The 72,089-nt window shown below is 38.3% G+C and overlaps 2 protein-coding genes across 3 annotated transcripts; one reads left to right on the top strand and one right to left on the bottom strand.

Moving 5' to 3' along the window:
• Nucleotides 1-19,438: 19,438 nt before the first annotated feature.
• Nucleotides 19,439-47,197, bottom strand: CEBPZ (CCAAT enhancer binding protein zeta). 2 transcript variants are annotated; one of them, XM_069107171.1, is made up of 16 exons: nt 46,998-47,197; nt 41,262-42,769; nt 38,922-39,153; nt 38,039-38,228; nt 35,273-35,361; nt 33,784-33,837; nt 32,319-32,421; nt 32,150-32,218; nt 30,928-30,994; nt 26,597-26,697; nt 23,865-23,925; nt 23,562-23,764; nt 22,105-22,194; nt 20,724-20,785; nt 20,552-20,633; nt 19,439-19,682 (listed from the first exon to the last, which is right to left on the bottom strand). In XM_069107171.1, the coding sequence occupies exons 1-16, from the start codon at nt 47,163-47,165 to the stop codon at nt 19,543-19,545; spliced, it is 3,219 nt and encodes a 1,072-aa protein (XP_068963272.1). In that variant the 5' UTR covers nt 47,166-47,197; the 3' UTR covers nt 19,439-19,542. The 2 variants fall into 2 exon arrangements, with proteins under 2 accessions (XP_068963272.1, XP_068963273.1); XM_069107172.1 differs by having other exon boundaries at nt 41,262-42,788; nt 46,998-47,127.
• A 111-nt stretch (nt 47,198-47,308) lies between these two features.
• On the top strand, nt 47,309-70,101 carry NDUFAF7 (NADH:ubiquinone oxidoreductase complex assembly factor 7). Its single transcript, XM_069107173.1, has 10 exons — nt 47,309-47,440; nt 52,027-52,190; nt 54,532-54,612; nt 55,835-55,945; nt 58,446-58,659; nt 59,785-59,843; nt 60,673-60,783; nt 65,953-66,096; nt 68,887-69,060; nt 69,798-70,101. The coding sequence occupies exons 1-10, from the start codon at nt 47,386-47,388 to the stop codon at nt 69,999-70,001; spliced, it is 1,317 nt and encodes a 438-aa protein (XP_068963274.1). The 5' UTR covers nt 47,309-47,385; the 3' UTR covers nt 70,002-70,101.
• Nucleotides 70,102-72,089: the final 1,988 nt, after the last annotated feature.

Genomic DNA, 72,089 nt, shown 5'->3' with positions numbered 1-72,089 from the left:
CACTATTGCTGGGGCGGCCAGGTAGCACAGCCAGTAAGAGCACCGGCTCCAGTGTTGAGAAGACCTGGAGATCGAATCCCGGGGTTCGGACACTTAGCACCCACCTAGAAACACCTGGCCGTGTAACCTTGAGCAAGTTACTTAACCCCAATTGCTTAGGGGCAGCCAGGTGGCTCAGCGAGTAGGAGCACTGGCTCCAGTGTTGGGACGACCTGGAGATCGAATCCCAGGCTCAGACACTCAGCACCACACCCAGAAATAACTGGCTGTGTAACCTTGAGCAAGTTACTTAACCCTGATTGCTTAAAAAAAAAAAAAAAACATATCTTCATTCTGTTCGCTTTGCTCTTCATTATTTCATGCAAGTCTTTCCATATTTTCTAAAATCATTGAGCTAATAATTTCTTATAGCACAGTAGTATTCTATCACAATCATATACCACAACTTGTTCAGCCATTCCCCAATTGATGGGCATCCTTGAAATGACCAGTTCCTTGCCACCACAAAGTGAACTACTATAAACATTTTAGAACATATAGGTTCTTTTCTTTTTCCCCTAATTATCTTCAGAAATAGACCAAATAGTAGTACTGCTGGGTCAAAGGGTATATGTAGTTTAATAACTCTTTGGGCATAATTCCAGATTGCTCTCCAGAATGGTTGGATCAGTTCACAATTCCACCAACAATAAATTAGTGTCCCAACATTTCCACATCCCCTCCAACATTTGTCACTTTCCCCATCATTTTAGCCAATCTGATGATTTTATAAGAATGGAAAAGGAAAACAAAAGGAATACACTAAAGAGGAAAAAGAGAGAAAAGACATAGAAAGTAGAAGTATATACAAATAAGAAGGAAGGAGTGTAGAGAACAAAGACAACTGAACCTCACTCTAATCTGGCTTTGTTAAAGGAGGAAAAATACATAGACACATATAGAGTTGGGTAAAGATATACACTTAACAGGAAAACAGGAGAGAAAGGGTAATATTAAAAGGAAGGGGAGGGAAAAAGAAAGGGAAAAGGGAAAGGAAAGGGAAAAGAAAGAGGAGTAGAGGGGAGGGGAGGAAAGGGGAGGGAAGGAGAGGGGAAGGAAGAGGAGGGAAGCATAAAAGATAGTATGGGTTAAGAGCAGAACTAGTCCTAAGCAAAACAAATTCTACCCAAGGAGGATGGCTCTCTAGGAAGGGTTTAAAAGAAAAGAAAGGACTCATGATGAAACATGCTACTTACTTCCAGATAGAGAGGTAGAGTGCAGACTAAGACTTTTCTTTTTGACATGGCCAATGTGAAAATTTGTTTGGTGTGACTACACATGTTATTAACATGTATATACATTTTCTTGCTTTCTCAACTGATGGGTCGATTCTATAAGGGTTTCATTTATCTATAAGTCATAGAAGTCAACTTTTTTTCATTAAAAAAAATAATTTAAAAAAAACTGGCTTTGACCCAGCTTATACCACTGCCAGACCTATCCCACAAAGATAGCAAAGACAGGAAAAGATCCTATGTGTACAAAAATATTTATAGCAGCTCTTTTGAATTGGAAACTAAGGGGATGACCATCAATTGAGGAACAGTTGAACAACCTGGAATATGAATGTAATGGAATATTATTGTTGTATAAGAAATGAGGGGAAAGATTATTTTAAAGAGACGTGGAAAGATCTGTATGAATTTAGGTACAATGAAGTGAACAGAAACAGAACAATTTATAGTTAATAGTCAGTAAACATTTATTAAGGAATTACTATGTGCCAGGTACTGTGCTAATCACTGGGGACACAAAGACAAAAGAAAGATAGGCCCTGTCCTCCAGGAGCTTACAATTGAATGGAATAAGACTACACACAAAAGGAAGGGTGGGAGGAAGAGAACGTAATACACATGGGGTATGGAGAAGTCATAGAATCCCTAAAGTAATTCAGTCAATTGAGAAATGAGATGTTCTGAACTAAGTTCTCTCCTTAAAGGGAGGTTGGGAATTAATTTTTATGCTATACATCAAGAAAAGAAAAACAAACAATTCCGAAGACCTGTATAAACTGATGAAAAATGAATTGAACAAAACCACACAAAACTAACAAATACAATAAACAACACTGTAATAACAAAGAATTTTGAAAGCTGTAAGAACTATGATCATTGTAATCAAAGGATTCTTGTGTCCTGACAGAGAAGTGATAGACTCAGGGTATAGAAAAAGATACATATTTTTGGATATGATCAATAAGGGGATGTGTTTTGCCTAACTATGAATATTTTTCATAAATATTTTACAAGGATTCTTGTGTTGGTTTTGGATTTCCTTTTTCCAATGGGGTTGGGAAGAGATAAGTAGGTTTCTTCTCATTTAAAACAATTTTAAAAGATGGGTTTTTGTTTCGGGAAGAAGTGCAGGCAGAGAGGGAGTCATTAAAAAAACACTACAATTTTCTAAATGTAATGCAGCTTACTTTCCTCCTCCTATTCAGTTCTGGATCCACTTTATTCTTTGTCTACAGAGTCTTTTCGAGACAGATTTACTGATGGGCCAGTTCTATCAGGGGTCCATTCATCCACCAAGCATAGTCTAACCATAAGCATTCTTTATCTACTTGTTTTCTCTTGTATGGATACATCTCATTTAAAAGGATTTGCAATATTCTGAGGCTTAATGCCGACTGAACAATAGCACCCACAAACATGAGCATTTGGAGTACCTCGCCATCTTTTGAAATTACTTTTCCATTTGGACCCTGAATCAGACATCCACCATGATAATGGCAACCATCTTTGGTGAGTCAATATTTTCCTCTTTTGTGCTTGATATTAGTAATCAGAGCTTCATAGAACAAACATTTATGACCTTGAATCTTTCCTGGGTTCTTGTATGAAAAATCATTCATATGCATAGCACATACCCTTTTGGAGAATCTTTTGTTTTATTGAGTCAAATGCTTTTTATTGTAGTCTTTGAAAGTTAAAAAAAAATTATATCCTTTCACCAAATAATTCCATTTTTTGGAGATAGAGCCATTAAAAAGGAAAAAAAAGCTATTTGTTCAAAGATGCTTATGCCAGAATTATTCGTGTTTAAAAAAACTGAAATTAACCCTAAATATTCGACAACAGAAGAATTACTCAACAAATTGTGGTACATTTAATGGAAGTAGGAGGAATATAAAGAAATCTGGAGAAATTCCCATAAAAGAATACAAAACTTGTTTTGTTTTTAAAGCAGAGCCAGAAAAACAGAGTATATACAAATTATGTCTGCATAAAAGGAAAACTGAACAGGAAGGAACACACAAAAAAAGGAAGTTGGTGAAGGCTTGAAGGCACTGACTGAGAAGTTGTCATGAATGTTTTATTTCAAAGGATTTAAAAATCTCATTTATTTGAATATTTCTTCCATTGGTTCACCTACCCACCATCTCATCCTATTTGATTCTTAAGCATACTCTCCCATAAATCATTCAAAGGAAAATAAGTTTGAGGTTGTACTTTAAGTATGATATTTATAATTTTGATATGATATTTGTAATTTTGTGGACAGTACTGAAACACCTGGACTACCTATTATCTCTCATATATAGTAGTTATATGACTAACTAGATAAGATATTATTGAAAGAATACAAGTTATGGACCTAAAAGTCTGAGAAGGGTGGGGGTGTCAGATTGAGTGGAAAAAAGATACAGTGAAAGAATTAGCAGAATTTTGATGTGGGAATAAAGGACAGGGAGTAGTAAAAATGATTCCAGGGTTTTAAGCCTGGGTGACTAGGAATCATAGAATGGAACTCAATTAAAAAAAACTAAAACACTCCAAAAAGGATTATTTCTATAAAAACAAAAATTTGAAAAGATTGCATATGAAACATGAATCTCCAGTTCATGCTGCTTGTTTTTTAAGCATATAATAAACCCCACACATTACTTTCAAAACCTTTGTCTTTTGAACATGATTCCTTCTGAACATCTTTCTGTTTTCTTAAGTAGAACATTTAAAAAAATGTTTCAATTATCCTCTCCTTTTTTTCTAGCACTAGTGTTTCTAACTATTAGTACTTCTAATTATTAGAATGTAAACTTCTTGAGGACAGGAAATATTTTTGCCTTTCTGTGTATCCCCAACACTTAGCACAGAGCCTGGTATATAATAAGCACTTAATAAATGCATGTTGACTGATTCCTTAACTCTTCCTTATGCCTCAATTAAAAAACAAGAAAACAAAAAACCCTTGTAACATAAGAATATTCAAGTAAAATAAATCAACAGAGTAGACAGTTCCAAAAAATGCATGTCTGTTTCTGTCCATCACCTCTCTATCCAGAGGTGGGCATGACTTTTTTCATCATAAGTCCTTTGAAGACATAGTTGATCAGAGTCCTTAAGTGTTTCAAAGTTGTTTTTCTTTAAAATGTTGTGGTTGTATAAATTGTTCTCCTGGTTTAGCTCATTTCACTCTTCATCAGTTGATACTACCCAGGATTCTCTGTAGTCATCTATTTTCACATGGTACAATAATATTCCATTATATTCATATATTATAATTTGATTAGTGATTCTTCAAATGATCAGCCCCCAATAGAACTCATTTTATAGATGAGGAAACAAATATTGAGAGATTAAATGATTCAGTCAAAACACAGTCTGGCCATTGTCCTATGGATGCTCTCCGACTTGTCTACATCTACTCTTTCATCTAACCTTCCATCTGCCCTGCAAATTCTGCAAGGGTAATCTTCAAAAAACCTCCATAATCATTTTACTTGTGAACCAGGGGACCAGAATTCTAGCTCCAGCTTGACCCTAACTGTGTGAAGTTGGGACTAGAACCCAGGTCTCCTAACTTCCACCCAATCACTCTTTCCAAGTGTAGCAGCAAGCACCGTAGCATACCCAGGATGGCTGCTAACACAGGTTCTTTGATCTGCTTTTCTAAAGGAAAGCAACTCAAAAAGCGTTAACAATCTTGCTTTAATCAAACATATATCATTTACCTAGTTCAGGGGGAAAAGTCAGCACCCTGAACTTCAGAAAATACAAACACAAGTTACAAGCAGACAAAAAAATACAGAGAAAACACCATTCAGCAGACCAACAGACAGGGCTTCTAGCTGTCTGACCGTCACATTCATACATTTAGTTACCAGAGAGAGAAGCACCAACATCTGGGTTTTCAAAGCCAGGGGGCTCAACGGCTGCCCAGAGTCTCATCTGGCCAAATCACACAACTCTTCCCCTAAGTGAGCCCCAAAGCAAAACCTCACTTCAGAGTATATATAGCCTTCTCCAGGGTCAGAGAACATCACAATCCTCATGACCCCCTGCCTAGTTACAAAGTAACAAGGTGTGGGCCTTCCTGAAAAATGAGCCTCCCCTAAGCAAGCTTCTCCTGTGGGCTCTGCTCCACCCTTCAGCCAACCCCTCCCACCACAGGCTCCATGTGACCACATTCAGCCTAATAGGGGACAGAATATATTTTCAAATCAGGGAAGGTCCTCAAACTCACTTGGGCTTATTAAGGGACAGGGAAGATCTTCAAATTACCATTACCATTACACCGGGATGATGTTACCATGCATCCTCTGTACCATGGTCATTCGATTGGTATGGCACCAAATAAGGAAATTAATTTAGATAGAATTGTCATTTTTATTACATTGTAAGTCCCTTGGACTTACAATCAAGGTGTCATTTCTGACTTTTCAGTATCTCTTGCCCCCTGCCCCATATTCAATCTCTCACCAGGGCCTGTCAATTTACTTTCATAACATCTCTTGTATGAACCCCTTTCTCTTCTCTGGCACAGACTACTGCAATAACCTTCTGAATGAACTCCTTCCCACAAGTCTTTCTCCCCCACAGTCCATCTTCCACCTAATGGCCAAAATTATCTTTCTAAAGCGTAGGTCTGACCACACCACAACCTTACTCAATAAACTGCAGTTGTTACCTATCATATTCAGGATCAAAAATAAACTCTCTGGTGTTAAAAGCTTTTTATAGCCTGCCCTTTCAGGTTTCTTAAACCTTATAGACTAATCCTACTACAACTTTTTCTTTGAGAAACTAACCTCCTTTTTTGTTTTTTGTTTTTTGTTTTCTCAGATACAATCCATTTCCCAACTCCAGGCATCTTTAAAAAAATTATATATTTTTCCAATTATAACTATAAATAATTTTTAACATTCTTTTTTAAAATTTTGAGTTCCAAATTCTTACCCTCTCCTTGCCTCTTCTTGAGAAGGTAAGTGATTTTATATCACTTATATATGTACAGTCATGTAAAACATTTTTCCATATTAACCATGTAGTAAAAGAAAACACAGACCAAAATAAAAATAAAGCAAGTAAAAAAAGTATGCTTTGATCTGCATTCGGACTCCATCAGTTCTTTCTTGGGAGGTGGATATCATTTTTCATCATAACTCCTTTGGCATTGTACTGAATTATTGTATTGCTGAGAATATCTAAATTATCCATGGTTTGTCATCATACAATATCCTCTTCGTTCTGCTCATTTCTCTTTGCATCAGTTCATATAAGTTTTCCCAGGTTTTTCTGAGAGCATCCTCATTATTTTTTATAGAATAATAGTATTCCATCACAATCATACATCACAACTTGTTCAGTCATTCCCCAACTGATGGATACACCTTCAGTTTCCAATTCTTTGCCATAACAAAAAGAGCTGCTACAAATACCTTTAAACAAATAGGTCCTTTTCCTTTTAAAAAAAAAATCTCTTTAGTATTGCTGAGTCAAAGGGCATGAACAGTTTTATAGCCCTTTGGACCTAGTCCCAAATTGCTCTCCAGAATGGTTGTATCAGTTCAGAACTCTACCAACAGTGCATTAGGGTGCCAATTTTTCCACATCTCCTCCAACATTCAACATTTTCTTTTTCTGTCATGTTAACCAATCTGCTAGGTGCGAGGTGGTACCTCAGAGTTGTTTTCATTTGCATTTCTCTAATCAATAGTGATTTAGAATATTTCTTCATATGATTTCTTTCATATGGCTATAAGTAGTTTTGATTTCTTCATCTGAAAACTGCCTATTTATATCCTTTGACCAATTATCACTTGAGGAATGACTCTTATTTTTATAAATGTGATCCAGCTCTATATATATTTGAGAAATGAGTTCTCTATGAGGCAACTTTGTGGTAAAACCTTTTCCCCAGGTTCCTGCTTTTCTTCTAATATTGGCTGCATTGATTTTGTTCATGTAAAACCTTTTAATCCATAGATATGACATATAAACTATTCCATGCTTCCCTAATTTGCTAGTGATATCCCCCTTTGTTTCTAAATGACTTACCTATTTTAACTTTATCTTGGTATACAGTGTAAGATGTTGGTCTATACCTACTTTCTGTCAAATTACTTTCCAGTTTTCCCAGTAATTTTTGTCAAATAGTAGTTCTTGTGCCCAAAGCTTGAATCTCTGCACTTATCAAACACTAGATTGCCATGGTCATTTACTATTGTGTATTATGTATATACTCTATTCCACTGATCCTCCACTTTTATTTTTTAGCCAGTACCAGATTGTTTTGATGATTAACACTTTCTAATACAGTTTGAGATCTGCTACTGCTAGGCCCCCTTCCTTCATATTCTTTTCATTGATTACCTTGATATTCTTCACCTTTCATTCTTCCAGAAGAATCTTCTATTTTTTTCTAGCCCTATAAAATAATTTTTGGTCATTTGATTGGCACGGTACTGAATAAGGAAATTAATTTAGGTAGAATTGTCATTTTTGTTATGTTGGCTCTGCCCATCCATGAGCAATTAATATTTCTTCAATTCAACCCCAGGCATTTTTTCCAGCTGACCCCCATGCTTAAATTATTCTCCTTTCTCATCTCAACCTCCTAGCTTCCCTTCAAGTCCTAGCTAAAATCTCACCTTCTACAGGAAGCCTGTCCCAATACCCTTTAATTCTACTGCTTCCCCTCTACTGATTTTCTCCAATTTATCCTGGATAAAGCTTGTTTTTACATAGTTTTTTACATTTGCCTCCCCCATTAGACTGTGAGCTCCTTGAGAGCTAGACCTGTCTTTTGCCTTTTTTTATATTCTTAGCACTTAGTATAGTGCCTAGCGCATAGTAGGTGCTAAATAAATGCCTATTGACTATCATAATGGATCACAGGTCCAGTTCCTATATATACGTGCATATACACACATACCTATGGAGCCAATGGGCTCCTTTCTTCCATCAAGGGAACTTTCTGATGTCTAATATCGCAAAAAAAAAAAAAAAAACTGCTTGTACTTGCTTTTGCATGAAGGTACAAGGCTACTTTTACATGACATAGTAGATATTTGGAGTCACAAAAGAACCATGTTGGAATTCTGCTTCTAATGTCTATTTGCCTACATGACCCTAGACAAGTAACTTAAGCTTTCAGTCTTCCAGACAGTTCTCTAAGACTATTTCAGAGAAGGTGCCCATATGCAATGGAAAAATAAATTCCTTACTGGGAGCTTCCTCTATAACTTTGGTTAAAAAAAATCACATTGGCATAAGGGGGCCAAATCTTACTGCCTCTTAAAGATGGGTGAAAATATATTTTTAATATGATTAAAAGTATTTATTTGTGGCCATGAGTTAAAATTACTTGCAATCAACACTTAAATCTTTCCCAATAAGGTCAGACGTGAAACAAATATGTCCTCATGCCCACAATTATATGGCACAGAATTGCCAATACTATAGTTAATACATATATAAGACAGCATAGAGTGAAAGAGTTGGAAATAAGAATTTGAAGGGGGCTGAGAGAATGGGCATGATAAATTCAGTGAAAGGAAGAAAATTATGGTCATTTCTAGAGGAGGTTTTTCTAGGACATAAGAGTTGCTTATGTATATAACCAGAGGAGCATGATGCAGGGGAGGGGAATGAATCAAAGAAATTGAGCAGAGAGAGTAACAGCTGAGTGATTATCATTGATGTCTGCACAAGAAAGGCAATAATTTAATAAACAGTCCAAAAAGAAGTATGAATGCAGCAAATACCTTGATCTCCTAGCATTCTCTATCTCTGTCAAGATTCTGGCTAGAATACTCTTGGCCAGGGTCCTGTAGAGTACTATTAACTGAACACTACCAAGATATGGTGGACATCAGTGGGCAGCAGGTTGACAGGATTGTCATGATGGAACTGATTCAGCCTGCAGATATCTGTGTAGTGTTTGCCCATCTCAAATGGTGGCTTTGACTCCATCCACAGGCTGTGTGTCTAATCAATTTTGCATTGGCTTGGCCGCTCATGCTATGGAATGAGGAAGGATGAGGCCAATGGGCTAGAAAGAACCACTGGCCTAAGTCTTTCCTCACTACAAAAGAAGCAAAATGGGGAGGCAATTTTTTCTCTGTCTTTGTTTTTGTTGTTTCTTATGTCTCTTTCAAGGAACTATGTTTAGGGAAGCAGATGTTAGAATATGAGCCCAATTCCATAGAGGAAATTCTGGGTTGGATATTTCATCAAAAATTCTCAAGACAATTAATTGTATACTTACCTATTCAAAACAAGTTATTGATAATGAGAAATGGATAATGAAGAAATAGACACTGATTATTATAATTTCATACAGAAATTTAACTGATATTTTCATAATGAGACCAAGAGGGCCTTAAAAATAGCTTAGTCAGTAAACATTTGCCAATTTTTTTTTAATTTTTGCCAGTCAGAGAGAGATGGCAGCAAAAGGCAACACTGGTTCAAGATATAACCTTATTTCTGAAATCTTATCAAAAAGCGCAATTGATAAATACAACTATATTCCTACAGAGATATTCATCAATATAACCTCCATCTTCTCTTATCCTCTACATCTCAAAATACATTCTCAGCTCCTTTACTCCGGTTTCTGATGATAAGGTGGCTGTTCTCGCTAAGCTCAATCTCTCTTCAAATATCCTTCAAAAGATTCCTTCCATTTTCTCCAGAAAATTGTCCTCACAACAACCCCTTTTCTCTAAGTTTGTATCACTCGCTGTCTCCTGGTTTATATGCTGTTGATTACAAACATGTCAAAATCTCCCCAGTCCTCAAAAATCTGTCTCTAGACCTTATTATTCCCTCAGTGTCATCCTTTATCTTTTATCCTTTTCATAACCAAATTTTTTTTTTAAATCCATCAAAACTAGTTACCTCCATTTGCTTTCTTCTCAATCACATTATAATCCTTTGCAACATGGCTTTCACCCTCATCTCCCAATACATCCCAAACCTGAGTAGTCTTTCTATGTTAAAACTATCGCTCTACCCACTGTAGAAGACAAAACTGAAAAATCAGTTGTTCCATACACTCCCAGGAAAGAACAGGCAAACTGGGTGAGGTAGGTGACGCAAAGTAAGCTGCCACCCTCCTTCACCTCTATCCTGGAGCCAATGGACCAACTACTCAGGGATACACACACACACACACACACAGAAATGAATACAAAAAATGTGTGTACATGTATTGTGTATTTGCATACACATATACATCTAACATAAATACATCTAAAATAGTATATTTTCTATATAACATATATGCAATATATAATATCAATCATATGCTACATTATTTATTATATATTACATGTATAATGCTATATAAATAACACACACTCTGTCTCTCTCTGTCTCTTTCTGTCTCTATCTCTGTCTGTCTGTCTTTGTCTCTCTGTCTTTCTCTGTCTCGCTCTGTCTCTCTCTCTCTCTCTCTGTCTGTCTCTCTCTCTCAGGACTTTATGACTCCAGGTCCCGCACTCTTTCTACTGTACCAGCTATCTGCCTCAATATGCCATTGGTGTGATTTTGTAGTTGTGAGATATAGGACAAAACAGTTTCCACAGATCTGAGAATGAATATCATTTAGAGGGCAATGGAGAGGTAAATGGTGGGTGTGACCAAGTTGCAATGTATCTCACTATGGGGAACTTAGAAGGTTGGGAGTGAAGGATGCCATCAGGCAGACACATGATTGAAAAATAAGATGGGTGGGACATGTGTTGAGGACAACAGATAAGAGACAGTTAGCCTTAATAATTCCCATTAGTTTCCTTGTGAAATCTGGAGGAAGTGGGAAAGAGAAGGTCCCTCAGTACATGGATTGATGTGAATTTAGGAGGAAGAGGCACCCAGGATGGATCAGTATGGATGCATTGTGATCTGTACATTAGAGAGAGCATCCAAATTGATGACCTCAGAGATTTATTTGACTGTTCAACTATAGCAGTGTAACCAAAAAAAGTTATTCAACATGATTAAGTTGGATTCTTATCAGGAATGATTCAACTTTAGATAAAAAAAAATAGCATCATTTATCATATAAACAGGGGCATCTAATGGCATAATGAATAAAGTACCAGGCCTGAAATCGAAAAGACCTGAATTCAAATACAGCCTGAGACATTTCCTAGCTGTGTGACCCTGGGCAAGTCATTTAACCTTTGTTTACCTCATATATCACTGACAAAAAGGTGATCCACTGGAGAAGGAAATAGCAAACCAATCCAGTATCTTTAATAAGAAAACCCCATAGACAAACAACCATGGGGTCAGGAAGAATCAGACACAAATAAATGAATGAATGAATGAATGAATGAATGAACAACTACAACAATCACTGAAATAACAAACATAACAGTCTTCATGATTACAACAAAGGACAGAAAATATATTCCACATAGTGTCCTCATTTCTGTTAAAAATCCTAAAAGACACAGGCATGGAAGGGTATTTCTTTAATATGATCAAAAATATTTATCTCTGGCTATGAGTTAGCATTATTTGCAATAGAGGAAGACTGAAATGTTGTCCAGGAAGTTCAGAGGTGAAGCAAACATACCCTCAGGCTCAATTATTTGGCATAGTACTAGGTTAAAGCAATAGGGGATAAGACAAAGAAATTAAAGGAATAAAAACAGGGAAAGAGGAGACAAAACCATCCTTATTTGTAGATGATACGATTTATTTAGAAAACTCCAAAGAATTAGTGAAGAAACAAAGTAAGGTTATCAGAAGCAGCAGGTGGCATAATGGATGGAGTGCCAGGCCTGGAGTTAGGAAGATGTGAGTTCAAATCTAGATTCAGACACTCACTAGTTCTATGACCCTGGGCAAAGTCACTTAACCTGTTTCCATAGTTGTAAAATGGGAATGATAATATCATTTATCTCCCAGGGTTGTTGCAAGGATTAAATGAGATATCTCTAAAATGCTTAGCACATTGCAGGTGCTACAGAAATGCTAGCTTTTACTATTATTATCTGGATAATTAATGCTTTTGGTAAAGAAATGAATCCATAAAAATCATCAACATCTCTACAATACTAACAAAATCTAGGAGGGTATGAACAATAGAAAAATCCATTCAAAATAACTATATAAAATATAAACTGACTACATATATTTTATTATATATATATCTTTACATGTCTATATATACACATAAATATATATATAACTCTTATCTCTATCTATGTAAAAATGAAATTCAAAAACACTTTATAGAAATGAAGATAATCAGAAATTAGCCATTGTTCATGATTGGACTTTGCCAATATCATAAAAAATGACAATAATACCAAAACTGATCTACAGATGTACTATGACATTCATCCAGTTCCAGTGAGGTTAATTTCTAGAAACAGGCAAACTAGTAAACTTTATTTGAAGTATGACATCAAGAATTGCATGGGAAGTAATGAAAAAAAGAGTAGGAGTAAATGGAGACTAGTATTGCCAGATTTCAAAGTATATAAAGCAGTAATCATAGATATTGTTTAATATTGGTCAAAAAATATATAATTAGATCAGTGGAAGAAATTATACAGACAAGACTAGGAAACAAAGGAACACAGTAGTCCAGTGATCAATAATGACTAAAATAGATTAATTTGTGAAGAACTCCCTTTGAGAAAAGACATGCTAAGGGGCGGCCAGGTGGCTCAGCAAGTAAGAGCACCGGCTCCAGTGTCGGGATGACCTGGGGATCAAATCCGGGCTCAGATACTTAGCACCACACCCAGAAATAACTGGCCGTGTAACCTAGAGCAAGTTACTTAACCCCGATTGCTTAAAAAAGAGAAAAGACATGCTGGAAAAATTGGATAACAGTTTAAGGGAAAATGGATTTATATCACCACCTCACACCATGTACCACAATAGATTCAAATAAATAGATGACCTAATTATAAAATATCTCTTTATTAAAGAAAAATAGAAGAGAAAGGTTAGATGGTTAGCTTTCACCACTGGGGTTAGGGAAGAATACTTAATGAAATGAGGGATAAAAGTGGTTACAAAAGACAAAACAATTTCTAAGGACAACTTACTCAAAAAGCACTTAGTAAGCTCCTACCAGGTATTATGATAGGTATTAAGGATTCTAAGACAAAATGAAATAGTACTGCCCTCTTTTTTTTTTTTTTTTTGCATGAACAAAATCAATGCAGCTAGGCTAAAGAGAAAAGCTACTATTTTGGGAGAGGGAGAAATCTTTGCATCAAGCAGCTGATAAATATGAATATATTAAAAATACATAAGGAATTGACTCAATTTTATAAGACCAAGAGTTATTTCCCAATATAAAAGGGGCCAATGGATAGAAAGTTTTCAAAGAAAACCAAGTGAGAACAATGGGGAAAATGCTTTAAAAATAGTTAATAACGAGATAAATATAATTAACAAGTATAAAGTCTCAACACCCATTAAATCTGAAAAAAATGATAAAAGGAAAAAATGGTCAATGTGGAGAGCCTTTCAGAAGATAGAAAAAGAATAAGCATTTATATATAGTGCCTCCTAAGTGCCAGACACTGCGCTAAGTGCTTTGCAAATATTATCTCACTTGATCCTCACAATAACCCTGGAAGGTAGGTGCTGTTATTAGCCTCATTTTACAGGTGAGAAAATTGAGGCAGACAGAGGTTAAGTAACTTAGCCAGGGTCACACAGCTTTTAAGTGTCTGAGGCTAGATCTGAACTTAGGACTTCCTTACTCTGCCCAGTCCATGGGTGGTCCACTGTGCCATTTGCCTGCATCCTAATCTTGCTGGAAAGGGTTATGAAATGTTTAACATGTTGGATGACAGCAATGATTCCCAGAAAATAGGGATGATCCAAATCTATGATCCCAAATGGGAAATAGTAATCTAATAATACAGAATTCAATAGGAATATATGTAAAATCCTACACTTAATTGACAAAAAGTCAACTTTATGAGCTCAATAAGAGGGAGGAGCAGCTAGCCATGTGAACAAAAATCAGAGATTTTTAGTGACTCCAAGTTTATGGACCAAAAGTGTAATATGTGGCAAACAAAAGTTAATGTCTTCTAGGCTACATTCAAAGAGAATACAATGGGGGCCGTCATAGTAAGTGGCAAATGACATGAGAGATACCCTTCTGTGTTCAATACTGACTTTTCTACTTAGGGGCTGGGAGCTAGAGAGGTTAACACACTTCTTGGTGGTTGCCCAAACAAGATGGGCTCTCTCTCCCTCTCTGCTCCAGGCATTGCCCCTGACTGTCCTCCCAGTCCTGGAATGCTCATCTCCATCTCCTGGCTTCCCTGACTTGAAGTCTTAGCTAAAATGCCACCTGCCACTAGAAGCCTTTTCCAATCCTTCTTAATTCTAGTGCCTTCCCCCTGCTGATTATTTCCAACGTATCCTGCCTATACCTTGCTTGGCTTTCTTTGTATGCTCAGAGTATAGCACAGGTGCCGGGCACATAATCACAACAAATGTTTATTGAACATCTCCTAGGACTTATCATTCCTGGGAGATGTTCATTTTTAGTTTTTAAACTACAGGATGGAGGTGAACATGAGGACAGGGACTGAATTCATGTTATTTCCTAGGTCAGGAGTTCTTAACCTCAGGCAGCTTAGCTGGCACAACAAATGGAGTAAAGCACATGGGTCAGCAGGTTGAGACTTACGTTCAAGTGCAGCCTCAGACACTTACTAGTGGTATGACCCTAGTCTAGTAACTTATCTGCCTTAGTTTCCTCAGATGTAAAATGGGGTTTGTAGTAGCATCTGCCTTTTTTCTTAGTTTGTTGTAAGAATAAAATGTTTTAAAAGCACCAAATAATTAACTGAGGTTTATGAATTAAAAAAAATATTTTGATAATTATTTCCATCTAATTGGCTTCCTTTGTAATCCTATACACGTTAAGCATTTAAATACATTCTGAGGTGTTCATAGCCTTCACCATATGACCAAAAGTTAAGGACCTCCTTGTTTAGGTAATATGGAACCACTGGATGTTTTTAGCAGAAATGGATGGAATGTGTCCTGTGCCCACCTCAGACCACATCTCGACTCTAGCATTCGTTATATTTTAGGAAGAATGCTGACAAGATGAAGTCTAGAGAGGAAGTCTAGAAATGGAAGGGTGAGGGAAGTACTATTATTCATAATTGGGGTGCACTGTGAATAATCTATATCAAATGTCTTGCCTTCTCAAGGAGAGGGGAGGGAAAGGAGGAAGGGAATTTGGAACTCAAAATTTTAAAAAGTGAATGCTAAAAATTGTTTTTTACATGAAATTGAGAAAAAATAAAATAAAATAAAATTGAGGTTCACGAGAAGATTATACAAACATTGGAGTGTTTGTGTGAATGGGGGAGAACAGATGAATCTCGCTTGTTTGAAATAACAATGGATGAAACACCCACCATTGTTACATTAAATACATCAAACTCAAGGGTGAGACAAGAGGAGATAGGGGAAGGTAATTAAGAGGGAGGAGAAAGGACTAGCAGTTATAAGAGTACTTGTAAGCAAACTTTCCAAACCTGAAAAAAAGAATTTAAAAGGGGATGGGGGTGGGGAGCAAAGAACTAGATGCTAAGGGGGTACCCACCAAATGGGGAATGGCTAAAAAGATTGTGGTTTACAGATATAATGAGATAGTATGGTACTGTAAGAAATGAGATGATTTCAGTTACCAAAAATTATTTTGCTGAATTAGGAAAAATAACAAAATTCATTTGGAAGAACAAAAAGCCAAGAATATTAATAAAAAAATGTAAAGGAAGGTTTAGCAGCATCATATCTTAAACAGTATTATAAGGCAATAAATATAAAAACTATCCAGTATTGGTCTAAGAAATAAAAAGGTAGAGGAGCGGAAGAGTAGACATTCATTTTACAGCAGCAAATACAGTAATCTTGTATATGACAAGTATAAAAACTTAAGTTTTGGGGATAAGAATTCATTATTTGATAAAAATTTGGAGGAAAGCTGGAAACCAGTTTGGAAAAAATTAGACATAGAGCAGTATCTTACGCCATTTACCAAGATTAAGGTCAAAATGGATACATGACCTAGATATAAAGGGAGATATATAAGTAAATTAGAACATAGTATAACCTATCAGACTCATAGATAAGAAATAGAGAGCAATGTGAGGTATAAAATCGAAAATTTTGATTATATTAAATTTTTTTGTACAAATAAAAAAATGTAGTAAAGATCAGAAGAAAAGCAAAAAATTGGGGAAAAAAATTTTAGTTTTTCAGATAAATGTCTCATATCTCAAATATATAAAAAACTTTGTCAAATCTATAAGAACACGAATCATTCTCCAATAGATAAATGGTCAAAGGATATGAATAGGAAGTTCTCCCATGAAGAAATGAAAATAATTTAGTCATACAAAAAAATGCCCCAAATTGTTATTGATTAGAGAAATGCAAATTAAAACAACCTTGAGATGTCATTTTAAACCTATTACATTGGTTAAAATAATTGAAGAGGGAAGCAACAAATGTTGGGAGGGAATGTGGGAAAATTGGGACACCAATTGACTGTTGGTAGAACTGTGAACTGATCCATTTTGGAGAGCAATCAGGAATTATGCTCAGTTATTAAATTGCCTATAACCCTTTTGACCCAACAATATCACCACTAGGTCTTATTACCAAAAATGATTAAGGCAAATGTTCTAAAATATTTATTGCAGCTCTTTTGTGACCACAAAGAACTAGAAACTGAGGATGCCCATCAATTGGGGAGTGGCTGAACAAGTTGTGGTATATGACAGTGATGGAGTACTATTACGCTTTAAGAAATGATGGGTTTATCGATTTTAGAAAAACACAGATAGTCTTGCACAAAATAATGAAGAGCAAAAGAGGCAGAACCAAGAGAATGTTGTATACTATAACAATATTGTTTTAAGAACAATTTTGGGGAGGCCAGGTGGCACAGTGAGTAAGAGCACTGGCCCCAGAATCAGGATGACCTGGGATCGAATCCAGGCTCAGATACTTAGCACCACACCCAGAAATAATTGGCCATGTAACCTTGAGCAAGTTACTTAATCCCAATTGCTTAAAAAAAAAAAAAAAGAATATCATTATTGGGGCAGCCAGGTAGCACAGCGAGTAAGAGCACCGGCTCCAGTGTTGAGAAGACCTGGAGATCGAATCCCGGGCTCAGATACTCAGCACCACACCCAGAAATAACTGGCCGTGTAACCTTGAGCAAGTTACTTAACCCCAATTGCTTTAAAAAAAAAAAAACAATTTTGAGTGACTAAGTCATTTTGACTATTAAAAATCCCCAAATTAACTACAAAGAATCAACGAAGGAAGACACTATCTGCATCCAGAGAAAGAACTGATAAAAATATGTATAGAATGATTTAACCCACACATTTACATATTTGTATCTAATGGCAACCTGGGGGGAAGGGTTTAAGAAAAAAAGTTTAAAAAGTTATATTTTAAAAGAATAGCAAGTTGTACATAATAGATTTGAACTTTCATGTGCAATCATCCTTTTAAAAATTTTACTATATTATAGAAATGCTTACTTCATAAATTTAAAATTTTTTTTAAAATTCAGAGAATCGTGGGTAACATGAAGAGTTGAATCAGGGGGATTTATACAGTTAACACAGTAAAAAAGCAAAATCAAATCCAACTCTGAATGACTTCATTGTTCTGAAACCAACAATCAACCCCACTCTGCAAAGGATATATAATGAAGCATGCTAGCTATCTCCTGACAAAGGTGACATACTCAAGGTGTAGAAAAACATACCTTTTTGGATTTGCACATTGTGGGGATTTGTATTGCCTGACTATACTTGTTAAAAAAAAAGGATTTCGTTTGTTTTTAATTGGCGGCAGGAGGAAGTGCAAGGTAGCTATCAGAATGCCTCAAAAAGTAGGTTCTTGAAATATCTTTAAAAATGCACATTAGAGTAAAAGTAAGTTTTATTTTCTAGAAGGAAGTAGCACAGACAAGGGCAGTTTTGAAAGTAATGTGAAAGGCATTATAAATGTTTTTAAAGTAGAGTATGAAATAATTCATGGTTTCATATACAATCCTCTATATCCTGTTGTATACAGAAAAAAGCTCATAGACAGTGTGCTCAGAATTGTAAAAAACTTCAAATATTATTGAGCCTTCAAGACAGGAGAATGCTAACTTTTAGGAAGGTTTTGTGGCATCCTACAATCAAAAATTACCTTTTCTTTCTCAGACTTGAAATAGCAGTTTCACAGATTCTCTAAGTACCTCACATTATTTTTATGGCATTATAAATTGTGATGCAGACTCCTTATTTGATTGAAGGATTATCTGTTATCTCTTTAGATCTCTTTCTGAAAATATCTGGACTTAACAATGTTGCATTGAAAAAAACTGACTTGTTCCTTGCCTTTCCCTAAAAGGAAAGAAAAATGTAGGTTGTTCAAGAAATTTTTCCCTGGCTTTGTCAAAAAGGTGACTGGATGTATAGTGTTTCACAAACTTTAAAGTGCTTCATAACTAGCCATTATTACTCTAGCCCAAAAGTTTTCTTCATCAAATGAATTTAAGAGGTAATATATTTCAGCCAAAGAGAAGCTTGGGCATTTAAAATGTTCTCTTTACAAAAAGCATGTTATAGATGAGCTGAGAAGGGAGAGATTATCCTCTGGTTTACATTTATTAGGCTAACATTATATAATAATGCTTCTCAACTCATTATGTATCCTGCCACGTGTAACTTCACAAACCAGCTCCCTTTCCAAGTCCTTCTGGTCCTCCCCACGTACCAGCTTTGAAAGCACTTCCCCGAGATGCCAGAAAATGTTACCCTCTATTTTCAACTCTTCAGGTTGTGCTATATTAAATAGGACTCCCAAAGGTTGTTTTTTTTTTGTGCAATTGTAGACTTTCCTGAATCCAAGACACTAATCAGACAACTCTGATCAAGTGATTTTACCCCTCCCAAAGCTTGTACCCTCACCTATAAAAAGAGTATACAATACTCCTCACCTCCTCCCAGGGCTCTCAGATCTGTGTACAAATGGGACCTAGCACCATCCTCTTCACGATATGCTGCTCCATAAAGCTTGGTCTCCCTGTAATAAAACCTAAATCTTCAATTAAAACCTCACTTTTACATGAATTTACAAATGATCCAGACAGTCTTATGTATAGTTTATTACAAATTTAATTAGTAGCCTGAAAGCTTGAACAAGCTGAATTTGAATGTTATAAATAATTGGCTCTTTTAAAAAACAACATTCATTTCCTTGGCATTTTCTTTTTGTGTTTGTTTTTTGGACCACTGTGTTTGAAATTTTTCTTCCTCCTGATAAGACTTTTTACATCTCTGTCATGAAGCCAGTCATCTCGTTCAGCCTCCCACTGAAGTTGTTTGATACCTTTGAAGAAAAAGCCAACTTGTTGAAGTAATTGCATTAAATAAAGCATTTTTACTACCAAAAGGATTTTCAAATACATAAAGCCAGACTTTAGTAGGGTGAGAGGTCCCTCCCACCCATTATTCTGAAGACAGATGGATATAGCAGAAGGAAAGGGAAACCTTCTACAGGGAAATATCTTTTAATAAAGCACCTCATTAGTATGAAGAAAGTATTGAATAATTTTTAAATGTCAGAAATTATGACTTTTGGTTCATTTTGATGGGGCTTATGGTAAAAGTAACATGATTAATAAATTAGAATCAATTCTGGGAGCCCCATTTTAGAAAAGACAATGACAAATTAAAGACCATAAAGAAGTTCAAATTATCTTGAAATCCTATTATATCCACATCCATGGAAGGCATGGGAATACAGAACCTAGAGAAGACTCAGGGGTGGCATGTAACGATCTTTTAAGTAATTGAAGGGCTATCACAAAAGAGGGGAAAGACTTGCTTTGTTTGCGTAGAGCTCAAAGCAATGGGTGGAAGCTGCTATAAGTTAGAAAGACTTCCTGAGAACTAGAGGTATCCAGAAGTATAATAAGCTAAGCAGTGATCAGCTCCTCTCACTAGGGGTGTTGAGGCAAAAACCAGATGACTACTTTTTTGGTGGGTAGTGGAAGTGATTGCTGTGCATGGGCTGGGCCTAATGGTGGCTACAGTCCCTTTCGGCATGATGAAGACATAGTTCATGGTCTGTTCTTCTAGAGGACACATCTATGAAATTTTAAACAAGGTTTTCCACTTATATTAAATCAAGGTCATCTATTCATTCCTCAAATAACACTTCAGGAGCCCTGATATTAAATGTTACAAACCACTTACTTGCATTATCTCTGTTGGCCATGGCATTCATGCCAATATTATCAAACTTGGAGCCAACATTTTCATCCAACAGCTGGCCAAACTTAAAACAAAAAAAAGAGAAATTTATGAAAATTTTACCTTAAAATAACAGTAATTAATTTGTTTTTCTTTATCTATGTTTTAGACTTACCTCTTCAGCAGATACAAATAAACTGGAGTCACTGAAGGACCGCTTCTTTTTCTGCCTTGAGCCTATAAAAAGTGTTAAGTATTAGATCCTGATTAAGTGCAGAAAATGGAAAACATCTTGAGACAGGTTATACTTGTAAATCCCACATGTGAAAAGAGGAGGTAGATGAGGCTGGATAGAGAAGTTTAGATCAAGAGGAAGCCCTGGCCCCTCCATCTCTTGCTCTGTCTCCACCTGCCATTCTCATTTGCCCTCTGAAACCATAACCAGTGGTTTGCAGCTAATAAATTCTCTATTTCCCCTACTTAACAGGTAAAAAATAGATGTGCACATGGGGAGAGGAGAGGAAAGCAAGTGGCAGGTTGATAAATGAAAGAAACTAAAGAAGCAACTTTTATGTACATGTATCAGTATATGCTATTTATTGTTACTATCTTATTCAAGTAGGAAGGGAAACATTTAAGTGCCTACTGTGTGCCAGGCACTCTATTAAACACTTCATAAATACAATCACATTTGATCCTCACAACAACCGTGGGAGGTAAGTGCTGCTATTATCCCATTTTACAGCTGAGGAAACTGAGGCAGACATCTTACTGACTTCCCCAGGGTCATATAGCTAGTAAGTGTCTGAAGCCAGAACTGAAGAAAGGAGAGTGAAGCTGAACCAAGGTCTCCCATAGGCCAGCTATCCCTCCACTGTGTTACATTGCCAAGTAGGAGAATCAAAACTGACTTGATACAGCTATGCAAGCCAGGGTTTAAAGTTTCAGTAAAAATTAAAAAAAAAAAAAAAAAACAACACTTACATAATGATATACTGTTTAAGGAAGATGACAGAGCCCTTAAGACACATCATCACTGTGCCACTGTTAAATACAGTCAAGATCCTAAAAATTATTTGTAATTGAGTCCCAAAGTGCTGCAACTGTGTAAGCCTGTTATTCATTAGCAGCAGTAATTCAGTAAAAATTTTTTTAAATGCTCAAGGGTAATGAGCAAGGAAGAGATGAGAGAAGCTCTAAGCCTCCGGCCTCTCTGGCTGGAAAGGAATGAATGCATCTTCAGTGCCACAAAATCAGAAGACCTGGGGAAAGATGCTGTAGAAGAGGAGCTTAGGTGCCAAGTTACACAGTGGGGCCGCCACAAGTGTGAAGGAGAGATCTCGAAGGTTCTTGAATATGAAGTAGGAATCAAAGGAAGGAAAGAAAGGGAAAAAACAAACGCCTTGTATTTTTGATTTGCATATTATAAGAGGCTTTATTAGAAGGGCTGGTTAGGGGAATATATGAAGATATTCAATATGGAAAGATTTTCGGAGGAAAAATACAGAGTTTTAGGTCTGAGAGAACAAAGGTATGAAAGAAATGAATCTTCTTACCTTGAAGTGATGCAGCAAAGTCAACATCATCTGCTTTTTTCCGTTTGCCTTTTTTAACTTTGACCTTGGTGGTGACTTCATCTTCTAGTTCTGTTATTAAAACACACACACAAAGAACAATTTAAGTTAGTCAGTTAACCAGCATTTATCAAGTCCCCACTATATACCAGGCACTGTTCTAAGTAAAGGGGACACAAAGAAAGGCACAGGCATGGTGCTTTCCCTCCAGGAGCTCACCAGACATAACAAACTGTATCTATACATGTAATTGGGAGGTAAGACACCGTCAGGATGGGAGAGCAGGAGAGGCCTCCAGTGCTGTGAGTTATAGCCCCACGTTCCTTTCAGATGTACTATGTTCCATTTCACATAATTCATAGCTGCTCAGAACCTTACTCCAATATCCTCAGTTTTCTAATAAGGAAACGGGCCAACAGAGGGAAGCTAACAAAATGGGAATTGGAATCCAGCTCTTCTCATTCCAAATGCATCCAAGTCACCGTAACACATGCACAGAAAGTGCCTCAGAGGGGATGATGAGAGAAACTGAACTGAAACATACTGTCTATAAAAAACTAAGTGTAAAGACCATTCATTTTTGGCACAGCCTCCAATTTTTGCGCATTTCAGCACTCTATTGTTCTAAGAATGAAGCAATGTGGAAGAGAAGCCCTGGTGCCCCAAGCCCTCCCTGGCACGTTCCAGGATAACTAGCAAGCCCTAAATTTCAGCCCTCATTCTGTCAACTTATGAATGGCTCAACATGTGATAGGCTTTGTCACCTATAAGAGAGGGCCAGAGAATAATGTTTTAACTACATCCAGTTGCCTTAGAGAAGTTGTTATAAGGAAGCAAGCTATTAAATTACTGGATTAATCCACAAACACTTATTGAACAACTTCTAGGGTCCAAGTACTGGGGAAATTAAGGTAAAAGTGCAAGTCTGTATCCCCAAAGAGCTAATATTTTATCAAAAGTGTCACAAGACAAGTATTCTCACTCTCCACTCCTCCTCTCTATACTCATTCTCAAATATAAAAACATCAACTAGTGAGAAGGGGATGGAGGAAAGAGAGGAGACAGAAGGGGAGCAGAAAAGTCATCTTGTGGAACCAAACTCTGTATGCTACTTACTTTACAAATCTCTCAATTTCTCCACCAGAAAAAATGAAATGATCACCTCCCTCACCTACATCAACAGGATCATAATCATTATGTGAAAATGTCTGCTACAACAACTGCACCATGGTGCCATGTGAAAAAAAAGAAGATTGGAGAAAAACTGATTTGGATTGAAGAAAGGAAACTGAAGTCATCAAAGTTTATAAAATGCTAAGGAAAAGGTATCTAGGGAAGCTACTCAAGCAATAGCCCTATAAACTTTAGGGAAGATAAAGCTGCTAAGTTCCCCAAAGAAATCAAGTCTAAGTTCTTGTCATCCAAAGACAACTACTGACCTGGAATGCTTTCACTTTCTTCATCCAGAACATCCATGAAAGTACCTCCATCTTCATCACTTTCCTCAAATTCTTCATCCATACTGCCCAAGGAGATCTCTTCATCATCCAAATCATCGAAGTCATCATCATCACTACCTTCCAAGTCAGACTCCTCAGCCCCTTGTGCATTTTTAGTCCCTTTAGTTTTCTTTTTTACATTACTAAAAACAAAAAAAAAAAGCACCCTAAGTTTTTTGTTAAATGTGGCAATGGCATCCTATTAAATAAGAACAATAAAATAGAGGAAAAAAAGTACCTTACCTAGCAAAATTGAGGTCATCCTTTCCAGCAGCACTAAAGTAATTATCATCTTCAACTGTGTCTACAGGAAAAGAAACAAAGATCAAATACAAGACAAAGCAAATAAAAAAGATCTCAACACATTTTATAACCTTCTCACTTATAAGTAGATGTAAACACATACTATAATTTAGTTACTTTTATAAGACTCAATAAATACTGAAGCTGAGTGATAACCTGTCCTAAAGTATTCTGCAACTTATGGCAGGGTGAAAAAAGTAATGATTTGTTGTACAACTTATGTACAATTCAAATCACTTAACTTCCCTGTTACCTAATAACAATGACAATTAATGTAAACAATGCTACAGGGTGGGGGGGCCAGGTAGCACAAGAGTAAGAACACTGGCTCCAGTGTCAGGATGACTTGCAGATCAAATCCCTGGCTCAGACACTCAGCACCACACCCAGAAATAACTGGCCTTGTAACCTTAAGCAAGTTACTTAACCTTGATTGCTTTTAAAAAAAAAAAAGAAAAAAAAAAACAATGCTACAGGGTGCCAGAAAATCAAAGTCTTTTGTGATACTGTTATACTGGACTTTTATTATTGTAAAAATATAAACCAGTACAACAGAATCTAGCTAAAATGAACTCAAATACTTGAAGCATCAAATATCTTAAGGGTTACTATTTTCTTCTTTGTTTATAAATTTCTATTTTAAAACATTTCTATCTTTTTTATATGGCAAGGATTAAGAAGGAAAATTGCCTATTTGTACCTTCACTTGAAACAGACTAATATGGATCTCTGATTATGTAGAACTAGGATTTTTCCTAAGATCATTCATCTAATTTAAGAACACCAAAAGCAGTAAAACAAAATTTGGTTCCCCCACCACTTTTTATCTTTCCTGTGATGTGAAGATAAAACCCTTTCATATGTCAAACACATTAGGTATTTTTTTCTAGAACACATATGGTTTGACTGGTATTGGTATTTCGCAAAGTACTAATTCCAATAACTGGTGCATTCAGAATTTAATGTCATTCAAGCATTACATTAATTTAATGTAGTTTTATTTTTCTTACTTTTTTTCTAAAACTCAAACTAACAATTTTCTTTTAGTTAATATATAACTTAAATGGCAATGAGGAAGAATGAATTTTTTTGTTCAAAGTGATGGATTGAAAAATGGATGCCCTAAGGAAAAAAAAAAGTCTCAAGGTTACTACAGTATTGACTAGACAAGAATGGGCAAGGGTATAAAACAAGAACAGTTTTGGGGGGATTGGAAAGTTGGAGAGAGCTGTGGAGGCAGAGATGATTGTACCTGCCATGCAATTGGTTGTGGAGGTTGGGTGGGAAAGAGGAAAGAGACAGAAATGACTCAGAGAGGACTGGTGTCATCAAAAGAGAAGACAGGTAGAAAGAAATTTTTTTTCTTTTTTGGGGGGGAAAGCTGATGAATTCAGGTTTAAATATGTGTTGAAGGTAAGAGACTGGTAAGGAACTAGACAAAGAAATTAAAATAAAACCAGTTGAAAATAAAATGATTGAGGACAGAACACAGAATTGTAGGCCACTTGCACAGAGGCAATTATTGCATCTATGGGAGCAGATAATGCCAAAAGAGAGAATATATAAAGCAGAGTACCAAGAACAGAATCTTCTAGAGGCCCCTAACACGTGAAGGACAAGAAAAGAACGAGAAAACATAAGAAATCATCTTCCACTAAGAACCTCTACCTAAATTGTGTATTTCACCTAGCCTGGATATCCAGAATTCAGCATTCTGTTGTAATGCAATATACATTTAAGGCACAGACTTTTAACAATCCTTTGGAATGTTACTAGGATTTTAGAGTTTAAGGCAAAGGAGGACAATGTGAATTACTGTTCCACACAGATGGAACTTGTAGGACAAAGGAACTAACTCTTAAGCATAAAACCATCCCAACAGCAAGATCACAAGACAGAAGACAGGCTGAAAAGTCCTGATGGCTGCCTGACTGCATCTATACTCTCCTTAAATTTCCCCTACCAATGTACCCCATGAATTTATGAAATATCCTGCATGTTCAGGTGGCTATAAACAACAATTAGGGATGCAGAGAGCACAGAACCAGGGAAGAGAAGTGAGAAATAATAAGGGCCAGTGGCACAAAATAAGTAAGCCCACAACACAGGAGGCTTTTCTCAAGTTCTCATCTTCTGTGAATGAGAAGTGTACTACTGGCTGGCCATCAGTCATTCCTCACTCCTATCACGTGACTAGCCTGCCTCATCCAGTTACATACTTCTGATGAGGTGTCTCTACCTCCCTTCTAACTCTCCCCAGTAATGTGCTCCATGAAGCTCACTGATGTCCACCTGTGTTTCATGATTCCCCTCTGCAGAATCCTCAGGCTTAATTCTTTGGACTGGCTCCATGATTTGCAGTCACTCAACATAATTGGAAGAATATTGGTATGAAAGAGATGAGCCTTTGTCTTGGGTAAAGAGTAGGCATCATTAAAAAAACCAATGACCTATATCCCAGCCCACTCTTTTCCTGTTTCATTCTGGGCTCATTTAAGTATTTCTCCCAGAAATAAGAAGTAAGCTTGTCCATCCACCTGCATAGCAGGCAACAGTCTGGAGAGCCTCTCAGTGTACTTCACCTTGGGCCATGTTGGGAAAGGGACAAGGTCAAAGAGGATTAAATTTATAAAACAAACCAACACTTTCTCACAAAAATAAATACTACAAACCCAGTATCTTCTCAAATTCTTCATCATCTACATCTTCTACACTTTCATCATCTGAAGATATCTGACGTTTATGTTTTTCTTTGTCAACCTTCTTGTAGTATCTGAAATAAATCACACCAGTTATTTATGCTCTATATTACTCACAAGAGCTGCTTCATATTTTCTGATCAACCTAACATCTGAATGATGTGGGTATTCCTCAGTGCATACAAGTCAAACTAAGCAATACAGATTCTTTTATCTACTTACTTTCTCCTGGGTGGTTACCAGGTCAATCACCTCTATGGGTCTCATCAAACTATAGTACATATTAACTAGCGACACCCAAACACTTTACTGTTGATATAATTTTTATTGTCAGGGCTACAAAAGCTGCCTCTATCAAGATTACACTGAAAAACTAAAACTATTAACATGGCTAAGTCTTTGGTTTAAGGAACAAACTCCAAAAATCCTCTCAATTCTCTAGAATATTAGTTCCTGGTACTCTTCCACTAAACTAAAAAGAAAGACTGTGCTTCAATTCCAGACTATAACCAAGTCAAACATTAGCAACAATACAGCTGTAACAGCTCATATTTATATATATTAGCTTAAGTTACATAAATGGTTCTTCATGATTATCCTGAGCTGAGGAGTATAACATGATCATTATCTTACAGATGAGGAAACTGGGGCTCAAGAATTTAAGGTGCTGGGGCAGAGTCAAGATGGCGGAGAAGAAACAGGACCTCCACGCGGCTCTGGCTCCCACCACCTCTAATTCATGTAAAAGGGGACTCTGAACAAACTCTGGAGCTACAGAACCCACAAAATGACACAGCAGGCTGGCAGGAATTGGCCAGTACAGCGCTCTGGGAGCCAACCCCAGCCCTGTGTGAGCCAGAGGTTTTAGCCCCAGGGAGGGCCTGACAGGCCTCCAGCTGGAGGAACTTCAGCTGTGGTGGTCCAAAATTATCAACACATAGATGCTAAGGACAAAGTGAGAGGTCAGTGCAGTGTGGACTTTGGGACCCAGTAATTGGGAGTGCATCAGCTTTTCCCCTGGGGCGAGAAGACACTGAGGGCTGCAGAAAAAGCCACTGAGGGCTGCGGCCCAGCTGCCACCACGGGCAGCTACAGCTCCTGGCCTACAGAGTATAGGGGAACCAAGCAACCAGTATGAGGGGTAATTGCTCTTGCTTTAACCTGCTTGGATCTGGATTGTGGTCTAGGATGGAGGTCCTGGGGTGTGACCAGCTTGCCAGAGAGTGTGGAGGCTTCAGGGAGGGCACCCAACTAATACCTCTGGCAACTGAAAAAACCCCAGTGTTTGGAATGAAGCTCCCCTGTCTGGTGGCAGAGTCCTACTATGGCAAAAAGCCCAGGGGTCAAGTGACTGAGGGGCAACATGACCAGGCAAAGGAAGCAAAGCAAACAGAAGAATCCAACATCACACTCCTATTAAGGGGACAAAAAAGATCAAACATGGAACAGGAGGAAGACAGTGAAGTCAGAACACCTGCACCAAAAGCTTCCAAGAAAAATACGAGCTGGTTACAGGCCATGGAGGACCTTAAGAAGGAGGTAAGAGAAGTGTAGGAAAAATTGGGAAGAGAAATGAGAATGATGCAAGAAAATTATGAAATGGGAGTGAACAGCCTGACTGAGGAAAATAACACCTTAAAAAAAAAGACTAACTCAAATGGCAAAAGAATCTCAAAAGCTCAATGAGGAGAATCATTCTTTCAGAATTAAATTAGAGCAAATGGAAGCTAGTGACTTTATGAGAAATCAAGATGCTGTTAAACAGATCCAAACAAATGAAAGAATAGAAGGCAATGTGAAATATCTCACTGGAAAAACCACTGACCGGGAAAATAGATCCAGGAGAGATAATTTAAAAATTATTGGACTACCTGAAAGCCATGATCAAAGAAAGAACCTAGAAATCATCCTCCAAGAAATTCTCAAGGAAAACTGCCCTGATGTTTTAGAACCACAGGGCAAAATAAGAGGTTGAAAGAATCCAGTGATCACCCCCTGAAAAAGATCCCAAAAGGAAAACTCCTAGGAATATTATAGCCAGGTTCTGAAATTCCCAGATCAAGGAGAGAATATTACAAGCAGCCAGGAAGAAACAATTTGAATATTGTGGAAACACAATCAGGATAATTCAGGATCTGGAAGCTTCTACACTGAGGGATCAAAGGGCTTGGAATATGATATTCCAGGGATCAAAGGAGCTGGGATTAAAACCAAAAATCACCTACCCAGCAAAACTGAGTAGCATGTTTCTTGGGAAAATATGGTCATTCAGTGGAATAGAGGAATTTCAAGCATTCTTGATGAAAAAACCAGAGTTGAATACAAAATTTGACATTCAGATACAAGAAGCAAGAGAAGCATGAGAAGGTAAACAGGGAAAAGAAATCATAAGGAACTTGTCAAAGTTGAACTATTAACATTCCTGTATGGAAAAATGATAATTGTAACGATGAAACTTTTCTCAGTATGAAAATAGTTGAAGGGAATAGAAGCATACATACACACACACACACACACACACACGCCTATATTGGAGGGTATACGGGCTTATGAATACATATGTGAATGTGTGTATATATGTTTACAGGTATACATAGAAGGCACAGGACCAATTTAATAGGAAGGGATGATACTTAAAAGGTGAAATCAGGAGGTAAGAGAGGAATATAATGAGATGGGGAGAGACAGAATGGGGTAAACTATCTCATAAAGAAGAAGCAAGGGAAAATGGTTACAATGGAGGGGAAGAATAGGAAGGCAAAAGGGAATGGGTCAACCATATTCTCATTGAATTTGGCTCAGGGAGGGAATGACATACACACTAAACAGGGTATCTCACCCTATAGGAGAGTAGGAGGGAAGGGGATGAGAGGGGGGATGAGGGAAGGGAGGACAGACTGGGGGGGGAAGTTGGAAGCACCCACTTTTAAAAAGGGATGGGATCAAAGTAGAGAATAGAACAAGTGGGAGGTGAAACAGGAGGGAGGAAAATATAGTCAGTCTTTTATAATATATCTATTATTGTAATGTTTTGCATTAGCTACACATGTACAACCTATATGGGTGGGTGAAAAGACAGGAAGGGAATGAATCTGAAATTCAAAGTTTTAAAATCAAATGTTAAAATATTATATGTGTGTATATATATATACACTATTATTAATACTACTGTACATGTAAAATTGGGAAATAAGATATACAGGCACTGGGGCATAGAGATCTACCATGCCCTACTGGAAAAGTTGAAGGGGGTATGGGAGAAGATATGGGAGAGAGCAGATTGGAGGAGGAGATATCCTGTGGGACTGCTATTTTGGGGCAGTGGGTAGGGGAAAAACGGGGAGAAAATTTGTAACTCAAAATCTGGCAGAAATGAATGATGTAAATCAGAAGTTAATAAAGCATTTGAAAAATGAAAAAAAATTAAAAGAATTTAAGTTGTCCAGAGAGTGTGTGTCAGAACTGGTATTCAAACTCAGGTCTTGTGAGCCCAGGACTGGTGCTTTTTTTTGCCAATGTTGTTCATATAGCATTAGAAATTTTGAGTAAAGGTGGGCCTGGTGTATTTGGGAGCCAAGAAATTTTCAGACAGACTCTAATCTGGTCTCCATGCAATGTGTGGATATAAGTACAACCATTCAATATTATTAATAAGCTGCCAAAAAGTAATCGACTACCATTAGTAGAGAAAAACAAATGAATCTTATAGGATTAAGCTTTAATTCAACTTTGCTTTCTAGATGTCCCCACTCCAAGGTCCATGTTTCCAGTAACAAAGACCATTTCAGTTATTTGAATCATTTAAATGTGAAGTAGATCTTCAGACTGAAGCTTTTAAATTATTTGAAGGACTATTAAATCCCTCTAGCTACATAACCTACTATTTCAAAATGTTATTTGTAGAAAATAATCTTTAGGGGTTACTGAACTTTGTCCTAATTCATATTAATACTTTATTAATTTTTGCCTCAAGCCAACGATGCCTCCTAATTGATTCTATACAACTTGTAACCCACATTCACCTTAATCAAGATATCTTCATTTAAGGGGCAGCTAGGTGGCACAGTGAATAGACTACCAGCCCTGGAGTCAGGAGGACCTGAGTTAAAATCCGGTCTCAGACACGTAACAATTACTAGCTGTGTAACCTCAGGCAAGTCACTTAACGCCAATTGCCCTGCCTCCCCCCCCTGCAAAAACAAAGCAAAAAATAAGATATTTTGATTTAATATGCATTACACTAAGCCCTTCAAATTTCTAAAATATCAAAAATAAAGAATGAATAACAAAGAAAAATGCATTACCTATAGAAAAAAATTTCATCCACTGGTATTTGGCTTTCTTCTTTTGCAAGGAATTCTTTACTATTCACTATAAAATAAAACAAGTCTTACGTTCCATTTCATTGAAGGAAAAAATCTTATTTCAACAATAACAGTTTCAAAAAAGTATATTATTAAAACTCAGAATAAACATTAAATACTTAGTAAATGGAATATTTCACAGCTCTTAAAAAAGATGATAAATGGAAACTCCCAGAAGAGTTAGATCAGGGGTAAAGAGGTCAACCTTAACCCAACTCCCATTCTGTAAAAAGTCAGTAAAGCACCAGAAAGGGTCTTGACTCCTGAAACACTTTTTTTTCCCCATCTGAGACTCAAAGGTATACTGGTTAGCAAAATAAACAAGACAATGATTGTTACCATACTCTAAGTTAAGGTACGTTCATTTTGTCTTCAAAAGAAAAACTAAAATCTGAAGGAATTTTCTTCTCAAATCTTTAACACTGATTTACTATACAATTCATCCGCCTGAGATAAGCTATCAAAAACAATGCTAAAACATTACCTTAATGTATGCTATGATCAGGGGGATAACATGTACTAGTGTTAAAATCCAGTTATTAACCATGATTCTATTCTCATCTAAGAAAATCTGCAAGAATATGTAAGTTATTATCTTTAGATCTTAATAAATGAGAAAAAAAATTCTTCTTTTCAGAGATAGTCTCCAAACAAAATCATTATCTAAACTGAGAAATAATTTAGTTTTTTCCCTTCTCTCAGTCTCTGGCAAGAATATAAGGAATGGGAACAATTTTGAAAATGCTATGCTAAAATAAAAATTAGAACTATGAGCTAGCTCACTAAATGCTAACTAATTATGGAATTAAATCTGATTAGTTACAAAAATCTGCCCACTACCCAGGAATTGATTAAAATTAAAAATTTCAATTTATGTTAATATAAAAATGCCAACTCTGCCTTTCTTTATGGCAGCCTTATTTACATAGATTAGTAATACAAGATTTTAAGGTACTACAAGACTTGTGTAAGGCAGAAACACAGAAAGCCTGGGTAGAAGACTTGGGATATATACTCTCTTTTTCTAGAAAATAAGAAGTTTTTGGATAACTCTTTTCCAGTTATAGGAATAACACTTTATTATGAAAAATAACACCAACAAAAGCCTATACAATCCTTCCATAACTCTCTATAGTTTCAAATGCCCAAGTTTCATACTTACCAGCAAGATTCCGCAAATCATTCATGAAATGCTTCCTCTTTGGCTGCATCACAACACTGTCTGTGTTCTCTAAAATGGAAGTGTAAGTCAGTAAAACATAAATAATTATATGATGTTAGCCACAAAGTTTGATGATAACTAAATTCTTACCACATAAGGAAGCACTCACCTTTGCCCTTATGTTGCTTTGGATTCCTATATACAAACCGATCCAAAAATCTCATTAGTGTAAAATCCTGTAATGGATCTCCTGAATACTGAATATAATCCCCCTATAATGAAGAAATAAGCAAAAAACTAAAACTATTTAATAACTGAATTCAAATTGCAGATTTATGATCACACAAAATTTTATGAAAGAAAAAGTGATACTGAGTTGAATTAAAGACAGGGCTTCAGATGACCAGACCTATGCTTCTCCTTCTGCAGGATAACAGACTATCAACCCCACTCTTCTCCCTCCCCGTGCTATTTCTGATTGGGTGGAAGTGATTTAAGTAAAATAAGACCACGCAGAAAAGAATATGACTCTGAGTCCCTACTCTACCATTTAATAGCTAGGTGTCCCTGGGCAAGCCACTGACCCTCAATGAACTTCAGTTTCTTTACAAGGAAAATGGTATTAACTCCTGTTACCTTTCTTCCTCAGCCACTATATGAAACAAATGAGATAATGTAAGTAGAGTCTATGGTAAATAACAAGATCTCTATCACAAGTTATTGTTATCTGAATGGACCACAGGGTGACCTAAGAGCCAGGACACTGGAGACTTAGTGCAAAACCTCATCCCTGAGCAACAGGGACATGAAATGACTTGATCAAATTAGAGCATCATAAAATCTGAAGAGCTGAAAGGAACCTCAGGGCTTGCCTCTGCAGTTCACCTCCTAAATGAATGAGTATCCCTCCCAACAACCCTTTGAACACTTCCTGCTTAGAAGCCTCCAGGGAAGAAGAACCCAACTTGATCCACTGGCTTGCATCCCATTCCTAAAGAGTCTTAATTGTTAACAAGTTTTCTACCATGATATGTAGAAGGTGGGATTAAAGTATAGTCTGTGCTGTGATAAGAGTATGAACCTACTCAAGTACAAGGGAGAATGGCTAGAATGCAGAGCTGGGAATTCTGGCTCTAGATAAAGGGCTCTTTCTACTACACCATGCATTAAAAATTACCTATAAAACATATGCTAGCAACTTAGGTTCATAGAACCTACAAAGGGATGAACAGACAAATGGACAGAGATGCTGAGCACTAAGAATACAAACACAAGCAAAAGACAGATAATCCCTGCCCTCAAGGAGCTCACATTCTAGTGAAGGAAGAGGAAACACAAAAGAAAGCTGAAAAGGGGGCAGGAAAGAGAGAAGGTGCCCACTGAAGAGATCTAGAACCACCAATCCACTTACATCACAGAGAGGAAACATGCTCACAGAGTTAGTAAGTAGCAGGGCCAGTATTCAAGTTGCTGGAACATGGAATTATTTGCTCTTTTGTATTTAATAGGGCACTCTGCTCACTTCAATCAGAACAGAAAGATTTTCTGTGGGTCTATTTGTGATTACCAAGAAGAAAGTTAAACATACACTTCTTATAAACTTTTTTCCTTTCCTTTATTTGTTTCAGACTTACCTGTAAAATAGTTTTTGCAAAAAGGGCCACAGATGGATGAAAATGTTCAGAAAGCTAAAAAAAAAAAGTTTTGTAAATTTCAGGTTTCTAATATTAGGTTGTCAGGAAAAAAACAATCTGAAATTGCAAAACAGATAAAGCAAAGGATGATTGTTTGCTTTGTGAAATTATTCTTTCCTTGATTAAAAAAAAAACAAACAATTCCTTTCAGTGGCCAGACTCCCTCAATACATTAAATGATTTATGAACAATTCTATTTTCTATTCTAAATTCTATTTTTAATTAAATCAAGGGATTTTGGCCACTTAAAAGGAACCAATGCTTATTTGTTTAACAAAGGATGGAGAGAAACGATGAAGAAATGTAGACAGGGACACAAAAAAGACAATTTTATTACCTCTATGTTAAATTTAATATACTCTTTAAAAAAAGGCTAGTTTCATACAAAAATTAATTTCACAAAAACTATTCACTGGTGACTGCAAAATATTCTTGATTTATTTATTTGGCCTTATAATTGTTTAGTTCATTCTAACAAGAAATTTAACTAAATTCATCACTTAATCTTAAAAAAAAAAAACATCGAATGGCACTATGCTTTTCTTTCTGTGAAGGCACCCTCCCGGAATGCAGAGTGCAAGCCAGCCATGTTCACCCACTCTGTATAGTTCTTGTCTGTATCCTCTCCCCATTTCTAACTGGGGAGGTGGGGAGGTAGGAGAAAGGGGGAGACCTTTCCTCTTAATAGCACAAGAGCACTGGGCATCACACAAGACATAAGCAGATCATCATTTGCCCTCACCTCAGAAGAAGCCCATCTTTTACTCTAATTCTTCCAAGTTCTTACTTGCTAGATGTCATAACTACTCACATCCACATGCCTTCTCTGCAGTCCTCTGAATGATACTCTATTTTCTAATTTCTTGGAGATTAAAATGTTCCCTGTCTTTCAGTTAAACAACATCAATACAACATAGGTAGCTAAGAGATGGACTTTTGTTAGCCCATGTAGAGATCCAGACCAAAATTGTAGGTAACCCAACCATGAGAGCACTGAGGGATCAGTAATAAGGGAACTCAAGGGGTAGAAGACAGCAGAGGTGTGGAGAAAAAATCCTGGACTTCACCAATATGGAAAAAACGTAACTGAGAAAACTTTAGGAACTACCGATAGACCCACCTTCCCATCTACATGAAATGTGGGGATAATTTCCCAACATTGAGCACATCTTTGATGAGGATATCTTTTCATCTATTAGAATCCAATATTCAAAACTCACACCATCTTATTTAGAATTTAAAAACCAAATGTTTACTGAAAATAGGCTATAAATTACTAAAAAAAAGTCCTTTAGAGTTGCACAGAATTTTTCAGTTTCTAAATCAATGAATAAAAAATGTGGCATTCTCCTTTTGGGAAAAAGGAGAAGCCTAAAATATTAACCTTACTTTAACTAAAACATTAAATGAAAATCTAAGAATACTTTACCTTTCTAAGTTCCCAAAGACTTGTATTATCTGCTCCACAGAACAAAGGGTTTCGATTTAATGGATCATAGGTATTTAAGTTTTTTCCACCTAAAAGAATACAAAATAATGATTTCTAAATCAAACTTCCCAGTTCCAAGGCCAGCCCAGCAACCACTATACCACAGGGTCTGTGATATATACCAGTAGTACAACCATGGACAAAGTACTTATCTTCTTGGTACCCTCAGACAATTCTCAAATACTATAAGTTACAGATGAACTGGTGATTTGAAATGATAGGAGTTTTCACAAACCAATGAAATATCAGGTCTGGAAAGAAAAAACCCATTACTCAGATTGAGAGTACCCTTGCTAATCAAGGCCATCTGCTATCCAGCAATGTCAGACAACTGGTTCTCCTACACATGCCCACATATTCTAGAGCCTCACTTTGGACCTTTTGGACCAGCCTGGTACCTTCTCCTTGAGTTCTTTATTCCCAATCAACCCATGAAACACACAGTACAGTTACTGTCCGTCCTACAGATTCAACAACTAAAGCTTCAGGGAGGTAACATGACCTGTTTACAGTCACATCTCTAGTGATAAATGACACAACTTGAAGTTCAGTTCTTCTGACTCTTAATTCTGTAACCAATGCATTACATCATGCTGATTCTCAGAGCAGAGTTAAGTCTGAGTTCCTGGCCTGGTTCTGACATCCAAGAGTATACTCAAAAAGCATAGCCAAAGACTTTATCTGTTTCATCTGTAAAATGGGAAAAATACCCACACTAGCCACCTAACAGGAGTGTCACAAAAATCAAATCTGACGTGAAACTAAGTACTCTGTGGCCATATAGTGCTAGATAAATATGTGCTATTAGTATAGACTGCTCATGGTTATAGTGTCAGAATGCCAGAGAGAACTCAGTATATTCTCCTCAATACCACAAAATGACCCCCACACAAAATATTTAAGGCAGCACTTATAGTATCAAAGGAATAGTAATGAAGCAGAAGCTCATTGGTTAAAAAGAGGGTGAACAAACCATGGACTATAACTGTAATAAAATATTGCTATAACCTAAGAAACGATGAATAAAGATATGAATGGATACAAAATGGAGTCAACAGATCCAAGGAAATGAGATACACAATGACTACAATGACAAAGTGAAAGAATTAAACAACAAAATCAAAACTGAATGGATGAAATTATAAGGACCAAGATCAGTCCCTGAGAAGGGATATGAGAAGCCACCTCCCTCCCTGCCGTGCAGAGGAGGACTACGTGTATGGAACACTACATATAATGCTAAATTTAGCTGAGGTATCGGTTAGTTTTGCTGAACTGTTTTGTTTCTTCTTTCTTTTTTATTCTTTGTTATGAGAACTGGCTCTATGGATGGAGGAAAAAGGGGAAAGAAATTATGGGAAATGTATCCGATGTAAAAATAAATTTATCAATTTAAAGAAAAATTCTACATGTGACCAGAAACTCTGTTACTCTATCTAGTCCTCCTCACTCCAAGCTCCAGCTGTGTATCTCCAAACGCCTGCTGTATATTTCCATCTTAATGTCACACAGCTACATCACACTTTGAACATGCTCAACAGACCTCAGTATATTCTTCTGGAAAGGTACCTATTTGGTTTCCAATTTCTCTATTTCTGTCAAGGTCCTAGTTATCTTTCAACAACAACTGACATTTACATAAGTTACTTAAAGACTGAAAAAGGTTTCACATACAGTATCACAGCTGAGTGATGCCAGTCACCAAGGTTTGCAGCCCTGCCCTTGATCTCTGCTCCTTAGCTCCATGACATCTCCAGTACATGGCCCCTTCTGTCCAGTCCTGTGACCATCACCGTCATTAGTTTCTCTCATTCAGGCTGCTGAAATCACCTCAGGTATCTCCCATCTCCAATCCCTCCTCCACACTGCTGCCAACCATGGATTCTTTTATTTATTTTTTTTTTTTGTTAAGCAATTGGGGTTAAGTAACTTGCTCAAGGTTACACGGCCAGTTATTTCTGGGTGTGGTGCTGAGTGTCTGAGCCCAGGATTTGATCCAGGTCATCCTGACACTGGAGCCAGTGCTCTTACTCGCTGAGCCACCTGGCTGCCCCTAAGCAATCGGGGTTAAGTAACTTGCTCAAGGTTACACGGCCAGGTGTTTCTGGGTGGGTGCTTAGTGTCTGAGCCCAGGATTCGATCTCCAGGTCTTCTCAACACTGGAGCCGGTGCTCTTACTCGCTGTGCTACCTGGCCGCCCCCCAACCATGGATTCTTAAAGCACAAGTTTTGCCCACGGCCACTCTCCTGCTCAAGGACCATGAGTGGATGATTTAAAATCCTTCACAATCTGGTTCCAAGCTTTCTTTCCATGACTTACCACGACTCTCATTTGTTTACTGTGTTGCTTTTCCTCACAAAATTCTTTTTCCTCAAGACCTTTGCACAGGCTGCTCCCTGCACCTAAAACACTCTTCTCCTCGACTCTGCCTTTTGGAATTACTAACCCCCTTCAAAGATCAGCTCACATGATACCTGAAGGACACCCCACCCCACTCCTACCTCATCCCCCTGCCGCCAGTACTTCACTGCCCCTTCCCTCAGTAATTACAATGTACATTTTTGCAATCGTAGTCAGCATTGTCTCCACCAAGCAGAACAAAAGCAGAATCTATTTTCTTTGTTTCCCAATGTCTAAGACTGAGTTGGTAAAACAATAATATTTGCTACTGCATTTAATTCAATACCTTCATTACAAAAACTTACCTTTCAAATTCTTAAGATGAACCCATGAGGCAGAACCTGATTTTTCTGCCTCTTCAAGACTTCTAGTTGTGCTCTCATCCTTGTCTATTTCTTCATCTGCATTTGTTTCCATTTCTTTATCAGCATCTGTAAATTTTTCAGTACCATCATCTTCATCTAAGTCCAGAAAATGTTCTTCTTCATCAGATTCCTAATATAAAAATGGTTTTTCAAAATCACTTTCTAATTTAAAGTTTAGGACTTTGTGGGTGTTTAATATTTAAAATTAATTTTGTAGTGGTCATAAGGTCTAAAACCTTTAAAACAATATAAGATTTTGAAGATCATTTCTCATAAGTGTTACTTTGTAAAGGAGATGAAGCATAGAATAATAGATACAGAGTTAATCTCACAGGCAAAGACCTGGGGTCAAGTTCCCGCTATGATATATATACTAGCTAAGTGACAAGTTGCATAAACTCATAGAACTCTCAGGCAATTCTCCAAGATGACCAAGTTGCAGAGCAGGTGTTACTCTAAATCGGTGGAAGGAATTTCCTTACCAATGAAATTAGAGAGTAGATCTAAAAAAAAAAAAATTAACTACCACCATATCTTGCAAAGGGGCAACCCTTTAACCCTTTAAAAAAAGATTCTGTGTGAACAAATACAACTACAATCTTATACATTTTGAATCTGGAACCCATGAGACTCCAGAACTCTTGGGAAAATCTTTTTACTAGAAAAAATAAAGTCTTTTATATTGAACAAATATCTAAACAAAAGTTCTTTGTTTAGAAAATAGCAAAAGACATTAAAAAAAATCATAAAACCCCCACATATTTAAAAAGGCAAACCTAAATACAATTCAGGCCTCGATTTTTTTTTAAGCTTCTAAACGTACCACATGGTCGTGCAGCTGAGTTTGTAATGCTGGTTTTGCTTTAAGGATCTCAGACACGAGGTATAGTGCTCCACATATGAATGGTGGCATCTGACCACAAGTGACTTGGAGGAGTCTCTTCACAAATGCCTTCACCCGAGGTAACACTATATCACTTTTCAGAGACTTGTAGACAAGATTAAGAAACATAGACTGCTTGGAACATAATAGCAAACCTGGATCTAAGAGCTTCCTGTAGAATGAAATATCAATCATGGTTAGTCACAAGATATCTTACATACCAAAATTTACTCTAGGTACTATCTAACCCAAAATGGTTAAGAATGAGGTTAATGATTACAAGAACTGATTTCCTGGCCTTACTCATGTCCTAGACGAAGGGATCACAACTCTTAAAACAGGTGTGGAGGAGAATCAATGACAGAAATACCAAGCTGAAGGAAGGCATCAGAAAACTACAGGAGTATGAAATGGTTAATGGATTCTTCAGCTTTTGCAGTGCACTACTCCATGGAAACACTGAACATTGATACAGCAGAGCCAAAACTGGTGCAAAAATCTACTCTGAGACCCATACACCCTTTTGAATCCTCGAACTTTTTTTCATTTATCTATGTTCTCAAGTCTTTTACCCACCCATAATACTTCAGTCAAAACTCCCCATTCTGAAATCCTCTGTGAGTCTTTGCTCCTATAATACCTGTTTCACTATACACCTCTATTTCTTCTTGCATTTCACTTTCAGCCATTAACACACCATTCCTTGTACAGTCAGAGAAAAGAAAACATGGGAAAAAAAGCTAACAATACAAAGTGCCATTTTTCTTGTGATAAGTACACCTTATTTCAAACGAGAAGTATTTCTGAAAAGCCCTCGATAATCACATTTTAATGAACTTAAATACTCTGCCCACTAATACCCTCTCATTTCACTGATATTTGATCTTTATAATAGATATTACAATGGATTGCAGATCTGACAGATTTCATGCTTCTTGGATTCTAACATAGTAGAGTCACAGCTAGAAGAACATCCTATTTTTAAAGACTTATTGTAAAAGGTTTTATATTAGAAATAAACACAATGGAAAGTTTTAGCTGTTAATGTAGGTAGCAAGTTGGGGCAGCAAGGTAGCACAGCGAGTAAGAGCACCGGCTCCAGTGTCAGGATGACCTGGGGATCGAATCCCAGGCTCAGACACTTAGCACCCACCCAGAAACACCTGGCCATGTAACCTCGAGCAAGTTACTTAACCCCAATTGCTTAGGGGTGGCCAGGTGGCTCAGCTAGTAAGAGCATCGGCTCCAGTGTTGGGATGACCTGGGGATCAAATCTGGGCTCAGATACTTAGCACCACACCCAGAAATAACTGGCCGTGTAACCTTGAGCAAGTTACTTAACCCCGATTGCTTTAAAAAATATATATATATGTATATATATATATAGAGGTAGCAAGTTGGTCTGTCATATGCCACAGATTAGTTCGTCAAAATAAAGTTATTTTGTGTTTTCACACATGGGCAACTAAGTGGTACAGTAGATGGTCTCACACTGCGTGACCCTGGACAAATCACTTAACCATGTTTCCTCATCTGTCAAATGAGCTGGAGGAATAAATGGCAAACCACTCCAGTCTCTTCACCAAGAAAATCCAAAATGGGGTCACAAAGAATTGGAGAGGACTGAAACCACTCAACAACAAAATTGACACATGTATGTTCACCCTACATTATCATATCAAAAGCTATAAAAACAGGCTTAAACATTTTTGGCCACTCTATTTAGAGGTGGGAGGGCCCACAGAGCCCCTTTAGATTAGCTCTATCTGAACCTCTCATTTTACGGATGAGGAAACTATGGCTAAAAGAGGCTAGAAGACTTGCCTAACATAATATATGGAAGGGACAGGATTAAAAAGCTCAGGCTCTGATTCCAAATCCAGTACACATCACTTAGCTTCTTCATCTGTAAGATGAGGGGGCTGGATTAGATTATCTTAAAGCTACATCCCAACTCTAAATCCTAAAATATGGCATCCTGGCAAGCTGCAATACAAGGAACTGAAGAAAAGCAGGCTGCTAACTTTGCTTTTTACAGGCAATAGAGAGTTTTCAAGCATTGAATCTAAAAAAAATGTTTTTAATCTACTAAAGTCTAAATGTAAAATTCCGGTGACACTAGAGGGTAAAAACTCATGAAATCTTTGAGTCCTGTTCTTTTTTCCAAGGATAATTCCTACAAAGAATTATAAAACCTTTTGCCTACGATCTAGGGGCTTTAATAAACATTTTCTGAAGCACTGCACTGCATTTATCAATGGTCAGCGGAAGGCTACTTACTTGTATAAGGCTGCATAATACCGGTTTGATATCGTCTGATGAGAATCCATGACTTGGAAGAGCAACATCAAGGCTTGAACACTGGTATTAAAATTCACAAGATGTAACACTCTGAATAGTGTATCCAGTTGTTCTTTCACCTTCTCATCACTGATTTCAGCATATGGGTAAGCTCTATTTACTCCAGTTAAAAGGGCACTAAGCATTTTAGACTCAATATCGTTTTTCTTGATACAAGTCCGAAAAAAGCAAAAGTAAAGAGTTATTAGTTTGTTAGCCAATACACTTTCATCATGTGAAAGTACTATTTGATTTAAGAAACAAATGGCATAGTACTGGGCTTTGGAGCTAATATTTGATCGATAGATTAGTCTCTCAATTTCACTACACACGACTCCTTTCATGTTCGGATGTTTATGAAGTAAAGTCTCTAGCAGATGGGAGGCTTTGGTGGCTATTCTGTTCTGGGGATCTCCAAGTTTATTCACCAGCTGGACAAGAAAGGCTTTTTCTTCCTCAGGCTTATTAGAGAGAATCTCATGAGCCACTCTAAGTGCTTGAGTTTTAGTTGCAACTAGTGAATCATGACCTAAAGTTTCTAAAACTTGCACAAACTCAGCCACTAAGTGTTTGAGCTGATGTTCAAAATACCATAGTATCAATCGCCTATCTCTTGTGTCCCTATTGCCACTTGACAATTTCTCTAGTTTGTTGAAAGGATGCTGGTTAAAAGTTCGTAGTTTACGACTGTCTGGTAAAAGGTCTGTAATGAGAAGTTCTTTAAAAGTATCCAAAGCCATTAGACTTTGCCCCTTGCTACCCTTCTTTTGGATGAGGTTCACCAGGGTCTCCACAAACTGGAGTGTATGGATGGCATCATCTTGAATAAGGAGGATCATGGCAGCCAGTCTATCACCCAGGGTCCCAGATGACACTATAGCTTTCATCCATGTAGAAGAGGAACCACCCTTCTGATTACTCGTCTTGCTCCTGAATAAGTCAATTTCATGTTGATATAGTTTCTGAGCCAAAGCTTTGTACTGGGATACAACAACTTTGGATTGAGGTTCCAAGGAATATTCATTGGTATACTCCAGATCATACCACTTCCCCCCAGGTTTGATCAGCAATGTTGGTCTAGCATAAAATTCAAAGATGTCTTGTTGTTTATCTTTCTTCACAACTGGCTTAGTATTGCTGTCTTCATCAATGACTTGTGCTTGCTTCTTCAAACTCTTTTTGTCCTTATTAGCTAGTGCCTTTCTGTTTTCTGATGGAGTCTCTTTTTTCTTTTCTATTTTAGATATTTTAGTTTCTTTATCATTGGCTTTGTTTCCTGCTAGCTCCTTATCCTCTTCCAACAGGAAATTCTTTGAATAGTTGGATACACCCAGACTTTTGATAAATGCTTCTAGCTCACCCTGCTGAAGGTCATCAATCATTTCTTTTTTGCCTCCATCCACAAGTTCCTCCTTCTCATCCAAAGTTGCCAGCATAAGATAATCTTGCTGCACAAAAATAACAAAACTGTAAAAAGTCAAACATATCAAATACTTTAAAGTATTAAGTAAACATTTGCTATTTATCTTTAGTAATTATTAAATTAGTATTTCAAGGTAACTTTAAAAAGGATTGGAAATAACTGAAGTCTAAGTTTATTCTGGAGTTGAAGACATCTGACACAACTAGCCAATCATATTAGGTGGTTCTTTACCCAAATATTTAAAAAGCCCAGTAATTTTACACTATGGTCTATTTTAACTGAATTCTATCAAACCAACTGTCCAACCCTTATCCCCATCCCTAAATGATTTGAAAAAGTGTTTGAATTTTCCCAGTGAGGCTTTAGAACAGCAATCTATCCAAAGGACCTAGATTTGACCTTAGTTCTGCTGCTAAAAAATGAATTGGAGGGTGAGAGGGTAGACCGGAGAAGGGGAAATGACAGCACTGTATCTGGGAAGTTGATCCTATTACTATCCTATTCTGCAGTTGAGGAAACTGAGGCAAGCAGAGAGTAAGTGATTTGCCCAGAGACATACAACTAGTAAGTGTCTGAGGCTAAGGTTAGAGTTGAACTCAGGTCTTCCTGACTCCAAGCACAGAGATCTATCCACTGTGCCACCTAGCAGACTGTATAAAAGCAAATCACAAACCTCAAAGCACAACAAAAATGTCAATTATTATTATCATTACCCATTGTATTAATTTGGACAAGTATTTTACTATTTTCGACTTAAGTTCTTTCATGATGAGGTTAAATATGATTTAAGGTAGTTATACATAACAGAATATTAATATAGCAATAAGTTAACAAAAACATTTATATAGTACCTTATACACGGCAAAGTATTTTACATATATAATGTAAATTTATCTTCATAACAATCCTGAGATATGGTGCTATAAATGTCCCCATTTTACAGATGTACAAACTAAGTCAAACAAAGGTAAAATAGACGTGTGCAATTAACTTGTGTCTAAGGCAGAATTTCCACTCCATTCTTTCTGACTCAAGTCTTCAAACTAATCACAAGGTCACCTAGTTACCTAAGGTCTCTTCTGGCTGGAATTCTTCCTACCTGTCTCATAGCTCCTTCTTCATTTTCTTTGCTGGAATTTCATCCAGGTCACATTTACTATCAATGAGTGTCATGCAAAGCTCTGTCCTCTTCCCCCTTCCTACTATTTCACTTGGTGATCTTCGCTCCCATGGATCTAGTTATCTCTATGATGATGATTCTCAGATCTACTTATGATGCCCTAATTTTTCTCCTGATCTCTAATCTTCCATCTCAAACTGGATGTTCTACAGACATCTTATCTTTAACTGAACATGTCCCAGACTAAACTCATTACTTTTCCCCAAGGCTCTTTCTAATTTGTCTATTACTGTCCAGGGTACTTTTGCAGTCTAAACCCAGGGATGCCAAAAAGCTGTTGCGGTTTAAACCTAAGGACACCAAAAACTGTTGTAGTGGGGGCTCTGTCCGGCCAAAAACCGCTGCGGTTTCATGATGTGTTGTGGTGGAAGAATTCAGAGTCAGACCACCTCTAATCCAAGTATAGGCATTCATTGAGATTGACGCCTCTCATGAAGCAGGCTGTTAGTTCCAAGAGGAACCAGTAACTTCAGAGAAGGTAAGTTGGATTAACAGAAATCATGACTATTAAAAAGGCAGGAGGGGTTTGTTAAGGAATTAGGTAATGGAGGAGTCCCATCTATGGTTCCGTGGTTAAATACTCTGGTCCTGCTTCCCTCCTAGCTATTGTGGTAATGTCTGGTCGAGATAGGTAGTTGGATATTGTGGTCCTGTCTTGGGTTAGATGGATGATGTGATTGTGACTGGGTACAAGAACACACCTGTTTCTGTGGGAATGGGTCTAGGGGCAGTGACTGGGGAGAGGCAGTAGCTGAGTTCCCATCACATGGACATGCCTGCTGTTTCTATGGGAACTAAGAGTTCAGGGCCATACCTGTTCCAGTTAGCAGTGAGGTATACATGAAAAAATTAGGACATGGGACTGGGTGGGCAGGGGGAGGTAGTTACAGTGGGGCCTATAATGAAGTTAGAATATTGGGCCTGAAGATAGCTTTATTAGGATTCCATCAGTACCACTTAAACCTGGGTTCAAGGCATCCAGGTTCACCACCTAGGTGTCATCCTCACTGTTCACTGTCTCACCCTACCCCCACTCCCCATATCCAAACTGTTGCCAAGGCAGTAAGTCAAAGCATTTAAGTGCTTACTATGTGCTAAGTCCTGGGGCTACAAAGAAAGGTAAAAAGGCAGTCTCTGCCCTCAAAGAGTTTACAATCTAATAGAGGAAATAACATAAAACAAATATTTACAAATAAGCTATGTACAGAATAAACAGGAAAATAATCAATAGAATAAGGTACCAACATTAACGAGTTTAGGAAAAGTCTTTTGGTAGAAAGAGGGATTTTGATTGGGGCCTCATGAGAAGACAGGAAGTATAGATGAAGAAGGAAAATGTTGCAGGCATGGATGACAGCCAGTGAAAATGCCTGGCGCCAAGAGATCAAATATCTTATTCTAGGAACAGCAAAAAGATTAGTGTTACTGGATTGAAGAGTATACAGGAAGGGTGTAAGGTATATATAAAAAGAGCAGAAAGTGGGAAGGCTATATTATAAGGGGCTTTAAATGCCAAACAGATGATTTTTAATTTAATCTTGGAAGGAATAAAGAGGCCCTAGAGTTTATTAAATAGAAGGGTAACATGGTTTCATCTATGCTTTTAGGAAAATAACTTTGTTAGTTAAATGGAAGCTAGACTGGAGTTTGGAGAAACTTGAGAGCCTCCAATAGGCTACTGGAATGATCCAGGCATGAGGTGATGAGGGTCTCCACCAACGTGATGGCAGGTATCAGCAAAAGGGGTACACTCCAGAGATGTTGCAATGGTTAAATCAATAGGTTTGGCAATAGCATGGCTATGGAGGTGAGGGAGACTAAGAAGTCAAAGTTGATACCTAGATTGTGAGCCTGGGGTATCAGGAGGATGGTGGTAACCTGAACAGTAAAAGGGAAGTCTGGAAAGGGGGAAGGTTTTTGTTTTGGAGGAAGTGGGTGGGTAGAGCTCCTTCTGGACAGGCTGTTTACAATGTCTACTGATCATCCAGTTTGAGACATCTGATAGGTAACTGGACGTGAGAAACAGGAAGTCAACAAAAGTTTATAGTTGGATAAGTAAATCGAACATCATCAGCTCCTCTAGTCTACCTTCCTGGCACCTCTTGCATACACCATCTTCTCTACTCTGACACTACCACCACCCTGGTGCAGGTCCTCATAACCTCAAACATGGATTACTACAAAAGCATGCTACTGGGTCTGCCTGCCCCAAGTCTCTCCTCACTCCAATCCATGCTCCATTTAGTTGTCAAGTTCGTTTTCCTTAAGTATAAGTCTGACCATGTCACCTCCCTATTCAATAAACTCCCTCTTACCTCCAGGATAAAAATATAAATCCTGTTTCACTCATCAATGCCCTTCATAACCTTCCTCTCTAACCCCTTACAGTCCTCTCATACTGTGTACTCTCATAGTCTGATCCTGTGCAGGTGCACGTCCAGGAACTTTAATCCCCCGAGCCTAATATGCTCTGGCTCCTCATCTCTGGCTCCCTGGAAGTCCCAGGTAAAATCCTTCCTTCTTTCCCGACCCCCGATCCTTGCCCCCCTCCTCCCCCCAGCCAAAGATCCTGGTGCCTTCCGTCCCTCTAAAACTCCCCCCAATTGATTCTGTGCGCATCCGGTTTGCACACGGTCGTTCACATATTGTCTCCCCCTTAGCCTGTGAGCCAGGACGTCGTGTCCTTTCCTCTCCCCAGTCCTCGGCAAGGTGCCTGAACACAGCCGGCACTAAATAAATGTATACTAGCTAGACTTCTGACCATACAATTGCACGAAGCATTGCAAATCGAGGCTCGTGCCCCAGCGTGTTACTCAGCATCCCCGAGTTGGCGGCTTCCCCGCACCCCTTGTGCCGCGTGGCGTCCGTGTTGACCCCCCAATGCCTAGAATGGATCAGTTTGGTTCTGCGTGGCACAGACCCTTCACAATCAAACATAATATGAATCCCACGCGTCTTTTTGTTTATCTGCAGCGGGAAGAACGGCATTAGAAAAGCCTCGAGGTCCGCGCCCGCCTCCCTCCGGGACTCCCAGACTCCGCTACCTGTCCCGCATGGGGCTGGGCCTTCTTACCTTGGTGCCTCCAAGCCGCAGCACTTCGTCCAGGGTGAAGCCGTCTTCATCTCCGTCTTCTCCGTCATCTTCCTCATCGTCCTCAACCGCTGTGGCTGCTTTCTCCGCCTTTCCAAGCCCCCAGGGCCGCTTGGGGTGAAACTCCACGCGGGGTTTCGGAGGAGCCATGGTACTTGCCTAACCCGGCGCGCTCCTCCTTGCGCTACTTCCGCCTAGCGGCGATGACGCACGACGCTACTTCCGGCGAGCGAGACTGAGGGGGCGGGGCCAAAGGTCTAGGGAGCGGAAGGGAAAGAGCTTTGCCGGGCTACGTCTGCGGCTTCAGGTCCAGCTCCAGCTCCTGGAACGGCCTCGGGTTCTGGGCGCGTGCTGCAACCTTGCGTTCGGCATGAGCGTCCTCTTGAGGGCCCGCGTGAGGCTGCTGCCTCCGGCCCAGCGCGCGGGTAAGATTCGGCCCCGCCCCTAGCTACGGTTGCCCCGGTAACGGGGGGGGGAGGGGGCAGCTCCTGGAAGGAGACCTGGTCAGCCCCAGAGACCCCCAGCCCAGGAACATGGATGGTGAAAAATACTGTACGACTGGTTTCCTTTGTAACTTACGCGTTCTCTTTACCTTTCAAAGCGTCCTTGTGAGGAGACCTGGGCAGGGCCCGGGACCCTGAGGAAGGGGAGGAGGAGAAACTGGGGAGAACACGCCCGCTGGAGGAGCCTAGGCAGCGCGTGGCCCCCCTGGGCCCATCTGCGCTCCTCCGCGCTTGGGCTGGTCAGGCACCGGAACGGGATCCGGGGATGAACACTTGGAATGTGCCGCTCCTGACCGTCCAGGAGGGGTGATTACCGTGGGTTTGGAAGATCCTCCTGCAACCCGGAAAAAGCCACTCGGCTGCTGGCTGCCTCAGTTTCCCCATCTGTAAAATGGGGATGGCGATAGCAACGACCTCCCTGGGTTGTCGTGAGGGAGATAATGAGATAATGTTTCCTTTTCCCGGCCTTCCTTCAAAGCAGGATTCAAATGCCGGCCTTCTTTTCATCTGCCACCAGCCGGCTGCTTGGTTTCAGTCTTCATCATAGCCCCTTTTAGCTTCCTTTTTGCCTCCCCCATTAGACTCTAAGCTCCTTGCGGGCAGGGACTCTTTTTCTTATTCACATCCCCAGAGCAAAGCACTGTTTCTGGCACGGAGTTGACTCTTACTGAATAATGATTATAGCCAACGTTTATCTAGGTCTTACTATGTACTGAATGTTTTACAATTATTCCATCCAAGAGTGCTCATAATATGTAATATATAAAATGTAAAAGTACATGATACCTTATCTCGTTTATCAATATAGTACTCTTATACTATATATGGTATAGTTTATTATTGTAGTACTGTATATTTGTAAGTCACTTTGCAAACCATAGCAGAGTGTGGCATAGCATATAGTATAGTTTATTATTGGTAGTGTGTATTTGTGAGACACTTTACGGACCATAGCAATAGTATAGTATAGTTTATCAGGTAGTATTATATATTTGTAAGGTACTTTGCAAACCTTAGTGTAGCTTAATATTATAGAGTATGTTGTTCAGTCATTTTTCAGTCCTGAGTAGGCACATTTATATACTTTTTGTGCAATGATGAATTGGTCCAACCAGTCTGGGAAGCTGTTTAGAACTATATGCAGAAGTCACCAAAGGTCTCACTGCAGCAGTGCTTCTACTGGGGATATCCCCCAGAGAGGTCATAGGCAGAGGGAAAGAACTGATAAGTACAAATATATTTATAGCAGCATTTTTCATTTATAGAAGAAGTGGAAACAAAAGTGGGTCTTCATCGGTTCAGTAATGGCAGAACAGATTGTGAAATGTGAATGCAATGGAAAACAATTACACTAAAGACGTTATCATTGAATAACAGAGCTGGAAGGGACCTCAGAAGTCAAAGATTTACAGCTGAGAAGGACATTACAGTACACCTAGACCAATCTCCTCACTTTAGAGACCTAGAAAGGGAAAATGTCTTCCTCAGATCATGATTCAAAAACCAGTCCTCTAACTCCACATCTTCCCAGTCCTGTCAGGGTTGGGGAACATGCAGCCTTACAGCCATGTGTAGCCCTTTAGGTCCTTGGATGCAGCCTTTTGACTGAGTCCAAGTTTTACAGAACAAATTCTTTTATTAAGAATTTATTATTGTTCTGTGAAGTTTGGATTCAGTCAAAGGGCTGCATTTCAGGACCTAGAGGGCCTCACTCCTGCTGTAGATAAACATGAGTCTCCTATACATCATCCTTAATTTGATGATGTCTGAAGCAGATCATTCCATTCTTAGACAGTTTCAATTTTTTGGTAATTATTTTCTTATCATTAAGTCATTTGACAATCATGTCTGCCTTTTTTTTTTTACAATCCTTATTAAACCAGAGTTTTATTATGGGGAGAAGGAGCAGGGGTTTTTCCTCTGAAGTTTCTTCTAAGTCTAGTAGTAACATGAAGGCCTGGTCTTCCCCCTGTTGCTTGCTTTTATGATTGGGTTAAAGGCTGAAGATGGCAAATTGATCTTTTTTTAAGAGCTGGCCACTAAAACTAGTGGTTGCCAAGCGACCTCAGAGTTTGAGGCAAAGTTCTGTACCAGAGAGTGGAGGTATAGGAAGCAGATCAAGGCCCAGAAGCTTCTCCCACATCCACTGTTCAGACTGGTTCTGTGGGGAGAAAACCAGAGAAGGAGGCTTCTGGGGTAGAGAGGCTGATGTCCACATCTCTACAGGTTCCTCTGAAGCTCAGCAGTCTTGAGCCACAAAAGTTGCAAGGTCTAGGGATGCCTGACAGGCTGCCAGAGACACAGTCCAGGTTGGCTTTTTTCCCCAACATCATGACATAACTACATCATGGAGATACTTCCATGGTTGCTGCCAGACCTTCAAGGAAGAAAAGGAAAAAAAAAGCACAGAAGTGGAGGAGGAAACCCATAGAGTACCAGTTATCCACCAGAATAAGTTTTCTAGCTTCTCCCAATTTTAGTAATACTATCAATGATCAGTATTCCTGTAGTCTTAATGGAGGAATAGCTAAGGATTTTCATACAAGGATTGGCCCGGACACTGACAGATTGCCATTGGGTTAGTTGAGTCAAAGCTGGCTCCCTTAAAAGTTTTCCATATAGAGGACTCTCAAAATGTGGCACTTCCTAAAGTGACAGGGGTCATGGAGTTGACATAAAAATGGTTCCATTCTCCATTGCTCAAGTCGTGCCTTCTTGTGTGATGGAGTATTCGAGAAGGGACTTTTAGGATGAGAAAGTTGAAACACATTTCTAGTGTGTAGGTTCTATTCATGCTTCAATGGTCTTGGGCCATTGTTGTAAGTTATAGTTAGTTGCCTGCAGAAGATGATCCAGGCCACCACAAAGATTCCCTCTGATGACTTGGCAGCTACTGGGTCAGAACTAGTCAAATGAACTGGCCACAGCTTTTTAGCCTGCCAGCCTGTGGGACCCACACACCAGGCAGACCTCAGAGCAGGTAGGGGCTGGGGCCTCAAGGAATCTACCCACAGTGGGGGGAGGGAGGGAATGGGGCCCACCCCCAAGGCCCAAGAAGGCCCAAGGACAGAGTACCAGGACAGGACAGGCCCTGCCCAGGAGGGCCCAAGAGCGTATCCACCTCTGGCAGTACCTTGAAAACTTGTAGAAGAAAGTGCCATGAGGCTGGGAGGAAGTGGGGAGGAAGAGTGGAAAGGTGGGGCCAAGCAGCAGCTTCCCCCCCCCCCTTCCAGAAACCTCTGGGAGACAGGGGCACTTTGGGAAACCCCATGCCTGGGGCCCTTGCCAGAAGCCTCTCAGGAGGCAGGAGAGGCTCTGCAGGGAAACACCCTAACTACGTGATCATACCCCTCCTTCCCCACATCTGGGGGGATGGAGAAGAATGCCATCTCATCTGGTAGCCTTGTGGCCATGTGCCCTGGCGCTGAAGGCACCATGCGGTACTGTGGTATCTGACTTCTTGACCCTGTTTGGGATTTTCTTTGCAAAGATACTGGAGTGGCTTAGCCATTTTCTTCTTCGGCTCATTTAATAGATGAGGAAACTGAAATAAACAGGGTTAAATTAAGTGACTTGTCCAGGGTCTGAGGCCAGATTTGAGCTCAGAAAGATGACTCTTCTGACTCTAGGCCTGACATTCTATCCGCTGTGCCACCCAGCTGCCCCAGGTAATTATATGGGAGAGACTAAACTGTAACTAGTCAGGTTATTTGTAGCTTACACATGTGGCTCCTACTTCTACCCTCTGCAGTCACACTGAATGAGACTTTCACATTACAACACCTCAGTGACATGAAGAAAGATCATAGCCCACTTCTCCCTAACCTTCCTCAAATCTTCTGTTCTCCAGGCTAAACATGCTGTTCCTTCAGCAGTTGCTCCTATGACTTGGTCTCGTCTTCTCCCTATTGTGGTTCCTCTGGACAACCCCACATTCCAGTATCCCCTAAACGCAGCCCTTAAATCTAATGGTCACAGTACAGTGGTCCTTTCTTAAGTGCTTTAGAAGTCATCACTGCATCTGCTTCCCTCCACTGACGTAGATTGCCATGCCTCCATGACGTAGTAGATGGCATGAGCCAAGAGTCCCCCAAAGGTCACTATCTGATGACCAGCCCTTAGTGATGATGAACCTCTCTAAGTGTATCAAAGCTGACAATAGTTCATTCTTAAAGCCTTCCTAATAAGGATGCTGTAAAGCCCAAGTGATATAATGTACACAAAATGCTTTATAAATATCAACTAATCGAAGGCTTTTGCACTGTTGGGCCTTCCAGAACTGACAACCTTAAGGAATTCAGGGTCACCTCCACGCCGGGATAAGCATCTGAGTAGGGCTTTAAAGGAGGATTCTAGACGTCATGCTTGTATTAATGCAGCCTGGATGACATGCATTTGGTTTGTTTGTCTTTTGGTTATCTGTTCACAAAGCAATTAAAATCATGAAAAGGCTCAGTATGTAGGAATGGTATTAACTGTTTGTTTTTTTGTCTTAAAAACATTTACAGTTATTCCTTTCCTTTGGAAAGTAAAGCACTTCAGCTCAGGAAAGGAGTCAGCAGAAAGCAATCCTGTTACCCCAATGCTGCGTCATCTCACTTACAAAATAAAGGCGACTGGCCCCATCACAGTGGCTGAATACATGAAGGAAGTCTTGACTAACCCAGCCAAGGTAACCCACTTCTCATTGTCCTTCTGTACTTAGTCTGGCCTTACAGCAGGCGTAGCCCTTCTGCTCTTCTGTACCACTGTCCTAAATTTCAGCTATATTCTCTGTCTTTCAAGATGTCAGCTAATTAATCTCATAGATTAGTTGAAACAGGTGAGATGGATAAGAGCTTCCTTGTTTCCTATTTTGTCATATAATAAAGCCTTCTGGAGACATTAGCTTCAACCTTTAGAGTAGCTCAGGAATATGAATTTAATGGTGGGCATTTTAGCTCTGAGGATAAGAGAATGTTGTTTCAGTAGACAAATGAGGGGAATATTTTTGGAACAGAGAGGGGCTTTCACTGCCCCTCAAATCACAGTGTGGATACATTCCTTATTACCAGCTTTTTCCTTCTTTGCCCAGTGGTATAGTAAAGTTCTTATTGAACAGGGCAGAGTCGTATCCTTGGGTAAAGGATGGGAAGAGTCTAAAAGAAGAGTTGATCATTTGTTAATAGTGTTGTATTAATTCAACAACTGGAATTAAGAATAGTTTAAAATACGTTTTCACTGGGGTGTCATTCTGTTTCTGAGTTCTTGCCAGGTACAAAGTGCTGTGCTCACTGCTAAAAGAAATGCAGTGGAAGATAGGACACTTGCCTTAAAGTTCCTATGGTCCCATTGTGGAGATAAAATACACAAAATAACAAATAAATAACATAACAAGGCAGCATGTAAGTACCAGGTGAGTAGTATAGACAGATCAGATGGAGAGTTTAGAGAAGGTTGACATCACTGTGTCCTTGATGAGGAGCCCTTCACAGAGGCAATGAGATCTGAGTCAGACCTTTCTTTGAAAGGTAGATAAGGATTATTTTCACTTATTCATTCAACTACTTATCCATTGAAACATCTATTGTATATGGAGCATTGTGCTAGAAACTGGGGAGGATACAAACTTTAGATTAGATGGTCCTTGTGCTCATGTAGGTTACAGTGTAGTAGAGAATATTTCACACTGTAATAAAAACTATGACATAATAAGCACATTAGCAACTTGCAAAGTAGAAGATTCTTTGAGATCCAAAAGAGAAGAATATTTTTGACTAAGGTGGATTAGGGAATTCTTTTTGCAAAGGAGGCATTTTCATTGGATATTAAAAGGTGGATAGGAATTTAATAGGTAGAGAGGGAGTTGGGGAGATTCTAGGCATAGGGAACGGTGTAGACAAAAGGCAGAGATGAGAGAGTATATGGTTTGTTGAGGTAATAAGGTAGTGTGGTTTTATGGAATGTGGGGTATGTTGAAGGGAGTAAGATGAGACAAGCCTGGCTAAGTAGGGTGGCTCTACATTTTGGAGAGTTTCAGAAGTTAGGGAGTATTTTGAACTTTATTCAAGAAGTGACAGTCTCTGAATAGAAGCCACTGAAGATTTTTGAGCAGCAGAGTGTTATGATCAGGCCTATGCATAAGAACTATTAGATATTAGTGAGGAGAAAGTAGGTCATTCAGAGCAGGGCAAAACAATTAGAACAAAGGTATAGGAGGCTGGGATGACCGAGTATTTTAGGAGACACTGAGCAGATTAACCTGCACACAATGGAGACCCCGAATTGAAGAATATTCAAAGAGAAAAAAAAATCAGAAGGTAGATTGGGACTTGAAAGGGGAGAGCTTTGGATACAAAATTAAGGAGTTAGGAATAGAAAATGAGAGTTATTTAAGGTTTAAACAGGGCAATAAAATAAAAACAATGTTTTAGGAAGTTGAATCTGGCTGTGGTGGTAGAAGATGGGTAGAGTGGGGAGAAACTGGGCAGAGAAAGTTTTATAGTTAATTGATAAAGATGTTCAGTGTATTTATATTTTTCACTTTTATATGAAACAGAGAAAGACAACTTTATTTTTTTAGACTAGGGAACTAAAGCCCAGAAAGATACAATAAGTTCTTGACTTTAGGCCATCAGCAGAGCAAGGAATAAAAGAAACAAGTTTTCTGACTATTCAGAAAAAGGTAGTCTCTCATATAATGAATAAAACATGGAGAAAAGGGAAGACTGTGCCTAATGGCAAAGTAAAGTAAGCTGTTTTACTAAGGATGGTTTCCCATCACTTCTAGAAAGGGTTGCTATGATTTTTAAACAGAAAGACTTTTATGTTCTTTTAAAAAATCAATTATTTAGTGCAGGGATTTCTTTGTGATTGTTTCCTTCTCTTTTTTTCTCTCTGCACACATGCACACATATGTATATGTATATGTATATATTTTAGCAAAATAGTTGAGAATACTTTTCCAAATTAACGAAAAGCATTCTCTCAGTATAAACTTTACATTTTTCTAACATTTTTTTCTTCTTCTTCAGGGCTACTATGTGCACCAAGATATGATAGGAGAAAGAGGAGACTTTATTACTTCACCTGAAATAAGTCAGATCTTTGGAGAGGTAAACATTTTATACTAACTAGAAAAGTGAATCCAGTATCAAAGTTTGTCATATGAAATGTGAATGTAAAAAAAAAATGAAACTGACTCCCCAAGGCTTGATAAAAAGTGGTATAAATTTTAAGGCTATGCTATACCTAGTAATGTGAATGTATGCTTATATGAATATATGTTTCTACTTGTGAGTATAAACATACACATTATAGCTGCTTTATATGTACTATCTTCTGGTCTATGTCATGGAACGATTTTATAGTAAAGTTTGAATTATAACAGAGTCTTCTTTGCTTCTTCAATAAATAAACTTCTTTTGATAGCAAAGATGAATCTCTCTTGTATCACATTCCAGTCTGAAGTAAATATTGTTATAAAGAAATTGTTGTTTAATTATATGTATACTTACAGTCGGTTCTGCTGTAATGTAACATTAAAACACTGTGCTGTGCAAAATTGAGCAATAAAAACCAGTCTGGGGGAAATGGGGAAGGGACACAACACTCAAAAATTTCATCAGTGACTCCTTAAAAAGAGGCAGGATCCTAACAAAAATGGTAACACAGTTTTAACATGTTAAATAGTTGAGAAATACTTGAGTACTATAATACATAGTGGCAGTGTCAGCAACCTTGGCCTGTCCCCAATATTGAGAGGTTGTTTGGCCCGCCTGGTTCACACAGAGCCCAAGCTGGCAAAGTCAGCAGAAAGTTGGGCAAGCCCCAGCTCTTTGCTAGAGGCCATAGAGGAAGGTGTGTTGCTGTGGACCAGTCCTTTTCTGCCTACAGATCCTACTGGACCAGAAGATCTATAATAAATATGCTCTATAACCTTGAAAAAGACCTGAAGTTTGTGGAAGTGAGCATTGTAAGGTTTACAACTTGTAAATTATGAAGTGGTACACTTTTCTGCATTCTTGCTCTTTGTCTTGGAAGAAACTGAGCATAAGCAAATGGAAAATTTGTGTTATGTTCAAATTGTTCACTAAAGTATCATTCGCATTTGGAAGAATTTCAGATTTTCAAAACAAGTGTTAGGTTGTATGTGTTTGTATTATATATCATCACACACACATTTCATAAATTTCTTTAAAAATTGTTTACTGGAGAAGAAATAGTGGTTTTATGACCTTTTGTATCAAAGTGTATTTGTCAACTATTATTTAAGTGTAAAGCATATTGTATAGAGTCTTATGTTTATTTAAATGTATTTTTTTTTTCTCCCCACAGTTACTGGGGATATGGTGCATTAGTGAATGGATGGCCACTGGAAAAAGCTCAACTTTACAATTAGTGGAACTGGGCCCAGGTAGGGGCACTCTTACTGGTGATATTTTGAGGGTAGGTAACCTTAGGATGTCTTAAAGTCTTATGTAGTTTAATCTTGCTAACTCTCAGTTTGAATTTGAAAATGTAATTTCCATAATTTTTCCATCCCTCTATACATGGTCTCATTTTTATTACAAGAGACCGAAATGAGTTATACATTTATCAATGTTATACTTTATTTGTGTGTGTACAAAAATGTATAAAAATATTTATGTGCTGACTCATTTCCCACTAAGCTGCATGCATGCAGAGATGTGCATAGTATGATATATTTTTATTTGTACTTTCATTTCTCTGCAAAACTAGTCTTCTGCCTGCCCTTTCAAGGTGTCATCTAAGTTTTGTAAGCATCACCATCCATCCCACTTTCCCTGCCAAACTCTAGGTAATGTAAAGGGTGGAGTGGAATTAGAGACCTGACAAGTTAAAAGACAGACCTTTCTTGGCCTCTGGGAAGATGGGAGGAGGCACAGCTAATCCTTGGCAAAATTGGGATAGGAATCTCCTTTTCCTTACCTTTCTTCCTCATTAGCCCAGTGTCTGTTTTGTCCAAAACTCCCTTTGTAGCACCCCTCTGAGTCCCATTTCAAAGGATCCTGTACTTAGTTTTTGTGCTCTTTCCTAGTCTGAAACACCTATTCCATTAGTTCACTTCAGTCACATCTTAAGAAAGTGATCTAATCAAACATATTTGCACTAAGTTGTGAATATTTTCCTTAAAAATCCTCCTCTGAGGGAGGCTAGGTGGCACAGTGAGTAAAGTGCCGGCCCCGGAGTCAGTAGGACCTGAGTTTGGTTCCAGCTTCAGACACTTAACACTCACACACACACACACACACACACACACACACATACACATACACATACAAAAAAAAAAACTAGCCATGTAACCTTGGGGAAGTTACTTAACCCCAATTGCCCTCCAAAAGGAAAAAAAAAATCCTCCTCTGATACCACACTGTGATGTGGAAGTGACCCTGGGTTTCTGAAGTGCTAGCTATGGCCAGTCCTAAGAAAGGGGAAAGAGTTCAAATACAGGCCCTGGAACAGACTTTTGTCTGTGATCCACAGACCATTCAAGGTCACTTTGAAGGTTCTCATCACCATAGAGTTGGTCACTGGTAGATAACTATGCTGGCCAAAGTAACTCAGCCTGCTTGGGTTGATGGAGGAAGTGCCCACCCAATAATATCACAGATTTTTTAAAAGACTGCAGAAGTGAAAATTTTGCAGCTTTCTGCCACTCCTTTTTTGACTCTCAGGGCTACTTTACTAACCCAAGTGAATTTCAGATGGCAGAAACTTTCAAGCATCTGTGGAGATCATCGGATCAGAGATTTGAATTTGAACCTTGTCATCTTACATATGAAGAAATGAAGGCCCAAAAGGGTTTAGATTTGCTGAGGATCACAAACATAGCATAGGTGGGATTTAAATCCTCAACTTCTGCTCCAAAATGCAGTCCTCATTCACTGAAACAAGGTATCCAATAGAGAGGAACTTCTCTTAAATCCCACCACTTAGTATATTCCTTAGAGCTACTATCACAACAGGAAAAAAGGAATGTTTGGCCCCAGGCCCTTCTTTCTACCTATTGGAACAGAGAGAGGATGGAGAAAGAAGATTGAGGAAAATGGGAAACTTTTGTGAGTCCTTTTTGAAGACCTTTGGGTCTGTAGGCCTAGGGACTCAGGTGAGTTGGCGTCTTCTTCTCTAGTCTCAGGCTCCTGGGCCTGGGTGCTCTTGGAACACTTGGTTGATAAAGGTATCTGAGGTCCCAGATGTTGAGGACTGGGGTCCTGGGACTCACCCCTTTTCTCTGCTAGGGGAGTTAACATTAATGACCAAAGATGGGAGAAGGCAACTGGGGCCTCAGGATGCAGACAAGGATAGAGTAGAGAAGGGCTAAGAAGAATAGTGTCTGACTCATTCCTTCATCTTCCAGGAGGGAAGGCTGGGCACTGCAGGCTACCAGAGAAGTGGCAACAAGCAGTGCCTCACCTCTCAAGCGGCATGATCATTTGCTCATAGTGTTCAGAAAACATTGATTTTTAATTCAGCTTGTATGCTATTTTATGATTTAAAAAAAAATCTTGCAAACTTTTTAATGTTCATGTTATTTTGGAATCCATGAGTTTACTTGTTTCTTTCTATTAGTCCTTACTATTCAGTTAAAAAAAAGTCTCACTGAATATAAACTATGATGTTAGATTTTCCAGTATTATAGTTGTTTTATCTGTGATAAGGGATTTAAAGCAAAAACCATAAATGAAAGAATTTTTCTCTTGCAAAGCAAGATATGACTCACATCCTTTTTGGAAGTTATAGATAATATTTCTAATAAATAATGTTTCTAGTAGTGTCCTAGAAGGTGTTTTTGTAGCATGCTTTCTCTAAAACTAAACATAAATACTCTGACTTAAACAACTTATTGAGATAAGTAGAACTTGAAAAAACATTGACTGGCAAAGTACACTGAATTTTGCTAATATATTTCTTACTATATATTTAGGTCTTTAGTCAGCTTGGATCTGTGCTGAAAAACTGTGACATTTCTGTACATTTGGTGGAAGTAAGCCAAAAATTAAGTGAAATCCAAGCCCTGACATTGACTGATGAGACAGTTGCCCTAGAGCATGATGCTGAATCACCAGTATACATGAAAGGAATCACTAAGTCTGGAATTCCCATTTCCTGGTACCAGAATCTGCAAGATGTGCCACAAGGTAATGCGTTCAGATTGACTGGTATGAGCAGTTTGATCAGAGCACTTCACAATAACCAAAAATGACAGCGACCTTTAATCTTACAATTCTATGGTTTTCTGCCACCAAGGCCTTACCTGGTGAGTATTTTTTTCTAGGAAAGGGCATCTTAAAAAGAAAATTGAGTTGTTACAGTTAAGACCATGCTGCTTTACAAATTTAATTTGTAAAAAAGTTTTTGGGGCAGCCAGGTGGTGCAGCAAGTAAGAGCAAGTAAGAGCCCTGGTGTCGGGAGACCCGGGATCGGTTCCAGCCTCAGATACTTGGCAGCCACACAAAAATAACTGGCTGTGTAACCTTGAGCTTAATCTCAATTGCTTTAAAAAAAAAAGTTTTTAAAAGTTACAGTTCCCAATAGTTTTTGTCTTACCAGTCATACCCTTGCCTACTATAATGTAGTTAGAATAGAGTGTGAGGACCCTCATTTTATTGTAAGCTCCTTGAGGGCAGGGACTATCTTTTGCCTCTGTTTGTATGCTCAGTGCTTAACACAATACAGTGCCTGGAGTGTAGGAGGTGTTTAATAAATATTGATTGATTGATTGATTTAATTGATTGATGGTTAGTGGTGGTGATATAGCCAAAGGCAATAATAACTAAAGAAAGCAGAGTCCTAATATGTAAATTTTATTTTTTCTTCTTTTGAAAACATCTGTATTATCTAGAACAGAATTTTTTTAGACTCTTAAGTTCAGAGTCTCAGCAGTAATTTTTGGTAGTGAATAGAAGACTGAACTTGTCAAGAAAGTCACCCACCACTAGAAAACCAGTAATTGAGAGGCCTTGGTTCTTATCTTAGCTTATATGTGACATGAATTTCTATTATCAGTTGTCCTCTCATTGGCCCTATTATTTGACAAATGAAGATTATAATCCCTGTCCCTTCCTGTCTTCTGTTGCACACATCATTTTTAAACTGCTGATGTACTTTGATTTTCTTGGAGACAGGGATGCTGTCAGTCAGGGCAGTATACTAATGGAGACAGCAGTAGGAGTGGGGCAGCAGTTTCCTACAAGCATTAGTTGAGGGCCTTTTTAAAAGTATATTGAAACAATTGGGACTTTTTCTTTTCTCTTTTTAAACAGGTTACAGCTTTTATTTAGCACATGAATTTTTTGATGCTCTTCCAGTGCATAAGTTTCAGGTACTGATGAAAAGAAAGACTTTGTATCTACATTTGTTTAACAAGGGGGGGAATCTAACACGGCATCAAAGTATAACCTTATATTATCACATTAGCTATTCACTACTTGAATAGTCTCATTCCTCAGAAGTTATACTTAATCCTGTTTGTGTGACAGAATTTTGAAGTCATTGGAATAAATAATAAAAAATGAACAATAACAAAACATTAAGGTTCTAGAAAAATTTTAGTGGAAGATAATGTCAGATATTCCTATGAGGATTCAATTATGTATAGGTGGGTAGCATACAGGAAGATAGTTTCTGCACTTTCTTTTAAAACATTAAAAATAATTTCCAGGGCGACCAGGTAGCACAGCGAGTAAGAACACCGGCTCCAGTGTCGGGATGACCTGGGGATCGAATCCCGGGCTCAGACACTTAGCACCCACCCAGAAACACCTGGCCGTGTAACCTTGAGCAAGTTACTTAACCCCAATTGCTTTAAAAAAATAATAATAATAATTTCCAGAGATTTAGGATCTTTTTTTGATTTTATCCTCCTTCTTTGATGGGGATAACTTAGATTTGATAGCATTATATGAGCACGAGTACTTTTAACGTTAAGAGCAATTATCGTTACTTTGTCAGGTGGAACTTGCTACGCAGCACTTACATGATGTGGATAACCATGTCTCTTCTCTGTGGCTGCCTCTCTATCTCTCACCTGTAACAGCTGCTATGGCAACAGTCTTAACAGTTCACCAGCAGGATACATACAGAAAGTATTTGTAGGTTAGAAGCTACTTAGAGAACAAAACCCAAACTCCAGTGTTTATTTAATGTTCTAGAAAACCCCACAAGGATGGCGTGAAGTGTTCATTGATATAGATCCACAAGATTCTGATAAACTAAGATTTGTTTTGGCTCCTTCATCCACCCCAGCAGAGACTTTTATTCAGGTAAGGGAAAGGTGTTTTTTTTTTTCCTTCATTTAAATTAAAGAGTCTTCAAAGTCATATTAACTTTGCTGTAGAGTTAAGTTTCTTTCAGAAAAGTTTGTTTTTAACTTTGAAATTTGTAAACTTCCATTATCTCATGGTTACTTATATTTATCTAACAAAAACAGAATTGATTAGTCAATCTGCAAGCAGTTTTAAGCACCTACAATGTGCCTAGCATGTGCTAGACTGTGGAAACAAAGGCATAAATGAAGTAGTTCCTGCTCTCAAGGAACTTAATTCTATAGGGGTAGACAACAAATACACATATAGGGATATACACACAATAAACATGTACAGCATCTATTGAAATCAGGGTAATTTGGGGAGGGTGTCACTAGCAGCTAGGGATGATGGGATGAAGAAGAGCCTCATGGAGGAGGGAGCCCTTGAGCTGAGGGGTGGAGGGGAGGAGGCAGTGCATTCCACATGAGGACACCTTATACAAAGGCTGGAGGCGGAATGTGGAGTGTGACAAGATAGATACAGAGGGAAGAAATGTGAAGTAAGTCTGTCAAGGTAGTTTTTAGCCAGGTTGTGAAGGGCTTTCAATGCCAATCAGAAGAGTTTGTATTAGATCCTAGAGGTCACTGGAATTTGGGGTGGCACAATCAGACCTTCAGTTTTGGCGCATCCCTTTGGCAGTCATGTGGAGGATAGATGGTGGGTAGGGGAAGACTGGAGCAGGGAGACCACTTAGGAGGCTGTTGCCAATGACCAGGCAGGAGGTAATGAAGATATGAACGAAGGTGGTGGCTACGTGAGTAGAAATAAGGGGGACGGATGTGGAGATGTGGCAGAGAGATAGAAATGGTGAGAAGTGGCAACTGATTGGACGTGTGGAGTGATAGAGAGTGAGGGAACAAGGACAACTCCAAGACTGTGAACTTTGACTACCAGAAGGAGGATGGTGCCTTTGACAAGAATAGGGAAGTTCAGAAGAGGGAAAGGGAAATCGTCATAATAGAGATGGCAGCTTTTTGTTTCAACATCCTCGTAGGGTAGGTAAAAGGAGTATGGATGGTATTCTTTTTAAAATTACACTATTTTTATTTTTTAAATTATTGATACATTTTTAACACAACAGATAATTCTCTTTAAAAGTATATTCACCCTCTTCCTTTGCTGTCCTCAAAATTAAATTCTTATTAATAGAAATGCTTATAGAATTGTAGGTTTAGGAGTGGAAGAGATCTGAAAAGTCATTTAATCCAGTCTCCTCATTTTGCAGATGAGGAAACTGAGACCCAGAGAGTGACCTTGTTCAGGTTGCATAAGTAGTAGGTGGCAAAACTGGGATTTAAGCCCAGGTTTTCTGATTCCAAGGCTCTTTTCTCTGCATGGTATAAACATAGATAATGACTGTATTTGACTAGTTTTGTTTCCCCTTTATTGTTGTGTTCATTGTGTATGTTGTTCTTTTGCCTGTGATTTTTTCATTCTGCGTTCTTCATACGTGTCTTCCCAGATCCTTATGAATTCTTCATATTTGTCATTCTTTGTGGTACAGCAATGTGCTATGATTTGTTCAGCCATGGTCCAGTTACTGAGCACATATTCTGTTTTCGTGTAGACAGATAAAGATATATCTGTGTGTATGTATGTATGTATGTATGTACATATATGTGTAGGATTTTCTAAGGGTATTAAAATTGCATAGTGCGTTTGCCCAGTTTCTAATTTTCGTGAGAAAATTGCCTTGATTTTCATCAAAATGAACATTCAAGATCACCTCCTCTTTCCAAGCCCTGTTACTCAGTTTGGCCACTAGATGGCAATCACGCCCTGGTCAGACTGGCATTTTAAAGGGGACAGACACAAGTTCTCTAATGAGATGACCAAAACCTCTGCTACTGTTTTGGTGCATTATTTAAATAAAATACTTATTATAGTTGTTTTTACTGATGCTTTTACAGCAATAACCAGTCTAAAACCTGTGGGCTCTTTACTGTGTGGTCCAGTGAAAAGGGTACTGCATTTGGAGTGAGGAACCCCAGGTTTGAATCCTGGCTCTTCTGTTTACTACCTGTATTACCTTGGGCAATGTATGTCACCTTTCTGAGCCTCTGTTTCCTCATTTGTAAAATGAGAGATTGTACTAGATGGCCTCCAAGGCCCCTTTCAGATCCACATCTATGATGATCCTATTCCCTCAACTGGGCGTCTCACAGTTCAAGTTCTATTCTTAAAGTGAAGGTTCTTGAAAACAACCAGGAGCTACCACCTGGAAGGTATCATCTTTATCCCTTTGGCTCCTTAAATTCACTGTAGACTATTAGAAGTTCTCTTTCTCTCTTAAGATGGAATGTGGCCAAGATGCTCTCCTTTAAGGCATGCTTATTGCCAGAAAGATAGTTTTCCCTTCCTCTTAATTTAAGTCAGCACTAAGATTATATTCCAAAAAGTCATCCAGTTTACCAGTGTAATTACTCTTTTCTGTTTACTTGATCTTCTGGCCCAATCAAAAGAATTTATACTAGGACCTGAGGTCATTCATTAATGGTTAAAGGATCCAGTTGTCCAAGCGTATCTGCTTTTTTTGGTAAACTACCTTTTTATTTTCCTTTTTATCTCAAAGAAAGAATTTCTATACAAGGAGCCAAAATTAAGAACTTAAGAGGACAGAGATTACTTCCTAAAAATAATACAGTATTTTTAATGTAAAGCCTTGTATTCTTATTCATATTAATAAAATATGGTTGTGTTAAGTTTATTACTAAAAGCAATTATAAAAATAATGAGTAGTTTCCCATTCTACTTAACCCACAATCCCTAAAATTTGTCTGTCTAATCAACTGATGGGTAAGATTAGCAGGCAGAAATTAATTTATCATTCTAATTAGTCACTTCATTTCCCTAGTTAATTTCTCTAGTTAAAATCAATTTATTGGATGATCTCTATGGTCCATTCCATATGAACATTCTGTGCATCCATGAGTATGTTTCTTCCCAGCTTGGGGCCTTGGACATTCCCCAAATAGAGTAAAATAGTGATGGAGGATTTTGTGGTTATGTACCCTTGTTGAGTGAGTGGAGGCACTCAGGATATGACCTCACAAAGACTTCCCAGAAGGGGAAAGAATGAATGACAGTCAGTGTAATGGCCAGTTACTTCAGCGGGCTTCAATGTTTACACAGTGCTGGATGTGTGATACCTCATTGCTTCCTTCCAACAAACCAGTGAGGTGGGTGCAGTTATCTCTTCTTCCTGCACCATCTCCTGAGTCTCCCCTCTTCTGTCCACTCACCCAGGCCCTAGGTTAGTGAAGCAGCCTCCTGATTGGCCTCCCTGCCTCAAGTCTCACATCTCCAGTCCATCCTAACACAGCTGCCAGTGTCATTTCCCCCAGGGACAGAAGTGACTATGTGACTCTCCTGTGCATTCAATTCCAGTGGTTTCCTGTAGGATAAAATGTAAATTGTTTTGCTGTAAAGATCTATATATCCTGACCTCACCCTCTAGTTCCACTCATTGGACATTATTCCTCCTACACCTTATGATCCAGACAAACTAGCCTTCTCTCTTTTCCTCACACAAGACATTCCATTCCCATCTCCCAGCTCTATGCCTTGGCACTTTTGCACATGCCAGAAATGCCCTCCCTCCTCACATTCCCCCCTTCCTTTAAGATCAGACACCTTCTTTATGAAGCCTTTCCTGACTTCCTAGCCTCCCCATCATGCCCTCCCTCCCAGATTTCCTTGTATATATTATATTTATGATGAATTTATGATTTATATGTATACTGCTTGTCTTCTTGTTTCTCAGATTGTTTCATTTGTGTATGCATAAGTGCCCAGCACAGTGCATAGCCCAGGGGTAGGGAAACTTGTAAAGTTTGGATTCAGTCAAAGGGCCACACTTGAGGACCTAGAGGGCCATGTGTGGCCTCAAGGCTGCAGGTTCCCCACCCCTGGCCTAACCCATAGTAATGATTTAATAAATACTTGTTTGATTGATCATACAACTAGCATAAATGTCCACAACAGAATTTGAACCTGTGTCTTTCTTCCTTCAAGGCCAAAGTTCTCTCCACTATGCCTTTTGAAGGGCTCTGTTGTAGAAGGGGGTTACTCATTCTTTTTAATTCTCAGAAGGCACCACTAAGAACCACAGATTGAACTTGCAAAAAGGTGGATAAAGTTTTATGTAAATTCATATGTCCTAATGTTTAATTATATAAAAGTGGAATCAGATGCCTTGTAATAGCTGCCCCATTACTAGGTCTTCAGGCAAAGACCACATGCCCACTCACTAGGTGGGTTGTAGCAGGGATTATCACTGTTCAGGTATCCCTTGTGAGGAGGGGAGAAGTGGACAGAAAGAGCTGTTTGGACACTCCATTTAACAGCATTAATCTCTGTGATATGCAAAATAATTGGCAGGAATCAAATCCTCACGTACCTGCTGTTTCCAAGGCATATCTAGCACTGGACTTAATGAAAATGTGAGACTGTGCACTGACCTAAACATCCTTGGCTTTGGAAGAGATGGACATTGTATGAAGCCAGCCCAGACCATCAGGACTGTTGCCAGTAGATGTTTAAAGCAAGAATAAGACAAATACATTTTTAGGCATGCTAGTAAATCTATAATATATGAACCATTTTCTTTACAACACTAATCAGTCTCAGCATCTAGGATATATTAATTAAAGTTAAGTATAATAAATTCATAATTTGAATCAGCAGTTACTATATACCCACCCCTGTGCTATGTGCTATGGGAAATTCAAAATATACTTGGAATATACTTATAATTTAATTATGAATTAACTTATCTTGAGGAATTAGGGACCTCACACACTGATGTTAACTTAAAAAATAATAATTTTAAGGTATAGGTTCCATATATCTTCCATTGAAGATTTATGTCAGTAACAATTAAAATAGTCCCAAGTATGTTTTAAATCATCTTTATTTGAGTAAAGTAATATTCTTTTAGTTACAATAATGTAGATAAGTTCTTTACCAATATATAAATACCAGATAACAAATATATACACAAATATGGAATTACTTAAAAGGAACACTAAGTCATTTTTTTAAACTGCAGATAAAATATCCATACTGATAGTTTTGTGTATGACCCTTTTTGACCAGTTGTTTTTGCATTCTTTTCTGTGCTAGCCCAAGGAAACAAGGGATCACGTGGAAGTGTGTCCTGATGCTGGTGTTATCATGCAGATACTTTCTGAACGTATTGAAGAAAATGGGGGTGCTGCTCTGATCACGGATTATGGCCATGATGGGACAAAGATGGACACTTTCAGAGTACGTCTGACATATTGATACTGTCTACTAATAACTAGGGTTCCTATTTATCATAAAAGCACATTTATCTTATATCTTAAGTACTTCAGAGTTATGTAGTTTTGTTCATGTGGGTCTTTCTCACTCATACAAATTGAAAGCTGTCAACAGAGGTAGTGTCCTTCTGTCCTACCCCAAACCCTGTTGTCCCATTCCATCAGCCTGGCTATATTTATTTTGTAGGTGCTTGTATATGTATATGTTGTTTCCCAGATAGAGTTTAAGCTCTCTGAAGGCAATGACTTTCATTTTTGTTTTTGTATCTCCAGCACCTAACATAGGGCAGAGCACATAGTAGATACTGAATACATCTTTACTAATTGGTTGGTTGATTGATCTAGCTGTTCACAAAGACAAGCAGGACCTAGTCAGCATGGGCATTTACTATCTGTCCTGTTACTTTCTCTTAACTTTTCAGCTTTTGATCAGGAAACAATTAAATCATCCTTAGCCTTGTTACTTGGGAGGATGTGACAGTTTAAAATGCCAAATGGCTTTACTCACAAGCTGTGACTTTTGATGCCCAAGTTCCCTTTCCCTGATGAGTTCCCCAATGTGTACTCTATCCCCTAGGATGATCCAAGCTTCTGAAGGGCAAGGTCAGTGTCACTTACATCTCTGTATCCAGTACCTACAATACCTGCAGTGGTTACTGCCTGGCCTCCATCTTTTCGAGTTTTCACCGGACGGTTAAGGAGTTCAGCTCTCCACTGGGCTCTTCCTCCAACTCCCTACTTGCGTGGCCTAGTGCTCTACTCCTGTATCATCCCAATAGTCTGCTTTTCTGCTTTTACCCCTAAGCTGCTGAATGCCATTAGAGAAGGATTTCTTTTTTTTTTTTTTTTTAAGCAATCGGGGTTAAGTAACTTGCTCAAGGTTACACGGCCAATTATTTCTGGGTGTGGTGCTAAGTATCTGAGCCCAGATTTGATCCCCAGGTCATCCCGACTCTGGGGTGCTCTTACTCGCTGAGCCACCTGGCCGCCCCTGAGAAGGATTTCTTAACCTGAAATTCAAAACCTGAAAAAAAAGGTTTTGGTCACTCTATTTTAATATAATTGTCTTCTTTGTAATCCTGTTTTTAAATGCATTTTAAAAACAATTCTGAGAAGGGGTCCATAGGCTTCACCAGATTGCAAAAGGGGTTAAGAACCCCTGCATTATAAGTTACACCACCTTGCCAGTTGAGTTCCTTACAAAGTTGTGTTATCTCATTTCAATAGGCCCTCAAAGCTGTTCAGAAATATTTTGATGATTTCCCTCCCCAATGGCTGTTCTGAACCTCTTCTTTCAACTTTCCCAATACCATCCTTACCGTTACTGCCCAGCTTACATCCTTGGCCCTACTTTTCTTGAAACTTTATTTTTTAAATTCTGAACTTAAACATGAAATAAAATGAGCATTTCCATATATACTTAGAAGACGTTTTACATGAAACTGCAAACCTGTTATATGGCTTGCTTTTCTTTTAAACTATATAATGAATTTAACATGTAACTTTCAAAGATGTCTTCTTTGTCATTATCTCTAGCCTTCCTTGTGTTTTCTTTTGTACTTATTTTTCATTTATTTTTGGGTGGGGTGGAGGTTACTGCCTCCTTCCCCCAATGGAAAAGAAATAAAATAAAATCCTTGTAATCAATCACACAGTTATTAGTAAAACAAATTCCCATGTTGGTAATGTCCAAAACTGTACCATCTTGAGTCCATCTCCTCTTGGTTGGGTGTCCTCCACAGATGCCATTTTGTAGATGAAGCAAGTAGAGTGGCTGAAGAATATTTACTCCGACACCACAGATGAGTGGTGAAGGGCACTGACCAGACCATAAGTGAAGGGAGACACTTTACAATGGTCTAGAAATGTCATTTTAGATAAAAGACTGAGCACAGGCCTCACCAGTGCCTACTACTACCACTCACATTTCAACCCCTTGCAGTTTGACTTCCAGCATCACCAATGGATTGTAATGGTTCATTTTTGTTTTGTTTTTGCTTTTTGGAGGGCAATTGGGGTTAAGTGACTTGCCCAAAGTTACATGGGTAGTAAGTGTGTCAAGTGTCTGAGTAGGATTTGAACTCAGGTCCTCCTGACTCCGGGGCTGTGCTGTATTCACTGCGCCACCTAGCTGCCCCTATAGTGGTTCATTTTTGTCTATCATTCCAGCTCCTGGTACCATGCCAATATAAGTGGTTTGAATGCAAATAGTTAGTCTGAGAGTTTCTGTGACTTAAATCTTCACCCTGCATCAGTCTAGTAATGAGTTTTTCTGAATGATGACTACCAAATGACAGACCTGGCATACATCATTGGGCCTCTTCTTCCAGCCTGGCAGGACCTGCCAGAGCTTGGCCTCTACTGGCAGTCTTGGAGAACCCAGGATCACTTCTGTACCCTAAGAGGCACTGGAGAATTACTGTGGAAGATTCATTTTATAATTAACCTTATTTTTAGTTAACCTTTACCCCTGGATCTTAATCCCTAAATCAGCCTTCCATCTCACCTCTGAACTTTCATGAATTTTCCACATTCTTCAATTCCAAAAGCCTAGTATGACTAATGATTATTTTGAGTTGTCAGATCTCTCAGTTGCTATATTCTTAATTATTCCAAGTACTGTATTTTCCTCCTAATTTTAGCTGTGGTATAGGCACATTGTCTACAGTGTACTTAAAAATCACAGCATTTTTGTTCTTAAGAGTTTGGTAGCCACAAAGAGTAAAAACTAATAATTTCCTTAATTATATTTAAGGGTTTTTGTGGTCACAAGCTTCATGATGTCTTAATTGCCCCAGGAACAGCAGACCTAACTGCTGACGTGGACTTCAGCTACTTGCGTAGAATGACTCAAGGGAGAGTGGCCTCCTTGGGCCCCATACAGCAACAGAATTTTTTAAAAAATATGGGCATTGATGTTCGGTTGAAGGTAATAGTTTATTGTCTCTTTCATTTCCACTGCGTGTTCTGTAAATCTTATTACCTTAAAAAAATCTCTTAAATGTAAAAAGAATCTTGGCTTTTAGCTCCAGTTCTGCTATAAACCAGTAGTCTGGCCTTGGGCAAGTCAGATCATCTTTCTTGTTCTCAGTTTTTTCATCTGTAAAATGAGGGACTAAAGTAGATGATCTCCAAGGTCATCTGCTGCTCCTAACAGTCAGTTGTCTACACAATTTATAGCATTAACAGTTTGAAGATGTCTTAATGTTATAGTAAAAAATCTGTAACAGTAATTGCATGTGAATATAGCATTTTATAAAATTCCTTGAGATAAGCTATAGGCTGGTGAATTTGGAGTACAATTAGGCATATGTATGTTTATCTATAACATGAAATTTAATGGAATACATAATATTGTATGAAACCCAGTACCAGCATTTTGGCAGTGCTATTTAAAATGAGAACATTTAACACTTAGAGAATATCCAAAAGACAGGGCCTATTAACATTCACTACCCATTCATTTCCTCGGGTCTTTTATTTTGTGTTCCTAGAAAAGAGAATAGAGACAAAAGATAGACCTCTGAACACCAAAACATGGCACATAAGTGCATGCCTTCCTCTCTTTGATTTGAAAATAATGTAGTTAGTACCAGACAATTGGCAAACCAGTTTTAGGGGAACATCAAAAAGTATTTATTGCTAAGAAAAATCTCTTGTTTTCAGGTTCTTTTGGATAATTCAAATGATACTGCTACACGGCAACAGCTAATTAATGGTTATGACATGCTGATGAATCCCAAGAAGATGGGAGAACGGTTTAATTTTTTTGCCTTAATACCTCATCACAGACTTTCAGGTGGAAACACATGCCCATCAAAATCATTATCCTCACCTGTAGCCGGCTTTGGAGACCTCGTTTGGAAGTGAAACCTCAGCCTGGACTCTTCTGTGTTTTCACCTCCTCCCCACCCCCACCTCCCAAATACCTCCTTCCCTATTTTGAGTTACTCACACAAAAAAAGAAAAACTAAAGAAATTTATTTTCACATTTGTACTACAGATAAATTATCTCAAAATGCACTAGTGTACTATCTGTTAATAAAAATTGTTAACTTATAATGGGTTTGTTTCTGAAATGGTCATTATGAATATTGAAATTTTGTATGGATTTTGGATATGAATGTGTTAGTACTCTTAGCTATTGTTTTGGGTGTAACAGTGAATTTACTAAGAGAATGGGAATTTCCTTTCATTAATAAAATTAGTTGATGACCATTTTTTTCTTCAGTTATTACTCTTAGAATATGAGGCTTCAAAGTAGCAAATAAGATAAATGCTACTATTTAGTAGAAAGGACTTGAAAATATGATGCAGCAAAACAACCCAAAAAAACCCCAAGACTGCTATGAATAAGTCCTATCATGTTAGCACTTAGCTCAGTAGGAAAAAAACTCATTTTATGAGTTGAAAGTAGGATCAAATAACCCAAATCTTGTTCTAATGAAAAATTAAAAGTCTATCTTTGTGTGACGCCTATTTGACTAAGGACATTCCCGAAAGAAAAAACAGACTTGGTCAAAGAGAGAATTTTGTAAAGTTAGCCCCTCAGAACATAATGTTGAAAGGAAATCTGAGTGTTGTTCAGTTCTGTATTTTTTTTTATAATTACTTAAAAGTCAGGATAGGGAGTTTCCCTCAAAATTAGCAGACCTCTATTCAAATCTTCCTTCTGAATGATGTTGTGGCTATGTGACCCTGATTAGTCACTTAACTAAATTAAACTCGGTGATCCAGGCCAGAGGTATCAAACACAGCCCACAACATTCCTGAGTGCCTCACGAACTAGATTAAAAGGAAACTGGGAAAAACTTAACAAAACAAATATTATAAAACATAGATGACCACATTTCAAAACTCTCAGGATGTTGCCTGCAGGGAACCTAATGTATGGTATTTTGATTTTGACACCAGTGTGGATGAAAAGTATTCACCTGCATTTATTACAGAGCTTCCTCATCCAGGAGTTCCCCATTCCAATGAATTTACAATCTAGCCTATATCCCTTGTCCCTTTATAATTCTTATGTGGTTAGGGAAATCAAATGATAACCTCTGCTCTCTAATATAAATAGTTCATTTCCTTATTAAAGTCCTCTGGTAACTGCAGCAACTGAGGGTGGGTTTTAGTTTGGGACTAGGAGCAGCAAAAATGATCCCTAACTTGGATTTCTAGAAATGATGCAGAGCTGACAGTCTGCTGCTGTACTGTATGAAAGTCATATTTTCATATTCTTACCCCAGTATTTGTTATAGAAGAAATTACTTTCAACATGATTTTAAAATCAGCTTATCTAATAAGTGCCACCTAATTCTGAAACAGGAGCTTCACTTGTAGATAATTTCCCCCCAGAACAGCATCATCATTACTGAGATCCAGGAAAGTAAATACAACAAAACAAGAAAGAAAAATTTGTATTTACAAAGGTTTTGAAGAGACAGGACAGTTCTTCCAAGTTTTCTCATTATAAATGATCAATTCAATAGGGAAATATAGTTTATTTCCCAGGTAGTAATAGGATATTTACAAACAATAAGGTGTAACAAAAATATAAAAAAAAAAAAAGGACTAGACAGTGTCATAGGCTTGATATTTTTACAATAGCAAATATTTCTAGCAAACATAATACTTCTCATACAAATACAACTTGAAATAATAAGGTTATTTCTGCAGGTTATACAGCATTTGGAGTAATTTAGCCAACTCCACATTATCTGACAGTGACTTAATGACAAAATGATTTCTTAAAACATACAAAAAAAAGAGTGCAATTAATTTCATGGCTTGCAATGTTTGAGTACAGAATTTTAGCAAACTAGTAACATTCCAGTTATTTTTTACATTATTGTGTGGTTCACTACCACTGATCCCAATCTTCATTGCATTTGTGTGAAACAGTAGGCCTGGTGGCCCAGAACTGCTTTATTCCACGTGTCTGCTATTATAATCTGGCTCATT

The sequence above is a fragment of the Petaurus breviceps genome, unplaced genomic scaffold, assembly GCF_028583685.1.
Source record: "Petaurus breviceps papuanus isolate PSGF00001 unplaced genomic scaffold, PetGlider_PUasm1.0 87817, whole genome shotgun sequence".
Lineage (NCBI taxonomy): Eukaryota > Metazoa > Chordata > Mammalia > Diprotodontia > Petauridae > Petaurus > Petaurus breviceps.
The sequence above is the reverse complement of the archived record's forward strand: the minus strand, read 5'-3'. Positions and strand labels throughout refer to the sequence as shown.

What these genes read in the sequence shown, in the direction of transcription:
- NDUFAF7 (XM_069107173.1), top strand. Translation starts at nt 47,386, where the DNA reads ATGAGCGTCCTCTTGAGGGCCCGCGTGAGGCTGCTGCCTCCGGCCCAG. An exon ending in TAAGTCAGATCTTTGGAGAG is followed by an intron (nt 54,613 to 55,834) that starts GTAAACATTTTA and finishes TTCTCCCCACAG; the next exon opens with TTACTGGGGATATGGTGCAT. An exon ending in CAGCAGAGACTTTTATTCAG is followed by an intron (nt 60,784 to 65,952) that starts GTAAGGGAAAGG and finishes TTTCTGTGCTAG; the next exon opens with CCCAAGGAAACAAGGGATCA.
- CEBPZ (XM_069107171.1), bottom strand. Translation starts at nt 47,165, where the DNA reads ATGGCTCCTCCGAAACCCCGCGTGGAGTTTCACCCCAAGCGGCCCTGG. An exon ending in TGATTTGCGGAATCTTGCTG is followed by an intron (nt 30,995 to 32,149) that starts GTAAGTATGAAA and finishes TTTATTTTATAG; the next exon opens with TGAATAGTAAAGAATTCCTT. An exon ending in TATTTGTATCTGCTGAAGAG is followed by an intron (nt 20,634 to 20,723) that starts GTAAGTCTAAAA and finishes TTTTGTTTTAAG; the next exon opens with TTTGGCCAGCTGTTGGATGA.